The sequence below is a fragment of the Dryobates pubescens genome, chromosome 33 (genome assembly GCF_014839835.1).
Source record: "Dryobates pubescens isolate bDryPub1 chromosome 33, bDryPub1.pri, whole genome shotgun sequence".
Classification (NCBI taxonomy): Eukaryota; Metazoa; Chordata; class Aves; order Piciformes; family Picidae; genus Dryobates; species Dryobates pubescens.
This window is the reverse complement of record NC_071644.1, coordinates 3432136-3496115: the sequence shown is the minus strand read 5'-3', so window position 1 is coordinate 3496115 and position 63980 is coordinate 3432136. Positions and strand designations below refer to the sequence as shown.

The window sequence follows — 63980 nt, the reverse complement described above, 5'->3', positions numbered from 1 at the left end:
GCGGCAGGCCCGAGCGGCCGTGAGCCGGTGGATGTGTGAGAGAAACCCTTCCTAGCTGCTAGGGAGCTGCTCTGGGCTCCTTCCAAGCACCCTCAATGTCTGTAGTGCAAACCAGCCTTCCTTTGTACCAAGGAGCCCCCCTAGCTCCCCACTGGTTGGACCCTTGGAGCCTTGCCCCAGGAGTGCTGGCTGGGCAGACCCCGTGGCAGCTGCCCTGGGCTGTGGGCCTGCCTCAGAGACCTTGGGCTCCGGCCTCTCGACCTCTTTTCCTCCTCCACCACAAAGCTTTCCTTCCTCCACAGGCAGGCTGCTGCTTGGGTGTCCCTTGGGTTGCACTGGGGTTGGTTCTTTGGTTCCTTTGGGCTTTTTGAGCCCTCAGGGCTGTGTGAAGGCAGAACAGGTGCAGGGTTCGGGCTGTGCTTTGCTCCAGCCACACCACAGGGAGGGGGGAGGAGAGATCAGGAGGACCTGTGTGAGGCAGAGGAGGACAAGCAGCACACTTTGAGGCTGCTTTCCCACTCCTCAAGTGCTAAAGCAAAGCTCCAGGGGTTTATCTTTGGGGCCAGGACTGAGTTCTCAAGGGGTTTGTTCTTCCTTGTCACTGCTCTAAGGGCAGACCCTCATCACCCTGCCCCCATGGTACCAAGCTGGGCTTCAGCACTGCCAAAGCATGGGGCACCTGCCACCCTAGGGCTCTGACCTGGCCTTGCTTGGGCATAGGGTGTTAACTAAAAGCTCACTCAGCCCTCCCCACCTTAGTGACCATCTCTGTGGAGCAGGCAGAGAGCAGGAGTGGCTCTGGAGCAGGCAGAGAGCAGGAGTGGCTCTGGAGCAGGCAGAGAGCAGGAGTGGCTCTGGAGCAGGCAGGAGTGACTCTGGAGCAGGCAGGGAGCAGGAGTGACTCTGGAGCAGGCAGAGAGGAGGAGTGACTCTGGAGCAGACAGGAGTGACTCTGGAGCAGCCAGGAGAGCAGGAGTGACTCTGGAGCAGCCAGGAGTGACTCTGGAGCAGGCAGAGAGCAGGAGTGACGCTGGAGCAGGCAACAGGAGTGACTCTGGAGCAGGCAGGAGTGACTCTGGAGCAGCCAGGAGAGCAGGAGTGACTCTGGAGCAGACAGGAGTGACTCTGGAGCAGCCAGGAGAGCAGGAGTGACTCTGGAGCAGGCAGGAGTGACTCTGGAGCAGGCAGCAGGAGTGACTCTGGAGCAGGCAAAGAGGAGGAGTGACTCTGGAGCAGGCAGCAGGAGTGACTCTGGAGCAGGCAGGAGTGACTCTGGAGCAGCCAGGAGAGCAGGAGTGACTCTGGAGCAGACAGGAGTGACTCTGGAGCAGGCAGCAGGAGTGACTCTGGAGCAGCCAGGGAGCAGGAGTGACTCTGGAGCAGGCAGGAGTGGCTCTGGAGCAGGCAGGGAGCAGGAGTGACTCTGGAGCAGGCAGCGAGCAGGAGTGACTCTGGAGCAGGCAGGAGTGGCTCTGGAGCAGGCAGGGAGCAGGAGTGACTCTGGAGCAGGCAGAGAGGAGGAGTGACTCTGGAGCAGCCAGGAGTGACTCTGGAGCAGCCAGGAGAGCAGGAGTGACTTTGGAGCAGGCAGAGAGCAGGAGTGACTCTGGAGCAGCCAGGAGTGACTCTGGAGCAGGCAGAGAGCAGGAGTGACTCTGGAGCAGGCAGGAGTGACTCTGGAGCAGGCAGAGAGCAGGAGTGACTCTGGAGCAGGCAGAGAGCAGGAGTGACTCTGGAGCAGGCAGCAGGAGTGACTCTGGAGCAGCCAGGAGTGACTCTGGAGCAGCCAGGGAGCAGGAGTGACTCTGGAGCAGGCAGGAGTGGCTCTGGAGCAGGCAGGGAGCAGGAGTGACTCTGGAGCAGGCAGAGAGGAGGAGTGACTCTGGAGCAGCCAGGAGTGACTCTGGAGCAGGCAGGGAGCAGGAGTGACTCTGGAGCAGGCAGGAGTGACCCTGGAGCAGGCAGAGAGCAGGAGTGACTCTGGAGCAGGCAGGGAGCAGGAGTGACTCTGGAGCAGGCAGGAGTGACCCTGGAGCAGGCAGGAGTGACCCTGGAGCAGGCAGGAGTGCCTCTGCCAAGGCCTGAGCTCGTTGCCCATCCCATGCAAAAGCCATTTCACTGCCCCCATGCCCTGGCTGCTCTCCCAGCCCTGGCTTGTTGCCTTCCTCCCCACCCTGGGAGCAGGTTGCTGTGCTGCAGCCACCACAGGAACCTCCTCCTCCTCCATCTGTAATCTGCTTCCAAATAAAGGCTTCAGTGCTCCCCACCAAGCCCCTGTGAGGTTACTTGATTGGAGCTGCAGCTCGAGTGAGGCCCCCAGAGCAGAGGGGAGGAAGGAAGGGGAGGGCTGCTCCCTGCCAAAGGTGCAGAGGGGCTGGGGGAGAGCAACAAAGCCCAGCTTGATGCTGCTAGCTTGCATTTTCCCCTGGCTGCAGCAATCCCTCTGCCCCCCACCCCCTGTGCTTTGCCTGCAGCTAGGCTGGGGTTCAGCCCACTGCAAGGCTCCACTCAGCTTTGCAAAGCTAAACCAAGGCTCTCTGGGGCTCTGCTGCCTCTGCAGCTGGGGAGAAACCAGGAGCAGACTGTTGACATAGGAAGCAAGTGCCTGGTTGTGCTCCAGCACAGGAATTCAGCTTCACAACACAGCTCCTGGGCCCCACTCCAGCTGCAGCCTCGGTGTGAATGGTCTGCAGGCAGTGCTGAGCCCCTCCTGGAGGCAGAGCTGAGCCCCCTCCTGGAGGCAGAGCTGAGCCCCTCCTGGACGCAGAGCTGAGCCCCTCCTGGAGGCAGAGCTGAGCCCCTCCTGGAGGCAGAGCTGAGCCCCCTCCTGGAGGCAGTGCTGAGCCCCTCCTGGAGGCAGAGCTGAGCCCCCTCCTGGAGGCAGTGCTGAGCCCCCTCCTGGAGGCAGAGCTGAGCCCCCTCCTGGAGGCAGTGCTGAGCCCCCTCCTGGAGGCAGAGCTGAGCCCCCTCCTGGAGGCAGTGCTGAGCCCCCTCCTGGAGGCAGAGCTGAGCCCCCTCCTGGAGACAGAGCTGAGCCCCTCCTGGAGGCAGAGCTGAGCCCCCTCCTGGAGGCAGAGCTGAGCCCCTCCTGGAGGCAGTGCTGAGCCCCCTCCTGGAGGCAGTGCTGAGCCCCCTCCTGGAGGCAGTGCTGAGCCCCTCCTGGAGGCGGAGCTGAGCCCCCTCCTGGAGGCAGAGCTGAGCCCCTCCTGGAGGCAGAGCTGAGCCCCCTCCTGGAGGCAGAGCTGAGCCCCCTCCTGGAGGCAGAGCTGAGCCCCTCCTGGAGGCAGAGCTGAGCCCCCTCCTGGAGACAGAGCTGAGCCCCTCCTGGAGGCAGAGCTGAGCCCCCTCCTGGAGGCAGTGCTGAGCCCCTCCTGGAGGCAGAGCTGAGCCCCCTCCTGGAGGCAGAGCTGAGCCCCTCCTGGAGGCAGAGCTGAGCCCCCTCCTGGAGGCAGAGCTGAGCCCCCTCCTGGAGGCAGAGCTGAGCCCCTCCTGGAGGCAGAGCTGAGCCCCCTCCTGGAGACAGAGCTGAGCCCCTCCTGGAGGCAGAGCTGAGCCCCCTCCTGGAGGCAGTGCTGAGCCCCCTCCTGGAGGCAGAGCTGAGCCCCTCCTGGAGGCAGTGCTGAGCCCCTCCTGGAGGCAATGCTGAGCCCCCTCCTGGAGACAGAGCTGAGCCCCCTCCTGGAGGCAGAGCTGAGCCCCCTCCTGGAGGCAGTGCTGAGCCCCTCCTGGAGGCAGAGCTGAGCCCCTCCTGGAGGCAGAGCTGAGCCCCCTCCTGGAGGCAGTGCTGAGCCCCCTCCTGGAGGCAGAGCTGAGCCCCCTCCTGGAGGCAGTGCTGAGCCCCCTCCTGGAGGCAGAGCTGAGCCCCCTCCTGGAGACAGAGCTGAGCCCCTCCTGGAGGCAGAGCTGAGCCCCCTCCTGGAGGCAGAGCTGAGCCCCTCCTGGAGGCAGTGCTGAGCCCCCTCCTGGAGGCAGTGCTGAGCCCCCTCCTGGAGGCAGTGCTGAGCCCCTCCTGGAGGCAGAGCTGAGCCCCCTCCTGGAGGCAGAGCTGAGCCCCTCCTGGAGGCAGAGCTGAGCCCCCTCCTGGAGGCAGAGCTGAGCCCCTCCTGGAGGCAGAGCTGAGCCCCCTCCTAGAGACAGAGCTGAGCCCCTCCTGGAGGCAGAGCTGAGCCCCCTCCTGGAGGCAGTGCTGAGCCCCCTCCTGGAGGCAGAGCTGAGCCCCCTCCTGGAGGCAGAGCTGAGCCCCCTCCTGGAGGCAGTGCTGAGCCCCCTCCTGGAGACAGAGCTGAGCCCCCTCCTGGAGACAGAGCTGAGCCCCTCCTGGAGGCAGAGCTGAGCCCCCTCCTGGAGGCAGTGCTGAGCCCCTCCTGGAGGCAGAGCTGAGCCCCTCCTGGAGGCAGAGCTGAGCCCCTCCTGGAGGCAGTGCTGAGCCCCCTCCTGGAGACAGAGCTGAGCCCCTCCTGGAGGCAGAGCTGAGCCCCTCCTGGAGGCAGAGCTGAGCCCCTCCTGGAGGCAGAGCTGAGCCCCCTCCTGGAGGCAGAGCTGAGCCCCTCCTGGAGGCAGTGCTGAGCCCCTCCTGGAGGCAGAGCTGAGCCCCTCCTGGAGGCAGTGCTGAGCCCCTCCTGGAGGCAGTGCTGAGCCCCTCCTGGAGGCAGAGCTGAGCCCCTCCTGGAGGCAGAGCTGTGTGGAAGGAGCACTTGCAGGAGTCCCTCCTCCATCCCCTGCCTGGCTGCAGCTCTGCTGCCAGCCCTTGTGCCCAGCTCAGACTCCCCCTCCCCTCTGTCCCTTCTAGAGGAGAGCCTCTCTCAGTGGCAAAGCCCAAAGTGTCCTAACCCCCTGGGTTAGTTCCCTTTGGTGGCAGTGGTGGAGCAGCAGGGGCTTGGCTGCTTGGAGAGGAGGGGGCTGGGGGGGGGGGGGAGGGGGCTGCTGCTGCCCTGAGGTCCATCTGCCCTCTCCCAGCAGCTGGGAGCCAGCACAGCCAGGCCCTTTCCCAGCCCACAGCCCTGCACCCCCTCAGGCCAGCAGAAGGCTGTGGCTGTGCACAAGGTGGGTGAGAAGCCAAAGCTGGAGGAGCCCAGCCCTAGGCCACTGTCCCAGAGGGAAGCCAAAAGGGATGCAGACCCCCAGCCAAAGGCTTGGCCCAGCCCTGCTCCCTGGGCTGAGCGTGGTGGGCAGCTGCCAGCTCCACCTTGGCCCCACAACCCTGCCAGGGGGGAGCAGCCTGATGGAGCCTGGGCAGAGGGCTGGGAGCTGGGGACATCATTTTGCACTTTTGATACTGGGGGGGGGAGGGGGGGAAGGAAATTAACTTATTTGGCAAAGTTGTCTCTTTTGTTGCTGTTGTTGGGGGTGGTCTGGGCTTGGTTCTGGGTTTTCCTTTGTCTTGTGACAGGCACTGGTGGCATTTTTGGTTCCAGAGGGATTCCAGAGGCACAACCCAAATAAACTTTATTTTAACCTGGGAGGAGGTGGCTCTGTGTCTCCATCCCCCCCACAACCCCCCAGGGAGGCTGAACACCCCCCAGGGAGGCTGAACCAGGCCCTGCTGCAGCAGAGCCCTGCTTGGCCCCAGCAGAAAGGCAGCCAAGTGTCCCCCCCCCTGCTCTCAGAAGGTAGCCCAAGCCCCCCCCCCGGGCTGCCCTCACTCCCTCTCTGCTCACTGAGGACAAGGGATGAAGAGACAGAGGGGCTGAGAGCAGCCAGGCAGAGAGGGACCTGGGGGTAGTGGTGGACAGCAGCTGAACAGGAGCCAGCAGTGTGCCCAGGGGGCCAAGAAGGCCAAGGGCATCCTGGCCTGCAGCAGGAGGAGTGTAGCCAGCAGGAGCAGGGAAGTCCTTGTGCCCTGTGCTCAGCACTGCTGAGGCCACACCTGGAGTCCTGTGTCCAGTTCTGGGCTCCTCAGGTTAGGAAAGAGGTTGAGCTGCTGGAAGGTGTCCAGAGAAGGGCAACAGAGCTGGGGAGGGGTCTGGAGCACAGCCCTGGGAGGAGAGGCTGAGGGAGCTGGGGTTGCTTAGCCTGCAGAAGAGGAGGCTCAGGGGAGACCTTCTTGCTCTCTGCAACTCCCTGAAGGGAGCTTGGAGCCAGGTGGGGCTTGGTCTCTTCTCCCAGGCACCCAGCACCAGAACAAGAGGCCACAGTCTCAAGCTGTGCCAGGGGAGGTTCAGGCTGGAGGTGAGGAGAAAGTTCCTCCCAGCAAGAGAGATTGGCCATGGGAATGTGCTGCCCAGGGAGGTGGTGGAGTCCCCATCCCTGGAGGTGTTTAGGCAGAGCCTGGCTGAGGCCCTTGGTGCCATGGTTGAGTTGCTCAGATGGTGCTGGGGGAGAGGTTGGACTGGATGAGCTCTGAGGTCTTTCCCAACCTGGTTACTTCTGTACTCAGGTGGCCAAGAAGGCCACCAGCATCCTGCCTTGCATCAGCAATGGTGTGGCCAGCAGGAGCAGGGCAGTGATTGTCCCCTTGTATTGGGCACTGGGGAGGCCACAGCTGGAGTGCTGGGTTCAGTCTTGGGCTCCTCACTCCAAGAAGGACACTGAGAGGCTGGGGCAGGGCCAGAGAAGGGCAACCAAGGTGGGGAAGGGGCTGGAGAGCAGGGCTGGGGAGGAGCAGCTGAGGGAGCTGGGGGTGTTGAGCCTGGAGAAGAGGAGGCTGAGGGGAGACCTTCTTGCTCTCTACAGCTCTCTGAAGGGAGGCTGGAGCCAGGTGGGGATTGGTCTCTTCTGCCAAGGGACAAGTGACAGAGCAAGAGGAAATGGCCTCAGGTTGCACCAGGGGAGGCTGAGGTTGGACATGGGAAGAAACTTCTTCCCTGAAAGGGTTCTGAAAGCCTGGAGCTGGCTGCCCAGGGAGGTGATTGAATCCCCATCCCCAGAAGGGTTTCAAAGCCCCAGAGCTGTGGTGCTGAGGGCCATGCTTTAGCCCTGGGCTTGGCAGAGTCACAGAGGGGTTGGACCTGCTGAGCCTTAAGGGTCTTTGCCCCCCAAGGCAGTTCTGTGCCCCCCCTGGCTCTGCCTCTCCCAGCCATGCTCCAGCCAGCAGTGAAAGGAGCTGTTCACAGCCAGCTGCTGCCCACAAGCTTCAGCTCTCCTCTTCCAGCAGGAAAACGAAATGAATGGCATTTATTCCTCACTGCAAGGTGCACCCTGAGGGGAGAGGGCAGGGAAGGGCTGGGCTGAGGGCAGAGCTGCCCCTGGGGCGGGCAGGAGCTGACCCCTCACAGCGGCCTCACGCCGGGGAGCACGCAGAGCATCTCGAACAGCAGGTTGGCCCCCAGCAGGGCTGTGTTGCCTAAAAAGGGGAGGGGGAGAGGGGGAACAAACCCATGGGTGGCCAAGCAGGGGTGGGTGACCACCTCTGGCAGGCAGGCACACCGCACCCCCAGCAGGCTCACCGGAGAGGTCGTACATGGGAGAGACTTCCACGAGGTCACAGCCGACGATGTTCAGCCCTCTGCAGCCACGAATGATCTCCAGAGCCTGGGGGAGGGGGAAAGAGCCCAGCACGAGCAGGGCTGGGATCAAGGGCAACAAAGCTGGGGAGGGGGCTGGGGCACAGCCCTGGGAGGAGAGGCTGAGGGAGCTGGGGTTGCTTAGCCTGCAGAAGAGGAGGCTCAGGGGAGACCTTCTTGCTCTCTGCAACTCCCTGAAGGGAGCTTGGAGCCAGCTGGGGGTAGGGCTCTTCTCTCAGGCAACCAGAACAAGAGGCCACAGTCTCAAGCTGTGCCAGGGGAGGTTTAGGCTGGAGGTGAGGAGAAAGTTCTTCCCAGAAAGACTAATTTGCCATTGGAATGTGCTGCCCAGGGAGGTGGTGGAGTCCCCATCCCTGGAGGTGTTTAGGAAGAGCCTGGATGGGGAGCTTGGTGCCATGGTTGAGTTGATCAGATGGTGCTGGGTGAGAGGTTGAACTGGATGAGCTCTGAGGTCTCTTCCAACCTGGTCTGGTCTATCCTATCCTATCCTATCCTATCCTATCCTATCCTATCCTATCCTATCCTATCCTATCCTATCCTATTCTATCCTATCCTGCTCTGCTCTGCTCTGCTCTGCTCTGCTCTGCTCTGCTCTGCTCTAGCAAGTGGGAATGCTGGAGGCTCTGTTCTACTCTTGTGCAGCTGGGAAAAGCCAGCCTGTGCAGGCCAAATCACCCCAGGGCAACACTTCCCCTCCTCACACCCACCACCACATGCTCCCTGGCTCCCTTGGCTGGTTGGCATCACCTCCTTTAAAGCCAACCCTGGCCTGGGCTGATGCCCAACAGCTGGGCAGCAGGGGCAGGGAGGGGATTCTGCCCCTCTGCTGGTTTGCATCACCTTTAAAGCCAACCCTGGCCTGGGCTGATGCCCAGCAGCAGGGCAGCAAGAGGACTCTGCCCCTCTGCTGCTCTCCGCTGTGCCTCTCCCTGCAGCGCTGGGGCAGCTCTGCAGTCCTCAGCGCAGCACAGCCAGGGAGCTGTTGGAGCAGGGCTCAGAGGGGGCCAGGAAGCTGCCCAGAGGCCGTTTGCTGCGGGGCTCAGAGGTCCCCTCCAGCCCCTGCCTCGCTGAGCCGAGGCTGCCTGCCTTACCTGCCCGGGGGTCAGGCCGGCGATCTCGGGGGTGCCGGTGCCCGGGGCGTAGGCAGGGTCCAGCCCATCGATGTCGAAGCTGAGGTACACTGGCTGGGCCCCCAGCTGCCTCCTCACCTCCACCATCAGCGGCACCAGGGACTTCCCCCAGCACTCCTCAGCTGGCACCACCCGGAAGCCCTGCGGGGGGAGGGCACAGACAGGCGAATGGCACCGGGAGGGCTGTGCCCAGTGCTGGGCTCCTCAGGACCCTGAGCTGCTGGAAGGTGTCCAGAGAAGGGCAACAGAGCTGGGGAGGGGTCTGGGGCACAGCCCTGGGAGGAGAGGCTGAGGGAGCTGGGGTTGCTTAGCCTGCAGAAGAGGAGGCTCAGGGGAGACCTTCTTGCTCTCTCCAACTCCCTGAAGGGAGGTTGGAGCCAGCTGGGGGTTGGGCTCTTCTCCCAGGCAGGCACCCAGCACCAGAACAAGAGGACACAGTCTCAAGCTGTGCCAGGGGAGGTTTAGGCTGGAGGTGAGGAGAAAGTTCTTCCCAGCAAGAGAGATTGGCCATGGGAATGTGCTGCCCAGGGAGGTGGTGGAGTCCCCATCCCTGGAGGTGTTTAGGCAGAGCCTGGCTGAGGCACTTGGAGCCATGGTGGAGCTGATCAGATGGTGCTGGGGGAGAGGTTGGACTGGATGAGCTCTGAGGTCTTTCCCAACCTGGTTACTTCTGTACTCAGGTGGCCAAGAAGGCCACCAGCATCCTGCCTTGCATCAGCAATGGTGTGGCCAGCAGGAGCAGGGCAGTGATTGTCCCCTTGTACCGGGCACTGGGGAGGCCACAGCTGGAGTGCTGGGTTCAGTCTTGGGCTCCTCACTCCAAGAAGGACACTGAGAGGCTGGGGCAGGGCCAGAGAAGGGCAACCAAGGTGGGGAAGGGTCTGGAGAGCAGGGCTGGGGAGGAGCAGCTGAGGGAGCTGGGGGTGTTGAGCCTGGAGAAGAGGAGGCTGAGGGGAGAGCTCATTGCTCTCTACAGCTCCCTGAAAGGAGGCTGCAGTGAGGTTGAGCTCTTCTCCCCAGTCTCAGGTGCTAGAAGGAGAGGGAAATGGCCTGAAACTGTGCCAGGGGAGGGTTAGGTTGGACATGAGGAACAATTCCTCTGCTGCAAGAGCGGTCAGGGATTGGCACAGGCTGCCCAGGGAGGTGGTGGAGTCCCCATCCCTGGGGGTGCTCAAGAAACCTCTGGCTGTGGCACCCGGGGCCATGGCTTGGTGGCCACGGTGGGGCTGGGCTGATGGTTGGACTCCACGATCTGAGAGGCCACTTCCGAGCCAAACGATTCCATCACCCCGCGGACCAGATGATCCCTGAGGGCCCCTCCAGCCCGAGGCTCTGCGATTCGCTGAGCCCGTCAGGGTTTGTCCCTGCTGAAGCAGGGAGGGGGGGAGCCGCAGGGGCCGAGCTCACCTGCTGCCGGCTGTAGCGGCAGGGGTCGGGCTCGTAGGAGGAGCCGCGGATGCCGATCTGCACCACCCGGCCGCGGTCCAGCAGCCCTTCCTCCACGCAGCGCCGGAACGGGCTCCCGTGGTAGATCTCCTCCCCCAGGGCTCTGTCTCCGGTGTCGGTGTGGGCATCCACATGCACCAGCCCCACCGGCCCGTGCCTGGCCGGGGCAGGGCGGCCCTGTCAGCCCCCGGCCCCTGCGCCCCGGCCCTGCCTGCCCCGCACGCAAGCAGCAAAGCGGGAGCCGCTCCCAGCTCCTCCTCCTGCATCACCTCCAGGGCAGGAACTTACTTTTCTGCCACAGCCTGCAAGATGGGGTAGGTGATGGTGTGATCTCCACCTGCAACAGGAGAGGGAAGAGGATGGAACACTGCGGGAGGTGCTCAGCACTCCGCACCCGCTCAAGCAGGGACACCTCCAGCTAGAGCAGGCTGCCCAGGGCCGCATCGAGCCTGGCTTTGAGGGCCCCCAGGCATGGAGCCTCAGCCACATCCCTGGGCAAGCCTGAAGGAGGGGAGGGTGAGGAGGGAGTTTGGGTGAGCAGGGAGCTGCCAGGGTGCTTAGGATGGCACAGCAGGGGGCTGCCAGGGTGCTTAGGACGCAGTGGCACAGCAGGGAGCTGCCAGGGTGCTTAGGATGTGGCAGCACAGCAGGGAGCTGCCAGGGTGCTTAGGATGCAGTGGCACAGCAGGGAGCTGCCAGAGTGCTTAGGACTCGGTGCCACAGCAGGTAGCTGCCAGGGTGCTTAGGACTCGGTGCCACAGCAGGTAGCTGCCAGGGTGCTTAGGACTCGGTGCCACAGCAGGGAGCTGCCAGGGTGCTTACCCAAGGCGAGGGGCACACAGCCAGAGGCCAGGATCTTCTGGAAGGCCTCCCGGATGAGGCGGCAGCTGTCAGGCAGGTTGTAGAGGTTGACGTTCACGTCCCCGATGTCAGCGACCCGCAGGGAGTCGAAAGGCGCCGCCGCGGTGCTGCCGTTGAACCTCCGCAGCATCGCCGACTCCGCCCGCAGCTGCCGGGGGCCGAACCTGGGGAGGCAGAACCCCCAGTGCCAGCCCCGTGGTGCCAGGCAGCACCCCCAGTGCCAGCCCCCGTGGTGCCAGGCAGCACCCCCAGTGCCAGCCCCCGTGGTGTCAGGCAGAACCCCCAGTGCCAGCCCCGTGGTGTCAGGCAGCACCCCCAGTGCCAGCCCCGTGCCGCCAGGCAGCACCCCCAGTGCCAGCCCCCGTGGTGTCAGGCAGAACCCCCAGTGCCAGCCCCGTGGTGCCAGGCAGCACCCCCAGTGCCAGCCCCGTGGTGTCAGGCAGCACCCCCAGTGCCAGCCCCGTGGTGCCAGGCAGCACCCCCAGGGCCAGCCCCGTGATGCCAGGCAGCACCCCCAGTGCCAGCCCCGTGCCGCCAGGCAGAACCCCCAGTGCCAGCCCCCGTGGTGTCAGGCAGAACCCCCAGTGCCAGCCCCCGTGGTGCCAGGCAGCACCCCCAGTGCCAGCCCCCCGCTGCCGGGGCTGCCCCGTACCTGGCTCCGGGCCGGTTGGAGGTGCCGGTGTCCAGAGGGACGCCGATGAAAGCTGCGTCCAGCCCCTCCGCCGAGCCCTCCACCGGCAGCTTCAGCATGGAGCAGACCCCCGCAGGCCGCGCCACGGAGAGGGCGCTGGGGGGCACGTTGAACTGCGAGCCCCGGCGGCGGGGGGCCGTGCGCCCCGGGCAGGCAGCGGGGACGGGGCCGGAGGCGGCCCGGAGCAGCGAGGAGCGCAGCCCGCAGCGCGGGGCGGCCGCAGCGAGCCGGCGAGCGCACAGCCTGCCTGCCAGGGGCAGCGGCCGGCCGCAGGCAGCCCGCAGCGGGGGTCTCATCCTGCCCGCCCCGGCTCCAGCGCTGTGCCCACAGGCAGTGGGGCCGCAGCCTGGCCCATCCCGCCCAGGCCGTGCCCCCGGCCTCCCTCCCCGCGGTTCAAAGGGCAGGTGGACAACCCCTGCTGCTCCAGGAAAGGCAAAGCTTTGGCTCAAGCTTCGTGTTTCCCCTCTCCTGGCCACCCCTTTCCTTCCCCCACCCCCCACGGCAGACACCAGGAAGAAATGCAGCAGCAAAGGGGCTTCAGCTTGTCCAGCAGGAAAACAAAGCCCAGGGGACTGCCCAAGGACTGGAGCTGAGAGCCACTGAGGCTGGGAAAGACCTCTAGGATCACAAAGTCCAGCTGAGATCCTGGGCCTGCTGCAGTTCCTGTCCCCCTGGGCAGCTGGAGCAGGCAGGCAGCATGGGGTGCACTGAGGCTTTTCCACTCTGCTTCCCCACAGCCCCCCCCCGAATGCTGAGGAATCACAAAAACCTCTCATGAGTGAGAGGCAGGGAAAGGAGAACAAAGGAACAGCCCCAGCAGCACCTCAGAGAGAAAATGCAAGCCAAAGAGAGGCACAGAATCAGGGAGGCTGGACAAGAGCTCAGAGCTCAGCAAGTCCAAGCTGGCACCCAGCACCTCCTGACAGCTAAACCATGGCTCCAAGTGCCACATCCAAGCCCCTCTTGAACACCTCCAGGGATGGGGACTCCACCACCTCCCTGGGCAGCACATTCCCATGGCTAACAACTCTCTCTGTGTAGAACTTCTTCCTCACCTCCAGCCTGAACCTCCCCTGGCACAGCTTGAGACTGTGGCCTCTTGTTCTGGGGCTGGCTGCCTGCCTGGGAGAAGAGCCCAACCCCCACGTGGCTCCAAGCTCCCTGCAGGGAGTTGCAGAGAGCAAGAAGGTCTCCCCTGAGCCTCCTCTTCTGCAGGCTAAGCAACCCCAGCTCCCTCAGCCTCTCCTCCCAGGGCTGTGCTCCAGACCCCTCCCCAGCTTTGTTGCCCTTCCCTGGACACCTTCCAGCCCCTCCAGACCCTTCCTGGCACAGAGGCTCCAGAGCTGGCCCCAGAGCTGCAGCTGTGGTCTCAGCAGAGTGCAGCAGAGGGGCAGAATCCCCTCCCTGGCCCTGCTGGCCACACTTCTCTTGCTGCAGCCCAGGCTCTGCTTGGCTCTCTGGGCTGCAAGTGCTCCCTGCTGGCTCCTGCTGAGCTTCTCCTCCCCCAGCACCCCCAGGGCTGCTCTCCAGCCAGTCCCTGCCCAGCCCATAGCAGTGCCTGGCACTGCCCCTGCCCCAGGGCAGCATTGTCCCCATTGCTCCACAGCCCTGAGTCTGGGCATGATGAAAGGGAGATGTGAAAGAAGCCACTCAGCAGCAGAGCTTCACCTTCACTTTACTGTGCAACAGACATCAATCTTCCCCCCCCAAGCTCTCCAGAGACAGCAAGAGACACCCAGAGCCCAAGGGATGCTTTCAGCTTCTGGCTGCTCGCTGCCTCCTCTCCTCCCTGACCCAGGGCTTGTCCCTGGTGACCAGGAGAAACAGGGGGGTGGCATCACCCTGAGCTCTTCCAGCAGCTCAACCTCCACTTCACCTGCAGAGATCATCCCCAAGAGGGCACAGCCTGGCTGCCTTGGCCCCCTGGGGAGCAGTCACTGCCCAGCTGGGATGGGCAAGAAACAAACCCAGGGGGGCCACTGCCTTCAGTGCCTTGTGCTGGGTGGTGGCATGCCTGGGAGGCCCTGCTGCTCACACTGCCTCGCTCCTGAGGGGCTGCTGGGCTGCTAACTTCATGGCAAGGGCTGCTGGTGGCTGCAGGAGATCAGCTGGAGCTGCCCACTGGGGGCTGTCCTTAAGACTGCACCACCCCTTCTGGCACCTCCTCAGTCTACTGTGCAGAGCAGCCAGGCAGTGCCACCTCCCACCCTCCCCACCCCTGAAAGGGGACCTCCTTCACCCCACACAGGACTCAGAAGTCACTGGAGAGCTCCCAGGTGGGCCCAAAGCCAAGCACACTGCCTCAGCACAGCTGCAGGGTGCTCACAGCAGGAGAGAGTGATGCAGCAAGGAGACTTCCTGCAGCAGGGAGAGAAAAAGCAGGGGCTACTAATGCTGGCTGGGGAGAAACTCGAGCTCTTCGACCCAGTCTGCTCCCCTAAAGCTCTACAGGGGGGGTTCCAGCAGACAGAAGAGATTCCTATGTGCCTGCAAAGTGCTACCACAGCTGGCTGAGCCTTCACCCAGAGCCACTCCTCCAGGCCAGCAAGAGGAAGATTGCTGCCCAGAGGTCTTCGTACTCCAGGTTTGCCAAGAAGCACATCTTCAGTCTGGTCTCCACCAGGCTTTTAGCCACCAATCTGTTCATGAGCAGAGCAGCTGCAGACTGGCAGAGGAGCCAGGAGACCATCTGGTCAGGTTGCAGGGTGTGGGAAGCCAGAACCTGCTCCCCCCAGAGGCTGAGGTGAAGCACGTTAGCAGCCACTCTGGCAGACAGCCTCTGCAAAGGGAAGGAGAGGAGAGGTCAGCTGAGGGCAGCATCTCCACTGCCAAGAGTACTCCAGGCCTCCCCTCTGAGCCACCAGAGAGTGGCTGTGAACCACAGAATGGGTTGGGGTTGGAAGGGGCCTTCAAGATCAGCCAGTTCCAACCCCCCTGCCGTGGGCAGGGACACCTCCCACCAGCCCAGGCTGCTCAAGGCCTCATCCAGCCTGGTCTGGACACATCCACAGCCTCCCTGGGCAGCCTGTGCCAGTGCCTCCCCACCCTCACTCTACAGACTTTCCCCCTCATCTCCAGTCCCAATCTCCCCTGCTCCAGCTTCAGTCCATTCCCTCTCATCCCAGCACTCCAAGCCCTTGCTAAAAGTCCCTCCCCAGCTCTCCTGCAGGGACTGGAAGGCTGCTCCCCTTGATCCTAAAGCCCTTTGTGAGCACTGACATCAGGGAACTGCAGGTCAAACCCCTCCAGGCCAAGGTCCAGCTCCTACCACAAACATCCCTGAAACAATTCAGTGAGAGGCCACAGAGGCCTCCTGCTGGTCCTTGATCAGTGACACCTGGATGACAGCCCTGCAGCCACAGCCCCAGGGTGAACTGACCTGCAAATGGGCTGCCCAGGGAGGTGGTGGAGCCCCCATCCCTGGAGGGGTTCAGGAAGAGCCTGGCTGAGGCACTTGGTTGATCAGATGGTGCTGGGTGAGAGGTTGGACTGGATGAGCTCAAAGCCCTTTCCCAACCTGGTGAATTCTATTCCACTGGCAGGGGTTGGGAGGGACCTCTAGAGGTCAGGGAGTCCAACCCCCCCTGCCAGAGAAGGATCACCCAGGGCAGGTCACACAGGAACACATCCAGGTGGGGCTTGAAAGCCTCCTCCCCTGGCACAGCTTGAGACTGTGGCCTCTTGTTCTGGGGCTGGGTGCCTGCCTGGGAGAAGAGCCCAACCCCCACCTGGCTCCAAGCTCCCTTCAGGGAGCTGGAGAGAGCAAGAAGGTCTCCCCTGAGCCTCCTCTTCTGCAGGCTGAGCAACTCCAGAGAAAGAGACCCCACAAGCTCTCTGGGCAGCCTGCTCCAGGCCTCCAGCACCCTCACTGCAAAGCTTTTCCTCAGGCTGAGGTGGAACTTCCCAGGCTCCAGCTGATTCCCTTGTCCTGTCACTGGGCAGCCCTGAGCAGAGCCTGGCACCTTCATCCTGACCCCCACCCCTCAGACACTGAGCAGATCTCCTCTCAGCCTTCTCCTCCCCACACTCAACAGCCCCCAGGGCTCTCAGTCTCTCTTCACAGGAGAGAGCTCAAGGCCCTTCACCTTCTACAGACACCATCAGAATCAGAGACTGGTTTGGGTTGGGAAGGACCCTAAAGGTCATCCACTTCCAGCCCCCTGCCATGGGCAGGGACACCTCCCACCAGCCCAGCTTGCTCAAGGCCTCATCCAGCCTGGCCTTGAGCACCTCCAGAGAGGAGCCACCCACAACCACCCTGGGCAGCCTGTGCCAGTGCCTCCCCACCCTCACTGGAAAGAATTTCTTCCTCACCTCCAGTCCCAGTCTCCCCTGCTCAAGCTTCAATCCATTCCCCCTCACCCTACCCCCACAAGCCTGAAAGATTCCCTCCCCAGCTTTCCCTGTAGCCTTTCCTCTTCCAGCCAAGCCTCACCTTGTTGGGATCCCTCAGGAGCAGCATCTTGACCACTTGTTTCACCTCCAGGGGCACGTGGGGGGGCAGGCTGGGCAGCTGCTCCTCACGGTAGCTCCTGCTCTCCAGGGAGGAGGCCCCATGGCCATAGAAGGGATTGGCCAGGCCCAGGATCTCGTAGGCAATGGCTCCCACGGCCCAGGCATCAGCCTTGCTGTAGTTGATCACCTTGCCTGGGCCTGGGGATGCTGTGATCACCTGGCCCAGAGAGAGAGAGGTGCTCATAGAATCAACCAGGTGGGAGAAGAGCTCAGCAAGTCCAAGCTGGCACCCAGCACCTCCTGACAGCTGAACCATGGCTCCCAGGGCCACAGCCAAGCCCCTCTGCAACACCTCCAGGGATGGGGACTCCACCACCTCCCTGGGCAGCACATCCCAATGGCCAACAACTCTCTCAGGGAAGAACTTTCTCCTCACCTCCAGCCTAAACTTCCCCTGGCACAGCTTGAGACTGTAGCCTCTTGTTCTCCTGCTGGGTGCTTGGGAGAAGAGACCAACCCCCAGCTGGCTGCAACCTCCCTGCAGGGAGTTGCAGAGAGCAAGAAGGTCTCCCCTGAGCCTCCTCTTCTCCAGGCTAAGCAACCCCAGCTCCCTCAGCCTCTCCTCCCAGGGCTGTGCTCCAGACCCCTCCCCAGCTTTGTTGCCCTTCTCTGGACACCTTCCAGCAGCTCAACCTCTTTCCTAACCTGAGGAGCCCAGAACTGGACACAGGACTCCAGGTGTGGCCTGAGCAGTGCTGAGCACAGGGCACAAGGACTTCCCTGCTGCTGCTGGCCACACTCTGCCTGCTGCAGGGCAGGTTCAAGCACACAGCTCCAGGGTGGGGGTCCATGCCAGCAGCCTCACAGGGCAGGGGAAGGGGAGTACCTCGGGGGCCATGAGGCAGCCGTTGCCGCCGCGGTCCACGTAGGCGCTGGGGTAGGGCAGCCTCAGGCCGATGCTGTCATCTGCCAGGCAGCAGCCAAAGTCTGTGATCACCAGCCAGGGGCAGCCAGCTGAGGGCAGCAGGGAGAGCACAGTCAGGCCTGGCCTTGGGAGGACCTGGCAGGAGAGGCTGAGGGAGCTGGGGTTGCTTAGCCTGCAGAAGAGGAGGCTCAGGGGAGACCTTCTTGCTCTCCGCAACTCCCTGAAGGGAGCTTGGAGCCAGGTGGGGGTTGGGCTCTTCTCCCAGGCAGGCACCCAGCACCAGAACAAGAGGCCACAGTCTCAAGCTGTGCCAGGGGAGGTTTAGGCTGGAGGTGAGGAGAAAGTTCTTCCCAGCAAGAGAGATTGGCCATGGGAATGTGCTGCCCAGGGAGGTGGTGGAGTCCCCATCCCTGGAGGGGGCTTGGCTGTGGCCCTTGGAGCCATGGTTTAGTTGTCAGGAGGTGCTGGGTGCCAGCTTGGACTTGCTGATCTTTGAGGTCTCTTCCAGCCTTATTGATTCTCTGATTAGGTGATAGGTTGGACTTGCTGAGCTCTGAGGTCTCTTCCAACCCTACTGACTCTCTGATGAGGTGCCAGCTTGGCCTTGCTGAGCTCTCAGGTCTCCCCAACCAGGCTAAACAACCCCAGCTCCCTAAGGCTCTCCTCACAGCTCCTGGGGAGGTGGCACCTGGGTTATCTGCTGAGCTGGAGGAAAGGGCCTGGAGGAACTCTGCAGCCCTGCTGCCAAGCTGAGCCCTGCAAAGCAGACCCCTCACTCCTCCAGGCTCCCACCTGGAAAGCAAACCAAAGCCTTGGATCATTCCTAACTGCACTCAGGAGGGCTCCAGAGCAGCTCTGCCTTCATGGCAAGGATGGTAATAGCACCACTGAAAACCCTCCAGGGCTGCTGCACCAGGACTGTCAATTAGCCAGCTCTGGCTGCCTGCCATTGGTCCCTGCCCACTTGCATCTTAATTAGGCTGCAAAGCAGCTCAGGTAATTAAAGTCTCCACTAGAGAAAGGCTGACAGGAGAACAAGCTGGGGAGAGGGAATGGATTGAAGCTTGAGGAGGGCAGATTTAGACTGGCAGTGAGGAACTCTTCAGAGGGAGACACTGGCAGAGGCTGCCCAGGGTGGTTGTGGTTCAAGGCCAGGCCCTGAGCAACCTGGGCCTGGTGGGAGGTGTCCCAGCCCCTGGCAGGGGGGTTGGGAAGGGATGATCATAGAATCAATGAGGTTGGAAAAGAGCTCAGAGCTCAGCAAGTCCAAGCTGGCACCCAGCACCTCCTGACAGCTAAGCCATGGCTGCAAGGGCCACATCCAAGCCCCTCTGGAACACCTCCAGGGATGGGGACTCCACCACCTCCCTGGGCAGCACACTCCCATGGCCAATCTCTCTTGCTGGGAAGAACTTTCTCCTCACCTCCAGCCTGAACTTCCCCTGGCACAGCTTCAGACTGTGTCCTCTTGTTCTGGGGCTGGATGCCTGCCTGGGAGAAGAGACCAACCCCCATCTGGCTCCAAGCTCCCTTCAGGGAGTTGCAGAGAGCAAGAAGGTCTCCCCTGAGCCTCCTCTTCTGCAGGCTAAGCAACCCCAGCTCCCTCAGCCTCTCCTCCCAGGGCTGTGCTCCAGACCCCTCCCCAGCTTTCTTGCCCTTCTCTGGACACCTTCCAGCAGCTCAACCTCTTTCCTAACCTGAGGAGCCCAGAGCTGGACACAGGACTCCAGGTGTGGCCTCAGCAGTGCTGAGCACAGGGCACAAGGACTTCCCTGCTCCTGCTGGCCACACTCTTCCTGCTGCAGGCCAGGATGCCCTTGGCCTTCTTGGCCCCCTGGGCACACTGCTGGCTCCTGTTCAGCTGCTGTCCACCACCACCCCCAGCTCCCTTTCTGCCAACCCAACCCACTCTGTGACCCCACAGGTGCATGAAAATGCTGCTTGGGGCTTCAGCCCTGCCCTTCCCCCTCGCCCTCCAGCTGCTGCAACCCCTGACCAAGAGGGGGGACTTTAGGAGCCACCCCACCAAGAAGATGATCCAAGAGCCAAGCCCTTGCAGCAGAGGCACCTCCAGCACCCCCTGAGGCAGTGATGCACCCACCAGGATCAAACTCAACCAGGATGTTGTCAGACTTCAGGTCCCTGTGGGCTACTCCATGCCGAACCAGGTGGTCCACCCCCTCCAGCAGCTGCAGAATCATCCTGGTGGAGAGGCAGACATCTGGGCTGCTGCCCCTCAGGTACTCACGCAGGGTGCAGGGATAACTGGGGAGGAGAAGGGGGAAAACCTTGGAATCAGCATCCTGCAAGCTCATCCCTCAGTGCTGGCTGGCTTGCATCAGCCAAATGGGTGTTGGGTCTGTTAAGAGGGCAGCAGAGCTCTGCAGAGGGACCTGGGCAGATGGGCAGAGGCCAAGGGCAGGAGGTTGAACATATCCAAGGGCCAGGGGCTGCACATTGGCCACAGCAACCCCAGGCAGTGCTACAGGCTGGGGGCAGAGCCAGGCAGAGAGGGACATGGGGGTGCTGGTTGATGGTAGGCTGAACAGGAGCCAGCAGTGTGCCCAGGTGGCCAAAAAGGCCAAGGGCATCCTGGCCTGCATCAGGAAGAGTGTGGCCAGCAGGAGCAGGGAGATCATTCTCCCCCTGTGCTCAGCACTGGTTAGGCCACACCTGGAGTCCTGTGTCCAGTTCTGGGCCCCCAGGTCCCTCAGCCTCTCCTCCCAGGGCTGTGCTCCAGACCCCTCCCCAGCTTTGTTGCCCTTCTCTGGACACCTTCAAGTCTCTCAATGTCCTTCTTCAACTGAGGAGCCCAGAACTGGACACAGGACTCCAGGTGTGGCCTCAGCAGTGCTGAGCACAGGGCACAAGGACTTCCCTGCTCCTGCTGGCCACACTCTTCCTGCTGCAGGCCAGGATGCCCTTGGCCTTCTTGGCCCCCTGGGCACACTGCTGGCTCCTGTTCAGCTGCTGTCCACCACTCCCCCCAGGTCCCTCTCTGCCTGGCTGCTCTCAGCCACTCTGCCCCCAGCCTGCAGCACTGCCTGGGGCCAAGCTGCACCTTCCCTACTGGAATCCCTTCAAGGAGCAGCTTGCCCTCGCTCTCAGACAGGAGTTAACATCTCCAGGGCTTGGAACCGGCCTCAGGAGGTGCTTCCAAGGCTGGGCTGGGCTTTGTCTGGCAGCAGCCCAGGCCTGAGCTCTGTGAGGAGCTGTGGAGCAGCAGAACAGAGAGTGCCAGGAAGCAGAAGGGCCTTGGGGCAGCTTCTCTCCACCTACTTCTTCATCACCAGGAAGAGAGTGCGGCTGTGGCCCAGGCCGCTGGGGCTGAGGCTGAGGGGCAGCACATCAGGGTAGTCTGCAATGGCTCCAGGCAGCAGGGGCACGGAGGAGGTGAAGGCTCGGAGCACCTGGATTATGTTGGGATGAGGCTGCAGCTTCTTCCTCCCCAGGGCAGCTTTCCTGGGCAGCAAAAGAGAGATCACAGCTGGCAGCCAGTCCGACCCCCCCCGGCAGTCAGCGAGGGACAGAACCCACCGGAGCAGGGGAGCAGAGCCTGGTCAGGCCTCAGCTGGGACAGGGACAGGGACAGGGACAGGGACAGGGAAAGGGACAGGGACAGCCATTGGACTGTGTCCCCTGCACAGCTTGAGACTGTGGCCTCTTGTTCTGGTTGCCTGGGAGAAGAGACCAACCCCCACCTGGCTCCAACCTCCCTGCAGGGAGTTGGAGAGAGCAAGAAGGTCTCCCCTGAGCCTCCTCTTCTGCAGGCTAAGCAACCCCAGCTCCCTCAGCCTCTCCTCCCAGGGCTGTGCTCCAGACCCCTCCCCAGCTTTCTTGCCCTTCTCTGGACACCTTCCAGCAGCTCAACCTCTTTCCTAACCTGAGGAGCCCAGAACTGGACACAGGACTCCAGGTGTGGCCTCAGCAGTGCTGAGCACAGGGCACAAGGACTTCCCTGCTCCTGCTGGCCACACTCTTCCTGCTGCAGGCCAGGATGCCCTTGGCCTTCTTGGCCACATCCTCCACTAGAGCAGGTTGCTCAGAGCCTTGTCAAGCCTGAGCTTGAATCTCTCCAGGGATGGGGTCTCAGCTCCCGCTCTGGGCAACCTGTTGCAGAGTTCCAGCAGCCTCCTGGTGCAGAACTTTCAAACCCTTGCCCCTGGTCCTATCACTGCAGGCCTTGGTTAAGAGTCCCTTTCCAGCCTTCTTGGAGGCCCCCTTCAGGTATTGCCTGGGGAGCAAACAAGGCTACAGTCAGCACTTGACCAGGGACACACCAGCCCTTGATCAGTGTCTGTGGTTTCCTAACTGTGCTGGGGAAAACCCCCTCCCTGCCTGCTGTTTGAGGTGTGGAGGAGCTGAGAGTGCCAGCCCTGCAGCAGCACCCCTTCCATACCTGCAGCCAGAGACAGCTCCATACTCCCCAGCCAAGGCAAGTCCTGTGGCTGGCACCAGCTCCTGGCCCATGGCATCAAGGATGGCTTCAGAGGATGACCCAGCCTGCAAGAGCAGTGACACAGCAGCTGGGCTGCAGCTCCAAGAGCAGCCAGCCCTGACACACCCTCAGAGCAGGCAACCCAGATCAGAGAATTGCTTGGCTTGGAAAAGGCCTCTAAGGTCCAACCCTCAGCCCAGCCCCACCATGGCCACCAAACCCTGTCCCCACAGTGCCATTGCCTCCAGGGCTGGGGACTCCAGCACCTCCCTGGGCAGCCTGTGCCAACCCCTGACCACTCCAGCAGCAAAGAAATTGTTCCTCATGTCCAACCTAAACCTCCCCAGGCCATTCCCTCTCATTCTATCACCTGATAGCAGGGAAAAGAAACCAGTCCCCACCTCACTCAAGCCTGTCAGGGAGTTCCAGAGAGCCAGCAGCTCTCCCCTCAGCCTCCTCTTCTCCAGGGTGAACACTCCCAGCTCCCTCAGCTGCTCCTCCCCAGCCCTGTTCTCCAGCCCCTCCCCCAGCTTTGTTGCCCTCCAAGAAGGACATTGAGGGGTTGGGATTTGTCCAGAGGAGTGAGAGACCCAAACCTGAACCCAGCCCTCAGTGTGTGGCCTCAGCAGTGCCCAGTCTAGGGAGACAACCCCTGCCCTGCCCCCGCTGGTTGCACCGCCGCTGATCCAAGGCAGGCTGCTGCTGGTGGCTTTCCCAGCCACCCCCTGGGCACAGAGTGGCTCCTGTGCAGCTGCTGTCACCCAGCACCAGCTCCATCACCAGCAGCTCTGCTGCTGAAGTGTTGACAGCACACCCTGCAGCCAGCCTCTCGCAGCGACAGAGCAGCAGCCAGAGCCCCAGCCCCTTACCGAGATGTTCCACATCATCTTGATAGCCAAGGGGAAAGCTCCTTTGGGTGGCTGTCCTTCCACAGGCTCCTCCTCAGCTGAGCCCCCACCTGGCTGCCCCTGCCCTGCCAGCTGGCCAGGGCAGAAGGGAATGGCTGCCTCATAGACAGCAGCGCTGCAGCCCTTGCCAAGGGGCTGCCCAATCAGGTACTCCTCCAGCTTGAAGCCCTGCCAGCGGGAGGAGCTCAGGGGATCCTTCAGGGGCTTGTTCTTCCCAACAAACACTGTCTGGAGGCAAGAGGAAAAGACAATTGAAAGCCCTGCTCACCCATTCAGATTCCCCCTGCAGAACTCTCTCACTGTTCAAGCAGCATCACCACCTCCCAGCCAGCCTGGGCCAACCTGCAGGCTCTACCCAGGGAAAGCAATTGGCAGCCCACAGCATTTTGGGTTCAGAGGAACCAGCTTGCACCAAAAGTGGGCTCTGCAATGCTGCTGCAGGTGCACATGGCAAAGAGCAACAAGAAAAGACAATTGAAAGCCCTGCTCACTCATTCAGATTCCCCCTGCAGAACTCTCTCACTGTTCAAGCAGCATCACCACCTCCCAGCCAGCCTGGGCCAACCTGCAGGCTCTACCCAGGGAAAGCAATTGGCAGCCCACAGCATTTTGGGTTCAAATGGACCAGCCTGCACCAAAAGTGGGCTCTGCAATGCTGCTGCAGGTGCACATGGCAAAGAGCAACAAGAAAAGACAATTAAAAGCCCTGCTCACTCATTCAGATTCCCCCTGCAGAACTCTCTCACTGTTTGAGCAGCATCACCACCTCCCAGCCAGCCTGGGCCAACCTGCAGGCTCTACCCAGGGAAAGCAACTGGCAGCCCACAGCATTTTGGGTTCAAATGAACCAGCCTGCACCAAAAGTGAGCTCTGCAGTGCTGCTGCAAGTGCACATGGCAAAGAGCAACAAGAAAAGACAATTAAAAGCCCTGCTCACTCATTCAGATTCCCCCTGCAGAGCTCTCTCACTGTTTGAGCAGCATCACCACCTCCCAGCCAGCTTGGGCCAACCTGCAGGCTCTACCCAGGGAAAGCAATTGGCAGCCCACAGCATTTTGGGTTCAGAGGAACCAGCCTGCACCAAAAGTGGGCTCTGCAATGCTGCTGCAGGTGCACATGGCAAAGAGCAACAAGAAAAGACAATTAAAAGCCCTGCTCAGTCACTCAGATTCCCCCTGCAGAGCTCTCTCACTGTTCAAGCAGCATCACCACCTCCCAGCCAGCTTGGGCCAACCTGCAGGCTCTACCCAGGGAAAGCAATTGGCAGTCCACAGCATTTTGGGTTCAAATGGACCAGCCTGCACCAAAAGTGGGCTCTGCAATGCTGCTGCAGGTGCACATGGCAAAGAGCAAGAGGAAAAGACAATTGAAAGCCCTGCTCAGTCACTCAGATTCCCCCTGCAGAGCTCTCTCACTGTTCAAGCAGCATCACCACCTCCCAGTTGGCTTAGGCCAACCTGCAGGCTCTACCCAGGGAAAGCAATTGGCAGCCCACAGCATTTTGGGTTCAAATGGACCAGCCTGCACCAAAAGTGGGCTCTGCAATGCTGCTGCAGGTGCACATGGCAAAGAGCAAGAGGAAAGGCAACGGAAAGTCCTGCTCACTCATTCAGATTCCCCCTGCAGAGCTCTCTCACTGTTCAAGCAGCATCACCACCTCCCAGTTGGCTTAGGCCAACCTGCAGGCTCTACCCAGGGAAAACAATTGGCAGTCCACAGCATTTTGGGTTCAAATGAACCAGCCTGCACCAAAAGTGGGCTCTGCAACGCTGCTGCAGGTGCACATGGCAAAGAGCAACAAGAAAAGACAATTAAAAGCCCTGCTCAGTCACTCAGATTCCCCCTGCAGAGCTCTCTCACTGTTCAAGCAGCATCACCACCTCCCAGCCAGCCTGGGCCAACCTGCAGGCTCTACCCAGGGAAAGCAGCTGGCAGTCCACAGCATTTTGGGTTCAGAGGAACCAGCCTGCACCAAAAGTGGGCTCTGCAATGCTGCTGCAGGTGCACATGGCAAAGAGCAACAAGAAAAGACAATTAAAAGCCCTGCTCACTCATTCAGATTCCCCCTGCAGAACTCTCTCACTGTTTGAGCAGCATCACCACCTCCCAGCCAGCTTGGGCCAACCTGCAAGCCACCAGCAGGCTCTACCCAGGGAAAGCAACTGGCAGTCCACAGCATTTTGGGTTCAAATGGACCAGCCTGCACCAAAAGTGGGCTCTGCAATGCTGCTGCAAGTGCACCTGGCAAAGAGGAATGGGAAAGGGAAGTCCTTTGCTGATCCAGAACTGAAATGTGCTGTGCAAAGAGGAGTCTTAAGTAGGTTATATGTCTATCAGAGATGCAGTGCTACCCTCTGTTCCCTCTCCATCAATAAACCAGGAAGGGGGGGAGGGGAAAAAAGGGCACAGAAAATCCAGTCAAGAGCCACAACTGACAGAAAAACAATGCCCTGAGCTTTTGTGGAGGGGGGTTTGGGTTAGTTCAAGGGGGAGTGAATCCATGACAGGAGCAAGCTGGGGGAGGAAAACAGAAGAGCCAAGAGAAAACAAAACACCAGAGGGCTGTGCTCCAGTTTAAGCCCAGCATTCACCACCCTCCATGTGTGGGCCAGCATCAACCAGCTGCATTCCTTCATGAGCTACAACCCCCAGCAGCTATCCAAGAGACACAGATTCAGGGGCAGTAGAAAGGGGAAGACACCAATTTAGGTCCTCAGTGGGGTGAAAGCATCCCAAGAAACATCAGGAAAAGGCAGAACCTCCCCAGAATGTGACAGGTGCAGGTCAGCAGGGTAGGTGACAGCTGGCTCTGAACACCAAAGCTCTATTTATAGCCACGAAGTATGTCCCCAGTGCCCTGCCAGCACAGCTTGGCCCAGCCCCACAGGCCTCCCATCAGCCCTGAGGAGAAGGGATGGACCTGGGGGCTCAAAACCAGCACCCTGGGACACAGGACCCCCAACACCAGAGTCCTGACCCTCTGCCCTTGTAGGGGGGGCCAGGGGGCAGGAGGCTGCCCACAGTGAAGGCCTCCCTGGTACCGGCCTCAGGGTGTTGAGGACCTACTTACCAAGAGCCTTCCCCAGCATCCTCATTCTGGGGAGGCAGAGGGGAGTCTCCTGCTTTGGGGAATGTGCCTGCGGGCTGCTCACAGCAATCCCACCATCTCTGGGGGAAGATGGGGAGGTGCGCCTGAGGGGGTCCCCAGAGGAAGGCCACCCCCTGACCTTCACCGCAGGTGCCGGAGGCTCTCCCCGCAGACACTCACGGGGGTCCAGCAGCAGCAGCCAGCCCCGAGCCTCACCTGGATGTGCCGACAGGCCGCCTCAGCCCGTCGCTGCTCCTCCAGCCGCGGCTCCACCAGCCCCAGCGCCATGGCCAGCGCCAGGCAGACTCCGCCGCCGCCTCCTCGCCGCGCCACGGCCGCTAGCCCGCGGGCAGGCCCACGCAGGAACAGAAGGCGGCAGGCGGCCGGCAGCCAGGACAACCATGGTCGGGCCTGCGGGAGCGGTGGCGGCGGAGCGGGCCGGGGGTCGGGCCGGGGCTCGGGGCGGGGGGCGCGGGCGAAGCGGCAGCGCGGCAGCAGGCGCAGGGCCCGGGCCAGCAGCAGCCGAACCGCCATGATGGAAGCGCCGCGGCGGGGCGGGGCGGCGACGTCACGCGTGCGCGTCTGCGTCGTGACGCAGGGCCACGCACAGCACGCTCCGGCGCCGCCCACGGCGGTCAGGGCTCGCTGGAGGCGGAGGACGCGTGCGGGGCTGGAGCGGAGCGGGGCACAGCCCGGGGAGCTGCAGGGCACCAGCAGGGCACGGCACAGGGCACCAGCAGGGCACAGCCCGGGGAGCTGCAGGGCACCAGCAGGGCACGGCACAGGGCACCAGCAGGGCACAGCCCGGGGCCATGCAGGGCACGGCACAGGGCACCAGCAGGGCACAGCCCGGGGCGATGCAGGGCACAACACAGGGCACCAGCAGGGTAATGCTGTCTGCATGGAGCAGGGCACAGCCAGGGACATGTCTGGGCATGGCACAAGGCTCCAGAAGGGCAGTGCCTTCTGCGTGGAGCAGGGCACAGCCTAATGCCCAGCAAGGCATGGCCAGGGCACAGCTCTCTGCTTGGCAAGGCACAGCATGAAGAGTGGCACCAGCAGAGCAATGTTCTGGGCATGGCCAAGGCACAGCCCAGCGTATGGCAGGTCTCAGCATGAAGCAGGCCACAAGAAGGGCATGGAGCAGGGCACAGCCCAGTGCACAGCAGGGCATGGAGCAGAGTGCAGCCATGGTACAGGCCTGTGCAATGCAGGGCACAGAGGAGGGCACGGCTTGGTGTGCCTTGTGCATGGGGCAGGGCACAGAGCATAACACTGAGCTGGGCACGGCTTGGGCAGAGCCAGGGCATATCACAGTCCACAAGAGGGCATGGAGCAGGGCACAGGCTGTGAGCAGTGGGCCATGGCCTGATGCACAGCAGGGCATGGAGCATGAAATCACCCTGGGCATGACTTAGGCACAGCCCAGTGCACAACAGGGGATGGAGCAGAGAACTGCCCTGGGGATGTCTTTGGACACAGCACAAAGCAGTGGGGCACAGTCCAGTGCACAGCGTGGCACAGAGCAGAGTCCTGCCCTGGGCAGGGCTGGCACACAGCCCAGTGCACAGCAGGGCATGGAGCACAGCACTACCCCAGGTGTGACTTGGGCATAGCACAGCACAAAGCAGTGCATGGTGGGGCACAGCCAGGGTACAGCCCAGTGCACAGCGTGGCACGGAGCAGAGTCCTGCCCTGGGCACGGCTGGCACACAGCCCAGTGCACAGCAGGGCATGGAGCAGGGCACAGCCTATGCACTGCCAGGGAAGGCAGGAGGGTGCTGCCTGTGGGCCATGCAGTGCCCTGGGCATGTCCTGCCTGCAGAGCAAGTACCTTCCACCTGCCACTGCCTGGCAGTGGGGCAGCCCCAGGAACCCCCTTCCCCTTTTCCTTTTCTCTTCCCCTTCCCCCTTTTCCCTTCCCCCTTCCCCCTTCCCCCTTTTCCCTTCCCCCTTCCCCCTTCCCCCTTTTCCCTTCCCCCTTCCCCCTTTTGCCTTTCCCCTTCCCCCTTTTCCCTTCCCTCTTCCCCCTTTTCCCTTCCCTCTTCCCCCTTCCCTCTTCCCCCTTCCCCTCTTCCCCCTTCCCCTCTTCCCCCTTCCCCTCTTCCCCCTTCCCCTCTTCCCCCTTCCCCTCTTCCCCCTTCCCCTCTTCCCCCTTCCCCTCTTCCCCCTCCCCCTCTTCCCCCTTCCCCTCTTCCCCCTTCCCCTCTTCCCCCTTCCCCTCTTCCCCCTTCCCCTCTTCCCCCTTCCCCTCTTCCCCCTTCCCCTCTTCCCCCTTCCCCTCTTCCCCCTTCCCCTCTTCCCCCTTCCCCTCTTCCCCCTTCCCCTCTTCCCCCTTCCCCTCTTCCCCCTTCCCCTCTTCCCCCTTCCCCTCTTCCCCCTTCCCCTCTTCCCCCTTCCCCTCTTCCCCCTTCCCCCTTCCCCTCTTCTCTTCCCCCTTCCCCCTTCCCCTCTTCCCTTCCCCTTCTCCCTTCCCCTTAACTCATCAATTGCCAACACTGCAGGAGATAAACCCAGAGCTGCTTTTATTTCACCTGGGCACAGACAGCAGTGCCCAGCCTGGCACTGGCTGGGAAATGGTCCCCAACCAGTTTGCATTGTGCATGATTGACTGCAGAGTGCAATCAGCAAAGGGCATTGCTCTGCAGACAGGAAACCCTCCAGAACCTCCCCCCAAAACTCCTCTCTTTCTTCATCCCCACGAAGAACAAAAGCAAAGAAGCTTTGGAGAGAAGTGAGGAGAGGACCACACTCAGCTCCAGCGGCTTGGCTGCCCTGAGCTGCTTTGTGGTCACCCCCTGGGGTTGGTGGAGCTTCTCCTTTCTGCTTTGGCTTCCCACCTGGAGCTGAAGACTTCAGCTTTTCCCCAGGCAGTGAGCTTGCAGCCCTCAGGAGTGGTTTTTTGGAGCCTGGAGAAGAGCAGCCTGAGAGGGAATCTTCTCAATGCTCAGCAAGAGCTAAAGGCTGGGGGCGGGGGCAAGAGGCTGGGGCCAGGCTCTGCTCAGTGGTGCCCAGGGACAGGCCAAGGGGCAGTGGGCACAAGCTGGACCCCAGGAAGCGCCACCTCAACATGAGGAGCAACTTCTTCGATGGGTGCTGGAGCCCTGGAGCAGGCTGCCCAGGGGAGTTGTGGAGTCTCCTTCTCTGGAGACTCTCAGAACCTACCTGGATGTGACCTGCCCTGCGTGATCCAAGGGGGCTGGACTCGATGATCCCCCAGAGGTCACTTCCAGCCTGCACCACTCTCTGATTCTATGACTCTGAGAAGCCCAAGATGGGCTCCAACCCCTTCCCAGCCTGGGAACTTGCTCCTGTCCTCCAGCCTGAACAACCTTTTTTGTCCTGCAAGTGAATGTCTGTCACTTGATTTGGCTTCTTCCCCGCAGCAAGGTGGGGGCAGGTGTCTGCAAATCAGCCCTGAAGCAGAAGGTGAGGGAGAGGAGCAGGGAGAGCTTAACACTGCAAAGACATTTCCCATTGCATTGTCCCACACAAAGCCCCTTACACACTGGGCAATCTTGGGGAGGGGGAGAGGAGGGGAGGCATCCTCAACCGTTCAGATGAGCAGAGGGCTGGAGCTGCTCTGCTGTGAGCACAGACTGAGGGAGTTGGGGTTGTGCAAGCTGGAGAGGAGAAGGCTCCCAGGAGACCTCATTGTGGCCTTCCAGGATCTGCAGGGGGCTACAAGAAAGCTGGGGAGGGGGTTTTGAGGGTGCAGAGCTGGGCACATGACAACCTCATGAGGTTCAACAAGGCCAAGGGCAAAGTCCTGCAGCTGGGGCAGGGCAATCCCAGGCACTGCTAGAGGCTGGGCAGGGACTGGCTGGAGAGCAGCCCTGAAGAGTGCTGGGGGAGAAGCTCAACAGGAGCCAGCAGGGAGCACTTGCAGCCCAGAGAGCCAAGCAGAGCCTGGGCTGCAGCAAGAGAAGTGTGGCCAGCAGGGCCAGGGAGGGGATTCTGCCCCTCTGCTCCACTCTGCTGAGACCACAGCTGGAGCTCTGGGGCCAGCTCTGGAGCCTCTGTGCCAGGAAGGCTCTGGAGGGGCTGGAAGGTGTCCAGAGAAGGGCCAGGAGGAGGAGCAGAGGGCTGGAGCTGCTCTGCTGTGAGCACAGCCTGAGAGAGTTAGGGTTGTGCAGGCTGGAGAGGAGAAGGCTCCCAGGAGACCTCATTGTGGCCTTCCAGGATCTGCAGGGGGCTCCAAGAAAGCTGGGGAGGGACTTTTGAGGGTGTCAGGGAGGGATAGGACTGGGGGGGATGGAGCAAAACTAGAAGTGGGGAGATTGAGATTGGATGCGAGGAAGAAGTTGTTCCCCAGGAGGGTGGTGAGAGCCTGGCACAGGCTGCCCAGGGAGGTGGTGGAAGCCTCCTGCCTGGAGGTGTTTGCAGCCAGGCTGGAGGTGGCTGTGAGCAGCCTGCTGCAGTGTGAGGTGTCCCTGCCCATGGCAGGGGGTTGGAGCTGGCTGAGCCTTGAGCTCCCTTCCAACCCTGACAGTTCTATGATTGTCCCCTGCTGCTGAAGGGCAAAGGCTGGTGGTGGCTGTGCTGCTCACACCTTCTTCAGGTCTTCAGGGCCAAAGGAGAGTGGCAGCAGCTCCTCCAGCCTCTTGATGATGTAGGTGCCATCTGCTTTGGTCAGGTAGATGTCCCAGTCTGTGCCAAACTGGAGGAGGAGAGAAAGGAGAAATGCCTGATGAAGAACCTCTGGGTTGGCAGGGAACATCCCCCTCTGGATGTGTATTTTGGGGGTGGCTTTTCAGCCTCATCTCCCCTTAGGAGGTCTTTTGGGCTCAAGATCCTGGTGGTTTGCTCCCTCAAGGTGAGCTCTGGTGCCTTCAAACCTGCTAAACTCAGCCTCTGAGCAGGGCCCTGCATCCCTTCATCTATTAATCACCCCAAAGTGAGCTGTGGTTGCTCTGGAGGGAGGCAAGAACCAGATGGGCTCCATGGAGAGCTCAGCTTTTGCAGGAAACCCCCTGTTTTCAGGCTTCTTGGAGCTGGGCTGACGGCTCCAGGGTCAAATCCACCACCCAGGAGGAATAAAACTCCCTGAGGAGGGCAAGTTAATAGATTACCACCCACTCCCATGGGACAGAGACAGGGAAGAATAGCCTTTTCCCTGTGGAGAGAGGCATTGGAGGAGCTCAGAGCTGGGGCTGGGTGTGTTTGGGAGAGATTCCTGGGGTCAGGAGATGATGCCTGTGGTTGGGGAGATGTCTGGGGTCAGGGTGGGGATGCCTTGAGTCAGGGGGGTGAGGCCTGGGATCAGGGTGGGGGATATCTGGGATCAGGGCAGGGTAGGGAGGGGATGCCTGGAGTCAGGGGGATGATGGCTGGAGTCAGGGGGATGATGCCTGGAGTCAGGGGGATGATGCCTGGGCTCAGGGCAGGGTAGGGAGGGGAGGTCTGGGGTCGGTAGGATGATGCCTGGAGTCAAGGGGATGATGCCTGGGATCAGAGCAGGGTAGGGAGGGGATGCCTGGGGCTGGGAGGATGATGCCTGGGGCTGGGAGGATGATGCTTTGAGTCAGGGGATGATGCCTGGGATCAGGGGGGGATGCCTGGGATCAGGGCAGGGTAGGGAGGGGATGCCTGGGGTTGGGAGGATGATGCCTGGGGTCAGGGGGATGATGCCTGGGACCAGGGGACGTAGGACCCCCATACGAGCCATCACCTCTCTCATCACTTGTCTGCAGGCTCCACAGGGTGTGATGAAGCCATCCCTCATGTCACTGCCAAAGGAAAAGAGGGCACAGAGCTCAGCCTCAGGCTGCAGAAGCCCTTCCCACAACAATAAATACCAACCCACGGCAGATTTCCACCCTAATTCCTCCCCAAAACCTTACAACCCCCGCCCCCCCCAAAGAAGAACCCCACTTAGTGCTGCTGCAGCTTTTCCCCCTGGCTCCCCCCATCCCATCCCTCCCATTCCCAGCTCTCAGTGTGCCCTCACCTGCAGATGGCCATGGCCTTGAAGCTGGTGTGGCCCTCGGAGATGGCTTTCAGGATGGCAGCGCGCTCGGCGCACACCCCCAGGCTGTGGCAGGCGTTCTCCACGTTGCACCCTGGCAGGAAGCACCCAGCACCCCCTCAGGCACCCCCAGGCCCACCAGCTGCCCTCTGGGAGACTTAGTTTGGGGGGGGAAAGGGCAAAGAAAAGCCATTTTCCACGTGCACCACCTGGTCTGGGGCACTTGAACCCCACCAGCTTCCCTCAGGGTGAGTTGGTTTGGGGAGAACTGGCATGGAAAAGGCATTTTGCATGTGGACCTCGTGATCTGGGGGTCTTGAACCCCACCAGCTTCCCTCCAGATGAGTTATTTTGGGGGGGATTAGCAAAGAAAAGCCATTTTCCACGTGGACCACTTGATTTGGGGCTCTTGAACCCCTCCAGCTTCCCTCAGGGTGAGTTGGTTTGGGGAGAACTGGCATGGAAAAGGCATTTTCCATGTGCACCACCTTGTCTTGGGCTCTTAAACCCCTCCAGCTTCCCTCAGGGTGAGTTGTTTTGAGGGGAATTGGCATGGAAAAGGCATTTTCCATGTGGATCACCAAGTCTAGGGCACTTGAATCCCACCAGCTTCCCTCTGGGAGAATTGTTTTGGGGGGAATTGGCAAAGAAAAGGCATTTTCCATGTGCACCACCTTGTCTTGGGCTCTTAAACCCCACCAGCTTCCCTCAGGGTGAGTTGTTTTGGGGGGAATTGGCAAAGAAAAGGCATTTTCCATGTGCACCACTTGATTTGGGGCTCTTGAACCCCTCCAGCTTCCCTCAGGGTGAGTTGTTTTGGGGGGAATTGGCATGGAAAAGGCATTTTCCATGTGGATCACCAAGTCTAGGGCACTTGAATCCCACCAGCTTCCCTCTGGGAGAATTGTTTTGGGGGGAATTGGCAAAGAAAAGGCATTTTCCATGTGCACCACCTTGTCTTGGGCTCTTAAACCCCTCCAGCTTCCCTCAGGGTGAGTTGTTTTGAGGAGAATTGGCATGGAAAAGGCATTTTCCATGTGGACCACTTGATTTGGGGCTCTTGAACCCCTCCAGCTTCCCTCAGGGCGAGTTGGTTTGGGGAGAACTGGCATGGAAAAGGCATTTTCCATGTGGACCACTTGATTTGGGGCTCTTGAACCCCTCCAGCTTCCCTCAGGGAGAGTTGTTTTGGGGGAGAAATGGCAAAGAAAAGCCATTTCCCACCTGCCCCACCTGCTCCTGGGCTCTCAACCCCCAGCAGCTTCCCTCCAGCTGAGTTATTCTGGGGGGAGTTTCCAAAGAAAAGCCATTTCCCACCCGTCCCAGCCTCTCCCCAACACATTCCCCCACTTGCCCTGTTTCTTTTCCCATCCCCGCTGTGATCTTTGGCTGGCTCCGGGCTGGCGGCAGCCCAGAGGCACCTAGGGAAGGCGACGGGGGAGTAGAGCGGGGGGAAGGGAGGGGGACAACCAGCACCCCCTGGCACCTTTACTACACCCCTATACCTGGCCGAAAGCTTGCGAGGGGAGCCCCCCCAAGCAGCCCAAGGAAGGTGGTGACAGAGCTCTGGCTTACCGGAGAAGATCTCCCCCGTGGCGGTGAGCAGCGCAGCGCCCACCGGGAAGCGGCTGTAGGGGCAATAAGCGCAGCTTTTGGCCTCCCGGCTGCGACGGAGCAAAAGCTGCAGGCGCTCAGCCTGGGCTTGGCCTGAAGGGGCGGCGGGGGCCCGGCGCTGCCCGCAGCCCTCCATGCCTGCCACCCTCCTGCCCTGCCCGCTGACGCTGCAGTTAAATATTTCCTCGCCCAGCCCGGCTGGGATAACGCCCCGGCTGGCAGGCAGCATCCCCGACCCCCCCTTTCCTCCCTCCCTCTCTCCCTCCCCACCCCTTCAGTCCATCAGGATCAGGGGTTCTCACGTCCCCTCCCTGTCTGCTGTCTCGTTTTCTTCCCTTTTCTCCTTCGTTTTTTGTTGGTTTACCTCCTCCTCCTCCTCCTCTCTGTCCCGGCAAAGCTCTTTTTCCGTCCCCGCCTCGGTGGTTTGGTTCCTTTGTGGCTGCTTTTTTTCTCTTGTTCCTTCCCCTCCCCAGTTGCAAACTGGTTGCACAGCTCCCACGGGGATAATGGAGGGAGGGATGGCAGCTCCTGATCAGAGAGATCGAAAGAACAGCAATCAGTGTGATTGATCCCCAGAATGAATTAATTATGTGTGTGTGTGTGCCTCCTTTCGTGTTTCCCCCCCACCTCCAGGTCTTTTAATGTTTAACAGCTGGGAAAGCTGAAGGTAGAGATGATGAAAGCCCAGCTTGGGAGATACCTTCAAGCCCCAAACAGTGGGATTCCATCATGCTTCCCTGGGAAGTGGGGCAAAAGGGCTCCTGGGATGCACCAAATGGCTCTTGGATCAAAGATTTCTCTGCTCTTCCCCTTGCTGGCAGAGCTGGGTGTCCCAGTTTGGGGCTGCAAGATTGATCCCTGGGATTTGGGTCCAGTTTGCTGGATTTGGGGGGGGATTTTTGACCTTAGCAGCTGGGTTTGCCAGCAAATGTGGGCTGCTGGTTGCTGCTGCTGAGCCACGACAGGCTGGGATGAGGAGCCTGAACTGGATGCAGCCTCCGTTGTGGTGGAGATGCCAGGAGCACAGAGAGAGAGGACCACAGGCAGCCTCAGAAACCAAAACTGGGATACTGGGATGCACATTGCCCCAGGGGGTAACCAGGAGATTCATCTTCCTGGTGCTGAGCAGGTGTCTGTTCACCCTGGAACCACAGAACCGTCAGGGTTGGAAGGGAGCTCAAGGCTCAGCCAGTCCCAACCTCCCTGCCATGGGCAGGGACACCTCACACCACAGCAGGTTGCTCACAGCCACCTCCAGCCTGGCTGCAAACACCTCCAGGCAGGAGGCTTCCACCACCTCCCTGGTGGCAGTTTCCTTGAGCTGGAGCAGGTGGCTGTTCCCCCTGGAACCTAATGACAACAGCTACTTGCAAGGCCAGGCAGCCAAAGCAATAGGCAGCTGGAGGGGAAGGGTTGGCAGCCCTGAATCAGCTCCAAGCCCTTTTTATTCCAGCAAAACCTGGTTGTTTTTCTCCTCTAAAATGAGCCACAGATCCCCCTGTGCCCCCATTATGTGGTGTGATTCCCCTAGCATCTGGGAGAGGAAAGGAAAACCCAGCTCAGGGCAGCTGGTGGGAGGCACTGTGGGAGCAGATCAGAGCAGGGGGGACCCCACTTCCTAATTAATCAATGAGCTCTTGGGGAGGGTTTAAGCCTGCCCTGTGGTTGTGAACAGCAAGTGGTTCAATAAAAGCCTCCTTATCTCTGCTGCTGAGGGTGAGAGCAGAAACAACAAGAGCAAGAGGCTGGTGTAGATAAAAACCTTCCTCATGTGCACTTGGTCACAAGCTGCCACCTCTCCAAACCCAGCCTGGTGCCAGGAGCAAACCACACACCCTGAGCTGCAAGTCACTGAAAAACCCAAAACCACACAGATTCAGGCAAACTGTAGTGATTCTGGCTGGGGAAGAAAGGAAGAAAGAAGGGAAGGAAGGAAGAAAAGAAGAAAGGAAGGAAGAAAGGAAAGAAGAAAGGAAGGAGGAAAGGAAAGAAGAAAGGAAGGAGGAAAGGAAAGAAGAAAGGAAGGAAGAAAGGAAAGAAGAAAGGAAGGAAGGGAGGGAGGGAGGAAGGGAGGGAGAGAGAAAGAGAGAAAGAAAGAGAGAGAGAAAGAAAGAGAGAGAGAAAGAAAGAGAGAGAGAAAGAAAGAGAGAGAGAAAGAAAGAGAGAGAGAAAGAAAGAGAGAGAGAGAAAGAGAGAGAAAGAGAGAAAGAGAAAGAGAGAGAAAGAGAAAGAGAAAGAGAAAGAGAGAGAAAGAGAAAGAGAAAGAGAGAGAAAGAGAGAGAGAGAGAAAGAGAGAGAGAAAGAAACAGAGAAAGAAAGAGAGAGAGAGAGAAAGAGAAAGAGAGAAAGAGAGAGAAAGAGAGAGAAAGAGAAAGAGAGAGAAAGAGAAAGAGAGAGAAAGAGAAAGAGAGAAAGAAAGAGAGAAAGAAAGCGAGAAAGAAAGCGAGCTACAAGGCCACAGCAGTGAGAGGAACAGGGCTGGTGCTGCCTGCCTGCAAAGCTGCTATTTTAAGGCTGCAGTTGCTTTGCTCAGACCACAGCAAAGCTGGGAAGCTGCTGGGAAATGGCTTCCTACTCCCTGCAACACCCTGCTGAGGTTTTCCTTCCTAAATGGACCAAAACCTGGGGGGGCACAGGCTGCTATTTTACCCCTTTCTCACCCCCGTTTGCAAATCTCAAAGCAGCTGGAGCATGTCTGTGGCTCCCCAAGCTCAGGGCCTCTCTGCTGCATCCACAAGAACCCCCAAATGCTTAAAAAAAATAAGTGGGGGAAAGGGTTTGAGCCAAAGAAGCTGAATCCTGAGCAGCTTCAGGCTCCACTCCGGGGCTGAGGTCTCCCAGGCACCCCACAGCACTCCCTACAAACCTCCCCAGATTGTTCCATAGGGAAACAACAATTTCTTTTCCCTGCAGAGAAGCTGTCCCAGGACCTTGGCTGGAGTTAAAAGCAACAAGTTAAAAGCCAAAAGCTCAGCCCCAAAGCCAAAAATTCATCTCAAAAGCTCAACCAAAAGCCAAAAGATCAGCCCCAAAGCCAAAAGCTCAGCTCAAAACCTCAGCCCCACAAGCCAAAAGCTCATCCCCAAAGCCAAAAGCTCAGCTCAAAACCTCAGCCCCACAAGCCAAAAGCTCATCCCCAAAGCCAAAAGCTCAGCTCAAAACCTCAGCCCCACAAGCCAAAAGCTCATCCCCAAAGCCAAAAGCTCAGCTCAAAATCTCAGCCCCACAAGCCAAAACCTCAGCCCCCAAAGCCAAAAGCTCATCTCAAAAGCTCAACTAAAAGCCAAAAGCTCATCCCCAAAGCCAAAAGCTCAGCTCAAAACCTCAGCCCCACAAGCCAAAACCTCAGCCCCCAAAGCCAAAAGCTCATCTCAAAAGCTCAACCAAAAGCCAAAAGTTCATCTCAAAAGCTCAACCAAGAGCTCAGCCCAAAACCCAAAGCTCATCCCCAAAGCCAAAAGCTCAGCCAAAAGCCAAAAGCTCAGCTCAAAACCTCAGCCCCACAAGCCAAAAGCTCATCTCAAAAGCCAAAAGCTCAGCTCAAAACCTCAGCCCCACAAGCCAAAACCTCAGCCCCAAAGCCAAAAGCTCAGCCCCAAAGCCAAAAGCTCAACTCAAAACCTCAGCCTCAAAGCCAAAAGCTCAGCTCAAAAGCTCAGCCCCAAAGCCAAAAGCTCAGCTCAAAACCTCAACCAAAAGCTCAGCCCCAAAGCCAAAAGCTCAGCACAAACCCCAAAAGCTCAGCTCAAAAGCTCAGCCAAAAGCCAAAAGCTCAGCCCAAGAAGTGCAGCGAGGTCAGGCTGGCTGAGAAATAACGGGGGGAAATGGGATTTCTGGAGCAAACCAAGAAAAATGCCAGCAAACCTGCAGGATCACTCAACCCCGGTGCTTCTTGTCATGCAACACTCAGATCTGGGGGGGAAAAGAAAGCTCTTTTCGATTCTCATGGCAGGGTCAGGAGCCGACGTCTGCCCCTCTCCAAAATCCACCCAGCCCAGCTCCTGCCCGAACTCGCCCCACGCTTTGGGGGCAGGAGGTCTGGCAGCTGCATGGATGCTGAGCGAATCTTTCTCTCCCCAGCATCTCCCCTTCCTTCCCTCCCCGAGCACGGAGCCAAGCGCGCATCCGTCGGCGTGCACGGCGGCGGCGGCGGCGGCGGCGGCGGCGGCGGCGGGGGGCGGGGGCTGGGAGTCCACCGGCAGCTCCCCGCGTGCTCGAGGGGCCGGGGCGACGCGGTGGCAGCGGCGACGGCGCGGGGAGGTGGAGCAGCCCACGGGGAGAACGAGAGCTGCATCCTCGCCATCGCTCCCCGCAAGCAGCAGCAGCAGCAGCGGCAGCGGCAGCAGCAGAAGCCGGAGCGCCGCCGCCGTTCCTCGGCCAAGCATCTCCGCATCCTCCCCGGGGGCTGACAGCATCGCTAACCGCTGCTGCATTTGGGGTAGGGGCTACGCCACCCCCCCAGAGTGGGGGGGTGGGTGGGGGTGGGTGTATATGGAAATAACACAACCTCCAGCCCCCAAAGTGGGTTTGGGTGTTTAGAGTCAGGGAGAGGATTATTTTTGCTTCCCTTGCAAGCGGTTTGGGTGCGAGTGGGATTAGCGGAGGCGTGCGGGGAGGCTTGCTGGGGGTGGTGGAAGGCGGGGGGTGGGGTGGGGGGCTGGGAGGGGGTGGGAAACGGAGCGGAGATGCTGCCCTGGCGCCGGAGCAAGTTTGTGCTGGTGGAGAATGAACGCAAGTGCAAAGGGAAGAGCCTGGGGCCAGGGCTGAGCTACGCGGCGCTGCTGGCCGGGTTCCTGCGCTCCTGCCCGGACCTCCTGCCCGACTGCCCGCTGGAGCGCTTGGGCAGCGTTTTCCGCGGCAGACGCCAGAAAGTGGAGCTGAATAAAGAGGACCCAACCTACACCGTGCGGTACCTGGGCAACGCCGTCACCCTGCACGCCAAAGGCGAAGGCTGCACCGAGGAGGCGGTGGGCAAGATCTGGGCTAAAAGCGAGGCCGGCTCCGGCGGGGGGGCCAAGATGAAGCTGACGCTGGGGCCTCAAGGCATCCGCATGACCCCCTGCGAGAAGGGAGCCCGGCGGCTGGGCCACGCGTACCTGCTGCACCGCATCACCTACTGCGCCGCCGACCGCCGCCACCCCAAGGTCTTCGCCTGGGTGTACCGGCACCAGGTGAAGAACAAGGCGGTGGTGCTGCGCTGCCACGCCGTCATGGTCTCCAAAGCCGACAAGGCGAGGGCCATGGCCCTGCTGCTCTACCAGACCTCGGCCTCCGCCTTCGACGAGTTCAAGCGGCTCAAGAGGCAGAACGACTTTCGCCACGTCCAGCAGCAGCTCCTGGGCGACGCCATCGTCCCCTTGGTGCCCCTCCGCAAGCTGCTCAACGCCAAGTGCCCCTACCGCCCGCCCGCCGAGAGGGCTCGCTGCGCCCCGCGCCTCAGCTCCATCCTGGAGGAGGAGGAGGAAGAGGCTGCCTTGGGGGCCGGGGCACCCCTGGGGGACGGCGGCCCCGGGGAGCGAGCGGCGGTGCTGCGGCTGGCCAGGGAGATGAGGGGGTGCAGCCTGCGCGGCCCCCGGCCCGCCCTGTGCTGAGGGGTCTGGGGGTGAGGCGTCCTCCGCGGGCTGAAGTGGGACCCTCCTCACCTTGGGGGTCGAAACTGGACGTGATGGCTTCGTTGACAGAGAAGACCCTTGGGAGGAGGACATTGCACCCCCAGGACAAGGATGTTTGCACCCCCAGGAAGGGGATGTTTGCACCCCCAGAATGACAATGTTTGCACCCCCAGGAAGGGGATGTTTGCACCCCCAGGACGAGGATGTTTGCACCCCCAGAATGACGATGTTTGCACCCCCAGGAAGGGGACGTTTGCACCCCCAGGATGGCAATGTTTGCACCTCCAGGACGAGGATGTTTGCACCCCTAGGAAAGGGATGTTTGCACCCCTTGGACGGGGATGTTTGCACCCCCAGGGCCCTCCCTGCCTCGCCCCCCTCCCGCACATGAACCCCTTTCTCTGTGCCTCCGCAGCAGCAGCAGCAGCAGCAGCCATAATAAAGTGAAACGTGTGGTTTTCGGTGGTGTTACCGGCGCCCGTGTCCCTCCTGCCCCCGGCCCCGGCAAACGGGAGGGGAAGAGTTAACCATCCAGGCAGCTGGTTTTCTCGGAGGGAGGAGGGGGTGTTACACCGAGCTGACCTCGGAGGGCTAGGGGGGGGGTGTGTGTGTGGATATTGTGGGGTCCCCACATCTTTCCTGCGCCCTCCCTTGCGGCACCGAGGGCTGGCGAGAGCCGAGCGGCGTAGTCATGGCAACTGGTGTCTTAAATATAGAGCTGGGGAGGGAGGGGTGGTGGCGCAAGGCCCCCCCTCCCCCCCGTGCCAAGGAGGCTGCAAGAGGGGGTTTGGGCACTCAGCAGAGAGCAGGGCTTGTCCGCAGCCCCCGCCCTGTGCCCCCCAAAACCAGCATCCATCATCAGCCACCAATGGATTCAAAATCGCCCTGGTTTTCCTCTCCTCTTTCACTGCTTTTCCAGAATGAGCAGTGGCAAGGGGATGGGGGTGGAGGAACAAGGTCTTGTGTGTGTGTGTGTGTGCCCCCCAAGCACAGGTCCCTGCCAACCTGGCCACAGCTCTGCATGAGGACCCTACAAAATGGGGCTGGGGGCTGCCTCGCTGTGTCCTCGCAGCGGAGAGCCCTTTGGGGCCATAGGGTGCTGCTGGCCCACAGCCCAGTGAGGGAAAGTAAACAATTCACCCCCTCCCCAGGTGCTGCAGGGCTGGGGTTTGAGTGGATTCCCCCCAAACCCCAGCCAGAGGGAGTTTGACACCACCACAGCTCAGGAAGGGCTGGGAGCGGGGCTGTCCCCTGCAAAAAAGTCCTGGGGGTGTCACTGGGGATGCTCCCCCACAGCACAGTGAGGAGGTACAACCAACCTCTGTCCCCCAAGGGGCTGTAGGGATGGGGCTTGGGCAGATTCCCCCCAGGCCATAGCTTTGGCCTGACACTCATCAGGTTTAAGTGGGGATGGGAGTTGGGCTGCCCTCCCTGCGAGGCCCTGAAGTGGGAAGTGTAGATTTAACCCCAAGAGCCAAATGAGGGGATGCAAGCAGCCCCTTCCCACCCTGAAAGGCACAGAGCTAGGATCTGGGGTGATACCCCCCAAGTCCAGGGTTTTGGTCTCAGACCCTCAGGCTTGGAGGGGCTGGGATTTGTGTTTTGCTACCCTCCCTTGGTGGAGGGGATGAACTGGGGGTAGAGGCTAAGGGAGCTGGGGTTTAGTTAGTCAGGAGGTGTTGGGTGACAGGTTGGACTTGATGATCTCTCAGGTCTTTTCCAACCTTATTGATGCTATGATACTCCCCTCACAGCCACAGCATAGGAGGATTTGGTGCCCACTACCAAGCCCCTGAGGGGTAAGCTAGGATTTGGGCTAACCCTCCCCCAAGGCCTTGTGGGTCTGGAGTTTATATATCCCCTCCCTCCCCAAGAAAAGAAGAGATGGAGGGCTGGGATCTGTCCCACCCCCTGCAAGACCCCAGAGCTGGGATTTACCCCACCCTAAAGAACTGAGAGCTGGGATTTAGCCCATCCTAAAGAACTGAGAGCTGGGATTTAGCCCATCCTAAAGAACTGAGAGCTGGGATTTACCCCACCCTGAAGAACTGAGAGCTGGGATTTACCCCACCCTAAAGAACTAAGAGCTGGGATCTACCCCACCCTAAAGCAGAGCTGGGATTTACCCCACCTTAAAGAACTGAGCGCTGGGATTTAGCCCACCCTAAAGAACTGAGCGCTGGGATTTAGCCCACCCTAAAGAACTCACAGCTGGGATTTACCCTTTCTTAAGAACTCAAAAGCCTGGGTTCGTCCCATCCTAAAGACCCCAGAGCTAGGATTTACCCCATCCCAAAGCCCTATGGGGTCGGCATCCGGCCCCCTCCCCTTCTCATGCCCTTCGGGGCTGGGATTTGGCGTTTACTGTCCCCGCAAAGGCTTCGGGGGGGCGGTGTGTGCCGAAGGCCTTTCCTGCCCCCGCAGCCGGGACCGGCAGCCCTGCAGGGCTGCGCCTCCATGGCAGCGGCGCCACGTGGCCGGAGCGCCGCGGTGACGCCATCGCATCGCGCCCCGCCCCGTGACGTCATCGCGCCGCGCCGCGCGCCGGCGTCCGCGTTGTTGCCGCGGCAACGGCGGCCATGGAGGGCGGCGGCGGCGGGCGGCTTTCGGCCGTGCAGGCCGCGCTGCTGGCCGCCAGCACCGCCGTCACTGCCCTGCTCTACTCCGTGTACCGGCAGAAGGCCCGCGTCGCCCGCGGCCTGGAGGTGGGTGCCCGGGAACGCTTCGGGGGGGGGGGGGGGGGGGAAATGCAGCCAAGGGGCCTGCTGCCGAATCGCGGCCCGGGCCCGTCTGCTGAGCGGGGGCCTCTTGTTTCCTCCCCGCAGGGTGCCAGGAGGGTTCGGCTGGACGGGGATCTGCGGGCAGTGCTGCTGGAGGCGCCGGGGCGATGCGTGCCCTACGCCGTCATCGAAGGTAGGGGCAGGGCACACAGAAGTGGCAGGGGGAGGGTCTCACCCCCGCCCGCCTCTCGCCCTGTCGGCCCCGGGCCCCACGGTGCTGCACTCGTCAGCTCATCTGCGGGCTGAACAACCCCGGTTTCCCCAGCTGCTCCTCCCCAGCCCTGTTCTCCAGCCCCTTCACCAGCTTCCTTGCCCTTCTCTGGACACGCTCCAGCTCTTCAATGCCCTTCTCGGAATGAGACGCCCAAACCTGAACCATTTATTCAAGGTGTGGCCTCCCCAGTGCCCAGTAGAGGGGGGGGTGATCCCGGTCCTGATCCTCCTGGTCTCACTCTTTGCTAATCCAAGCCAGGACGCTGGTATCCTTTTTGGCCACCTGGCCACACACTGGCTCATCTTCATCTGCTGTCAACCACCAGCCAGATTTTCCTGCACTGGGCAGTCTCCAGCCACACTCTTTCCCAAGCCTGGAGCATCCACAGATTGTGAGCCAAGTGCAGGACCCAGCACTTGGCCTTGCTGAGCCTCAGCCCATTGCTCCAGCCTGTCCAGGTTCCTCTGTGGAGCCTCCTGACCACCCTCCAGCAGATCAGCACTCCCACCCAGCTTAGTATCATCCTATCTCATCTTGTTCAGACACTTCCTATGCTCACTGTAGGCAAGAAAAAGCAGAACAGATGATTCAGGAGCTCTTCACATGCTCTGGATTTGTCTTCCAGGTGTGGTGAGATCTGTTAAGGAGACCCTGAGCAGCCAGTTTGTGGAGAACTGCAAGGGTGTTGTCCAGAGGCTGACCCTGCAGGAGCACAAGATGGTGTGGAACCGAACAACCCATCTCTGGTACGTGCCTGCTGCCCACAAATGTCCACTTTTCAGACCAGCTGAAGTGGTTTTGCAGGGCCTGATAACCCTGGCATTGCTTTAGGCATGGCCAGAGTGGCTCAAGATGTCCCAGTGACCTTGTTGTAGCTGCCAGAATGCCTTCAGAGTTCAGGGAGGGGCTGTAGGAGACAAGCACATGGAGCAACCCACCATGGGCAGAGCAGCAGCAGCAGCCCCAGGTTGGAGGTGGCCACAGGATGGGGCTTTTCTGAGCAAACCCAACACCTTCAGAGCAGAAATGCAGCTGGGTTTGAGTCATGCCCACTCACAGAGAGCTGCTGAGAGGAGAGCAAGGTGATGCTCTTCCAGCCTTGGCTTATCAACTTGGTGTGTGGGACACGCAGCACTTGGTTCTGGTAGCCACAGGGAGATAAGGGGGATTTAGGTGGGCTGAAGTGCTCTCCTGGTGCCAGGGGAAGCCCATGCTGCTTCCATCAGGACTGTGGAAGTGTTGAGGTGGATATTAGGCTGGAGAATGAGAAGGAATTCTTTCCAGTGAGGGTGGGGAGACACTGGAACAGGTTGTCCAGGGAGGTTGTGGATGGCCTCTGCCTGGAGGTGTTCAAGGCCAGGTTGGATGAGGCCTTGAGCAGCCTGGGCTGGTGGGAGGTGTCCCTGCCCATGGCAGGGGGCTTGGAACTGGATGACCTTTAAGGACCTTTCCAACTCAAACCACTGTAGGATTCTATGAGGTGAGAGTGTAGAGGCCTCCTACACACCCAGGTGGTGCCATGAGGGGAAAGGTGCTGCTCTGCAGTGAGTCTCATCCACATGAGCTTCACTCAGGGCAGGGGATGTGTGGCAGTCCTCACAATCCTAGAATCATTGGGCTGGGAGGGACCTTCAAGATCAGCCAGTTCCAACCCCCTGCCATGGGCAGGGTCACCTCCCACCAGCCCAGGCTGCTCAAGGCTTCATCCAGCCTGGCCTTGAACACCTGCAGGGAGGGAGCATCCACAGCCTCCCTGGGCTGACTGTGCCAGTGCCTCCCCACCCTCACTCTGAAGAATTTCTTCCTCATCTCCAGGCTCAATCTCCCCTCTCCTAGCTCAAAGCCATTCCCCACATCCTGTCAACTACAACCCCTTCTCAAAAGTCATAGACTCAACCAGGTTGGAAAAGACCTCAGAGCTCAGCAAGTCCAACCTGGCACCCAGCACCTCCTGACAACTAAACCATGGCTCCAAGTGCCACCTTGAACACCTCCAGGGATGGGGACTCCACCACCTCCCTGGGCAGCACATTCCCCCTGGCCAACTCCTCTTGCTGGGAAGAGCATTCTCCTCCCCTCGAGTCCTTTCCCAGCTCAGCCTGATGCATCTACCCTCCCTTTTGCCCTTTCTCCCCTCCCCACATCTCCCTGCCCAGGAACGACTACGAGAAGCTGATCCACCAGCGAACCAACACCGCCCCCTTCGAGCTGGTGCCGCCGGAGGAGGAGGGGGCCGGCGGCGTGGCCGTGCGGGTGCTGAAGCCCCTGGAGGCCGCCGAGCTGAGCCTGGAGACGGTGCACGAGAAGTTCCACCCTTCCGTGCAGTCCTTCACCGACGCCATCGGCCACTACATCAGCGGCGAGCGCCCCAAGGGCGTCCAGGAGACCGAGCAGATGCTGAAGGTGGGCACGGCCCTGACGGGGGTGGGCGAGCTGGTCCTGGACGGCTCCAGCATCAAGCTGCAGCCCCCCAAGCAGGCCATGCCCTACTACCTGAGCACCTGCGATTTCGACACCCTGCTGCGGCGGCAGGAGGCCAGCGCCCGCTTCTGGAAGAGCCTCACCCTCCTCTTCGGCCTCGCCACCTGCGCCGTCCTCTTCTTCCTCCTCCGCCGGCAGTACCGGCAGCACCTGGAGAGGAAGCAGCTCCGGCGGATGCAGGAGGAGTTCCGGCAGGCTCAGGAGCGCCTCCTCAGGGAGCTCGGCGCCGAGGGCGCAGAGACGCTGAAGAACGCCTGCGTGGTCTGCCTCAGCAGCCCCAAGGCCTGCGTCTTCCTCGAGTGCGGCCACGTTTGCTCCTGCCACCAGTGCTACCAGGCCCTCCCCCAGCCCAGGAGCTGCCCCATCTGCCGCCAGCCCATCGCCAGGGTGGTGCCTTTGTACAACAGCTAAACCGGCCCTGGGCTGCCCAGGGGGAGCTGGGGGGAACTGCTTCTCCCCCCACGAGGGGGTTTGACACCTTGCTGCTGGAGAGCTTGGTTTGGGGACAGCAAACTTCCTCTCCCCAAGGGGTTTTGTCACCTCCCTGCTTGAGAGCTTGGTTTGGAGGGAGGCAACTTCCTCTTCCCAAGGGGTTTTGTCCCCTCCCTGCTTGAGTGCTTGGTTTGGGGGCAGAAAGCTGCCTCTGCCCAAGGGGTTTTGTCACCTCACTGCTTGAGAGCCTGGATTGGAGGGAGAAAGCTGCCTCTACCCAAGGGGTTTTGTCACCTCCCTGCTTGAGTGCTTGGTTTGGGGGCAGAAAGCTGCCTCTGCCCAAGGGGTTTTGTCACCTCACTGCTTGAGAGCCTGGTTTGGAGGGAGAAAGCTGCCTCTGCCCAAGGGGTTTTGTCACCTCCCTGCTTGAGTGCTTGGTTTGGAGGGAGGAAACTTCCTCTTCCCAAGGGGTTTTGTCACCTCCCTGCTTGAGTGCTTGGTTTGGAGGGAGGAAACTTCCTCTTCCCAAGGGGTTTTGTCACCTCCCTGCTTGAGTGCTTGGTTTGGAGGGAGGAAACTTCCTCTTCCCAAGGGGTTTTGTCACCTCCCTGCTTGAGTGCTTGGTTTGGGGGCAGCAAACTGCCTCTGCCCAAGGGGTTTTGTCCCCTCCCTGCTTGAGTGCTTGGTTTGGAGGGAGGAAACTTCCTCTTCCCAAGGGGTTTTGTCCCCTCCCTGCTTGAGAGCCTGGTTTGGGGGCAGCAAACTGCCTCTCCCCAAGGGGTTTTGTCCCCTCCCTCCTTGAGTGCTTGGTTTGGGGGCAGAAAGCTGCCTCTCCCCAAGGGGTTTTCTCTCCCTGCAGCTTGAGTGCTTGGTCTGGGGGAAGGGGATGGAGCTTGAGTCCATGGAGTGCTTGGAGTGGGACTTCAAAGGGGAGAGTCTGGCTGTTGGGCACTCCCAGCATGCTTGCTCCAGAGGGTTTTGGGGTGGGAAATGAGGATTCCTGGCACATAGCACAGTGCCCAGCTGGGAGATGCAGCTTCAGGCTCCTCTGGGGAGTGTTGGACTTTGACTGCAAAACCTGATAAAAATAAGGGGGGAGGGTGGGGGGGAAGGGGAAAAAAAGCTCTGTTTGGGCTTCTGAGAGGCTGCAGGACTTGGAGGGGGGCTGCTGTCACCTGGCTCTGGGGACTGACTTGAGCAGGGTGGGCTCTTGAGGGGGTTGTGTGGGCACAGGGGATTTGGGAGCCATCCACACAGTCCCTTTGTCATCGTGCCAGGGTGTTAGGGATGGAGGGGAGGAGAGGGAAAGGCTGTGGCTGGTTCTGCTGGAGTAGAAAACAGGCTGGAAAGCAATAAAAGCAGGCTGAAAAAGAGGTGGTTGGGTTGGGTCTGTGTTGGATGAAGCCCTGAGGGATGGGAATCACAGGAGGCTGGGAGAATCCATACAGTAGGATCAGTGAGGCTGGAAAAGAGCTCAGAGCTCAGCAAGTCCAAGCTGGCACCCAGCACCTCCTGGCAGCTAAACCATGGCTCCAAGGGCCACATCCAAGCCCCTCTTGAACACCTCCAGGGATGGGGACTCCACCACCTCCCTGGGCAGCACATTCCCATGGCCAATTCCTCTTGCTGGGAAGAACTTTCTCCTCACCTCCAGCCTAAACCTCCCCTGGCACAGCTTGAGACTGTGTCCTCTTGTTCTGGGGCTGGGTGCCTGCCTGGGAGAAGAGACCAACCCCCACCTGGCTTCAGCCCCAGGAGGTGAGCTTTGGGCAGCCTCAGCACCACATCCAGCCCCAGAAGAAGGGGTTTGGGCAGCTCCAGCAGCACACTCAGGCCCAAAAGCTGAGCTTTGGGCAGGCTCAGCACCCCAGAAGGCCACATCCAGCCCCCAGGAGCAGAGCTTTGCACAGCCCCAGCACCTACCTCCAGCCCAGAGAGCAGAGCTTTGGGCAGCCTCAGCACCACATCCAGCCCCAGGAGAACGATTTGGGGCAGCTTCAGCCCCAGGAGGTGAGCTTTGGGCAGCCTCAGCACCACATCCAGCCCCAGGAGAAGGGTTTTGGGCAGCCTCAGCATCACTCTAGCTCCAGGAGGTGAGCTTTGGGCAGCCTCAGCACCACATCCAGCCCTAGGAGAAGGGTTTTGGGCAGCCTCAGCATCACCCTAGCCCCAGGAGGTGAGCTTTGGGCAGCCTCAGCACCACATCCAGCCCCAGGAGAAGGGTTTTGGGCAGCCTCAGCTTCACCCTAGCCCCAGGAGGTGAGCTTTGGGCAGCCTCAGCACCACTCTAGCCCCAGGAGAAGGATTTGGGGCAGCTTCAGCCCCAGGAGGAGGGGTTTGGGCAGCTCCAGCACCTCCAAGGGTCACATTCAACCCCAGAAAAAGGGGTTTGGGCAGCTCCAGCAGCACATTCAGGCCCAGGAGCTGAGCTTTGGGCAGGCTCAGCACCCCAGAAAGCCACATCAGCCCCCAGGAGCAGAGCTTTGCACAGCCCCAGCACCTACCTCCAGCCCAGGGAGCAGAGCTTTGGGCAGCCTCAGCACCTACCTCCATCCCAGGGAGCAGAGCTTTGGGCAGCCTCAGCACCACGAAGAGCTGAATCCAACCCCGGGGTGGGGGAATCCGGCAGCCCTGTGCCTCCAAAGGATGCATCCAGCAGCAGGGAAGGAGAGCTTTGGGCAGCTCCAGCATCTCGAAAGACCACGTTCAGCCCCAGGGAGAGGTTCGGACAGCTCCAGCAGCGCCAAGGGCTGCATCGAGCCCTCCCTCCGGCTGTAGGTGGCGGTGGCTGCCTGCCTGTGGGCTGCCTGAGAGCGGGGAAGAGCCAGAATCCCGGCAGGCACGGCCAGAATCCCGGCAGGCACGGCCAGACCTCCTCTCGCTGCTCTGGGTGCCTCTCCTCTCCCCCCTGCCTCGCCCTTTGTGCCCTTCCGTTGCTGCCAGACAATAATAACCTCCTTTTATTGCCAGCTCAGAGTGCATCGGGGGGGGGTAGGGGGGTGGGGGAAGCCAAACGAGCCCCCCAAGAAACCCCTGGGATTTTCCCCAGGGTTCAGCTCTGCCCAGCTGGTCCCCAAGAGGGTGGATTAAAGGTCTGGGCCACCTCAGACCCCCAGCTCCTTTGGCCAGAGAGTGGTGGGGAATGGTGCCACAGCCAGCTGGCAGCCAGGCACCAGTGGTGTGCCCCAGGGAGCAGTGCTGGGCCCCAGCCTCTTCAATATCTTCTTTGATGATCTGGAGGAGGGGATGGAGTCCATCAGCAGTGAATGTGCAGCTGACAGCAAGCTGGGGGCAGGAGTTGAGCTGTTAGAGGGTAGGAGAGCTCTGCAGAGGGACCTTGCCAGGCTGGGCAGATGGGCAGAGGCCAAGGGCAGGAGATTGAACACAGCCAAGTGCCAGGGGCTGCACATTGGCCACAGCAACCCCAGGCAGTGCCACAGGCTGGGGGCAGAGTGGCTGAGAGCAGCCAGGCAGAGAGGGACCTGGGGGTAGTGGTTGATAGTAGGCTGAACATGAGCCAGCAATGTGCCCAGGGGGCCAAGAAGGCCAAGGGCATCCTGGCCTGCAGCAGGAAGAGTGTGGCCAGCAGGAGCAGGGAAGTCCTTGTGCCCTGTGCTCAGCACTGCTGAGGCCACACCTGGAGTCCTGTGTCCAGTTCTGGGCTCCTCAGGTTAGGAAAGAGGTTGAGCTGCTGGAAGGTGTCCAGAGAAGGGCAAGAAAGCTGGGGAGGGGTCTGGAGCACAGCCCTGGGAGGAGAGGCTGAGGGAGCTGGGGTTGCTTAGCCTGGAGAAGAGGAGGCTCAGGGGAGACCTTCTTGCTCTCTGCAACTCCCTGAAGGGAGCTTGGAGCCAGGTGGGGGTTGGGCTCTTCTCCCAGGCAGGCACCCAGCCCCAGAACAAGAGGGCACAGTCTCAAGCTGTGCCAGGGGAGGTTTAGGCTGGAGGTGAGGAAGAAATTCTTCCCAGCAAGAGAGATTGGCCCTGGGAATGTGCTGCCCAGGGAGGTGGTGGAGTCACAATCCCTGGAGGTGTTTAGGAAGAGCCTGGATGGGGAGCTTGGTGCCATGGTTGAGTTGATCAGATGGTGCTGGGTGAGAGGTTGGACTTGATCTTGAAGGTCTCTTCCAACCTGATCTGGTCTATCCTATCCTATCCTATCCTATCCTATCCTATCCTATCCTATCCTATCCTATCCTATCCTGTTCTATTCCATCCTATTCTATTCTGTTCTGCTCTGCTCTCAATCCATATTTAGAAGCCTTTTTTGGGGGGTGGGTGTTGTGTGCATCCATTCCCACCCTGTGCCACAGCAAACCTTTGCCTTCCCCCTCCCCCAGCTGAACTTTCAGGGTCCGGCACATCCCCCCCTCCCTCCCCTCCCCTCCCTCCAGCCCTTCATCCCCTCCGTGGGGGCCAGCAGGGGGCTGCAGGCTTCAGGCTCAGCCCTCAGCGTGGCGCTCAGGGAACGAAGCCGGCGCACAGAGCCTAAAAATACACTTTGGTGTTTGAGGGGGGTGTGTGGTGTGTGTGGTTTTTCGCTTCCCCCAGTACCTTTTTGCCTCCTGTGTTCAAGCTTTTCCCCCCCAACCCCCACCCCCACCCCCCACCCCCCCCCCGGCTTTCAACCCTTATGTAAGGAGCTGACAGCTCCGGGGGTGTGTGTGGGTGCAAGGCAGAGGGGTTCTGGCAGCTCAGGATTGCAGCACCCTTGAGGGATTTGGGGATGGGAGCAACCCCAACCCCCCCCCCCGCCCCGGGGTGGGGGAGGGGGGGAGCCCTGTCCTTCCCCTACCCCAAATGCTGCTCCCCTCCGGGATGAGCCAGGAAGAAAGAGCCTGCAGATGGACACAGAATCTGCCCTGGCACAGAAGGGGGCTGGGCTGCTCCCCCCCGCTCCCACAGGCAGGACAGCTGAACAGCCTCCCCCCTCCCCCCAAATCTCTGCAGTCTGCCCCAATGTGGGAGCCCCCAGGCACACCCCAGCACTCCTGGGCCAGGCTGGGCACTCATCCTGATGGTCCTGTGCTGCCTGGGAGGAAAATCCTGTTGGAAGCTCACAGCCACCTAAAAGATTCTCCCCCCACGACCCCCCCCCCCCCCCCAGGAAGCCTTCTGCTGGGATGTGTCCTGGGGACCAACAACTGAGAGCACACAGGGTAGGACCCCGCCTGGCAGCCCCCCAGGGGCCCTGCAGGGGTTCAGTTCTGTAGAGCAGATGTGGGGCTGAGCCTCTGCTCCTGGGGAGAAGCACTTGGGATGCTGTGGGGCAGCTCCAGGATCCTCAGGGCTACTGCAGGGCACCCCAGGAATTCTCTGTTACAGCTCTGAGCTTCCCAGGAGCAGCCTTGGGGCAGCTCCAGGATCCTCAGGGGTACTGCAGGGCACCCCAGGAATGCTCTGCTACAGCTCTGAGCTTCCCAGGAGCAACCTTGGGGCAGCTCCAGGATCCTCAGGGGTACTGCAGGGCGCCCCAGGAATTCTCTATTACAGCTCTGAGCTTCCCAGGAGCAGCCTAGGGGCAGCTCCAGGATCCTCAGGGATTCTGTGGCTCAGCTCTGAGCTTCCCAGGAGCAGTCTAGGGGCAGCTCCAGGATCCTCAGGGATTCTGTGGCTCAGCTCTGGGCTCTCCAGGGATGCTGTGGGGCAACCTGGTTCCTTTGAGGATTGCTCTAAGGCAGCTCCAGGCTCCTCGGGGCTGTTGTGGGGCAGCTCTGAGCTCCCTAAGGATGGCCATGGGGCAGCCTGAGCTTTCTGGCTGCTGTTGTAGGGCAGCCTGGGGCCCCCCAAGGATACTGTGGGGCTCTGGAAAGATGCTGAGGGGCAGCTCCGTGCTCCCCAGGGATGCACCGGGACAACTCCGGGCTGCCCAGGAGTGTCTCAGGGTCCCTAGGGACGCTGCAGGACAATTGCAGTCTCCGCAGGGCTGCCGTGGGGCAGCACCGGGCTCCACATGGATGCAGCGGGGCCGCTCCGGGCTCCACATGGATAGTGCCGGGCACGCCGGGGATGCTCTGGGGCAGCTCTGAAGGCTCCGGGAATGCTGTGGGGCAGCTCCCCGCTCCCCGTGGATGCTGTGGGGCAGCTCCCCGCTCCCCGGCGACGCTGCGGGACACTCCGGTGGGGCAGTCCCGGGGATCCCCGGGGTGCGTGGGGCAGCCGGCCGGGGGCGGTGCCGCTGCCGGTCCCGAGGGGGAGTTGGGAGGGGCCGTCCCGCTCCCGCCCCGTCCCGCCCGGTCCCGCCCGGTCCCGCCCCCCGCTCCTCTATCGCCGGAGCCGCCGGAGCCGCAGCCGCAGCCGCGGAGCCGCCAGAGCAGCACCGGAGCCGGGGCCGGGATGTGACGGGGCGGCCGCTTCGCGCCCCGTTGCGCCTCTGCCCCGGGCCCGAGGGCCCCGAGCCCCGGGAGGCTGTCGGGGGGTGGCGGCGGCGGCGGGCCCCCCCCCGCCGCCCCCATGTCGGAGGGGCCGCCCTACGGCGAGGGGCAGCTGGCGGGGGACGCGGCCGTGGGGCAGCTGCCCTTCCCCGTTCGTCTCCGCGGCCCCGACACGCTCCTCGCCGGAGGGCAGGGCAAGCGGCCTCCCAAACTGGGGCAGATCGGCCGCAGCAAGAGAGGTGGGTGCCGGAGGGGACCGGGAACGGGGGGAGCCAGCGGGGACACCGGGACCTGCCCCGGGCATGGGGCAGCGGGAGCCTTCCCGAGATGCAGGGAGCGTTCCCGGGATGCAGGGAGCATTCCCGGGATGCAGGGAGCATTCCCGGGGATGGTGCACCCGGAACCTTCCCGGGATGCAGAGAGCATTCCCGGGCATGCTGCACCCGGAACCTTCCCGGGATGCAGCACCCCGAGGCTTCTCGGGATGCAGGGAGCATTCCGGGGGATAGGACACCGGAAGCCTTCCCGGGATGCAGGGAGCGTTCCCCTGGATGCTGCACCGGGAGCCTTCCCGGGATGCACCGGGAGCCTTCCCGGGATGCAGGGAGCGTTCCCGGGGATGCTGCACCGGGAGCCTTCCCGGGATGCAGGGAGCGTTCCCGGGGATGCTGCACCGGGAGCCTTCCCGGGATGCAGGGAGGGTTCCCGGGGATGCTGCACCGGGAGCCTTCCCGGGATGCAGGGAGCGTTCCCGGGGATGCTGCACCGGGAGCCTTCCCGGGATGCAGGGAGCGTTCCCGGGGATGCTGCACCGGGAGCCTTCCCGGGATGCAGGGAGGGTTCCCGGGGATGGTGCACCGGGAGCCTTCCCTGGATGCAGGGAGCGTTCCCGGGGATGCTGCACCGGGAGCCTTCCCTGGATGCAGGGAGCGTTCCCGGGGATAGGGCACTGGGAGTCTTTGCGGGATGCAGGGAGCATCCCCCGGGACAGAGCACCGGGAGCCCTTGCTGGACGCAGGGATTACCCCCGGAGAGAGGGAACCGGGAGCCTCCCCGGGATGCAGAACAGTGGGATGCAGGGAGCACGGCCAGGGATGAAGCACCCCCAGGGAGCCTGCCGTGCCCTGGGGTACCCTGTGGGGTGTCCAGCATCAGGTCCCAGGGATCTTCCCGGGATGCAGGACGCCGGGAAGAGGAGAGGATTCCCGGGGACGGGGCACCGGGAGCCTTCCCCAGGCGTGCAGGGAGTGGCCCCGGGGATGGAACACAGCGCCCTAGGTACCCTGTGGGATGCCAGGCATCACCTCCCAGCCACCTTCCCCTGGGATGGGGCACTGAGAGCCTTCCCGGGACGCAGGGAGCATCCCCGAGGACAGGGTAGGTACCCGAGAGGGTGACAGGCATCGTGTCCTTTCCGGGATGCAGGGCACCGGGAAGAGGGGAGCATCCCTGGAGATGGCAGTGAGGTGATGGCCATCAGGCTCTAGGGACCCTCCCCAGGGGTGCAGGACACTGGAGAGCTCCCCAAGGCCAGGACAGGCTGCACCATGCTCCCTGCAGGATGTTGGACATTGGGGACCTTCCCCGGGGAGTTTGGCAGTGGGGACCATCTCTGGGGACAGGGCATCGTGTCCTGGGTACCTTGCTGAGGCACAGGGCAGCAGGGACAATCCTCAGGGATGTAAAGGAGAAGGGACCTGCCCTGGGGACAAGCCAGCGTGTCCCAGGTACCTTCCTGAGGGCCCTGGGGACCATCCCTGGGGTGTAGAGAAGGGACCTGCCCTGGGGACAAGCCAGCATGTGCCAGGTGCCTTCCTGAGGGCCCTGGGGACCAGCCCTGGGGTGTAGAGGAGAAGGGACCTGCCCTGGGGACAAGCCACAGTGTCCCAGGTACCTTCCCCAAGGATACAGCACCGTGCCAGTGTGCAGGGTACCCTCTCTGGCGGGTAGAGGAGAAGGGACCTGCCTTGGGGACAAGCCCCAGTGTCCCAGTGTGTCCCAGGTACCTTCCTGAGGGCCCTGGGGACCAGCCCTGGGGTGTAGAGAAGGGACCTGCTTTGGGGACAAGCCAGCATGTGCCAGGTGCCTTCCTGAGGGCCCTGGAGACCAGCCCTGGGGTGTAGAGGAGAAGGGACCTGCCTTGGGGACAAGCCAGTGTGGGCCAGGTACCTTCCTGAGGGATACAGCACCGTGCCAGTGTGCAGGGTACACTCTCTGGGGGGTAGAGGAGAGGGAAGCTGCCTTGGGGACAAGCCACAGTGTCCCAGGTACCTTCCTGAGGGCCAGGGTATTGTGCCCTGGGGTGTAGAGGAGAAGGGACCTGCCTTGGGGACAAGCCAGTGTATCACAGGTACCTTCCTGAGGGATACAGCACCGTGCCAGTGTGCAGGGTACCCTCTCTGGGGGGGTAGAGGAGAGGGAACCTGCCTTGGGGACAAGTCACCATGTCCCAGGTACCTTCCCCAGGGCCAGGCAACCATGCCAGAGTGCAGGGAACCGGGTACCCTCCCCAGGCAGCAGCTACCCCGTGGGGCTTCCCCACGGATGTTTGACCACCCCCTTACCCCCTAAACTCCAGGGTGCCACCACCTCAAGTCAGGGGGGGATCAGAAGAAGATTCCTCACCCTGACAGGCTTTTGTTTCTTCCCCTCCTGCCTTCCAGTGGTGATTGAAGACGACAGAATCGACGACGTGCTGCAAAACCTCTCGGAAAAGGCCCCCCCCGGTGTCTAAAGCCTCCCTGGGGCTGCTCGGATGAAGCTGGGGAGGTGCCGGGCTGGGGGGGTTGGGAGTCGGTTTCCGGCGGTTATCGGCATGAAATAACACCACCCCCCCACACACCTCCCCCCCAGCCCCCCACCCCCACCCCCCCGAAACACCAAGCAAGCCCTGGGAGAACCAACCTCGCCAGCCTGCAGCCCCCAGCCCACCCAGCAGCGCCGCCGCCGCCTTGCCCTCTCCGGGGAGGGGGAGAGGGCAGCGAGCGAGGCAGAGCCCAGCGAGAAGCACAACCCGGATCGATGAGGAATCGAAGAACACTCCCAATTGGACCAATAATCACCAGCCCCCCGGCCCCGACCCCCACCCTGCCGACGCCGAGGGATGAACCCGGGCACCGGCGCCGTGCTGAGCTTGCTCCTGACTCCGTGGCTCCAGCGGATCCAGCTCCGGCTGTGTGACCCCGCGGGGGGGTCTATGAGCCTCAGAATGCGTTAGGTGGGAGGGGTAGAGAGGTTCGCGGACCTCAAAGCGTGATAGGTTTGGGGATGGGGGGTGGGGAAAAAGAGGTTTATGAACTTCAAACTGTGTTAGGTTTGGGGGAGGATGAGTTGGATGAACCTCGAGCTGTGCTGTATTGGAGGGGAAGAGGTTCATGAGCCTCGACCCACGTTAGACTGGAAGGGGAAGAGGTTCATGAGCCTCAACCCATGGTATATTTGGGGTGGGGGTGGGGTGGGGTGTGTGGTGAGTTTTATGAACCTCAATCTGTGCTGTATTGGAGGGGAAGAGGTTCATGAGCCTCGACCCACGTTAGACTGGAGAGGGGAAGAGGTCTCTGACCCTTAAACTGGCTTAGATTTGGTTGGGTAAGAGGTTCATGAGCCTCAACCCATGTTGGATTGGAGAGGGGAAGAGGTCTCTGACCCTTAAACTGGCTTAGATTTGGTTGGGTAAGAGGTTCATGAACCTCAAACTGGCTTAGATTTAGGTGGGGGGTAGTGTTCATGAGCCTCAACCCATGCTGGATTAGAGAGGGTAAGAGCTTCATGAACCTCAAACTGTCTTAGATGTGGGGAGGGGGTTCAGAACCTCAACCCATGTTAGACTGGGGCAGGGGGGGAGGGGGGATAAGAGCTTTATGAACTTCAAAGTGTGTTACAGTTGCGGGGGGTAACGAGTTTTATGCCCCTCACCCCCTGCTAGGTTAAAGGGATAAGAGGTTCATGAATCTCAAACCCTATCAGATCAAGGGGGGTAAAAAGAGAGAGTGGGGCAGCAATGGCTGAATTATTGGGGGGGGGGAAGGGGGGTCAGAGCCCAGCCCTGGGGCCACCCCCCCCACACACAGCCGGGGTCACTCCCCATGGGGACCGTGTTTACATTCTTTAACCTTGCAAAAACGAATCCGTGCACTTGGGAGGTACCAGGCTGGGTCCTACCCCCTCCCCCTCCCCCTTCCCTCCTCTCCCTCCTCTCCCTCCTCTCCCTCCTCTCCCTCCTCTCCCTCCTCTCCCTCCTCTCCCTCCTCTCCCTCCTCTCCCTCCTCTCCCTCCCCTCCCTCCTCTCCCTCCACTTTCCCCTCCTCTCCCTCCACTTTCCCCTCCTCTCCCTCCACTTTCCCCTCCTCTCCCCTTTCCCCTCCTCTCCCCTTTCCTTTGGGGTTGGTTTTGTTTGTTTGTTTGGTTTTGGTCGTTTGGGTTTTGGTTGGTTTTCCTTTTTTTTTCAACCTCGATGTCTTTGGCTGTTGGAAAACGATCTGAAAATAGGAATCTCTTTCGTTTGAGTTCACGTTTTAAGGGTTCTCAAGGGGAGGGGGGGATGGTGGGGGAGGGGGGTGGGGGGGGAACCCCCCCCCCCACCTACACATACACACACACACACAAAGGAAAAAGGAACCCCAAACTTTTATAAAGGAAGGGTCTGGCAGAAGAATTGCTGGTTTATTTTTTAAAGCTTGTATGTCTTGGTTGCTGTGAGCAAAGGGAGAGATTTTATATGCCTGGGGTGGGGGTGGGTTGGGGGTGGGTTGGGGGGGGAGTGGGGAGGGCGAGGGAGGGCTGCTCAGCTTTTCTATCCACCACGCAGTCTGTAGTGTGGGTGAGCTTGGTTTGGTTTGATGGTTTCTTTCTCTTTCTCTCTTTCTCTCTCTCTTTCTGTTTTGTTTGTTCTTTTCTTAACCTCGTGGCCTGGCTTTAACGGGGTTGGATTGAAAAAGGATGGGGCAAAAAAAAGAAGCAAGGGGCAAAAAAAGGAATGGCTCAGGAAAAGGATGGAGTGAAATTGTAGGTTAAAAAAAGAGAAGGGATCAAAATAATAGGCAAAATAAAAGGGTCCAAAAATGGATCAATATAATAGACCCCCCCCAAAAAAAAAGGATCAAGAAAATAATGGATCAAAATAATGGGCAAAATATAAGGATAAAAAAAAATGGATCAATATAATAGACACCAAAAAAGAAAGGATCAAGAAAATAATGGATCAAAATAATAGGCAAAATATGAGGATAAAAAAAAATGGATCAATATAATAGACACCAGAAAAAAAAGGATCAAGAAAATAATGGATCAAAATAATAAGGCAAAATATAAGGATTAAAAAAAAAGGATCAATATAATAGACACCAAAAAAAAAAAAAGGATCAAAAGAAATGGATCAAAATAATAGACCAAAAAAAGGGATTAAAAAAAGGGTCAATATGATAGACACCCCCCCAAAAAAAAAAGGATCCAAAGAATTAGATCAAAATAATAGACAAAAAAAAAAGGGATAAAAAAAATGGTTCAAATAGACCAAAAAAAAAGAAGGATCAAAAGAAATGGATCAAAATAATAAGCAAAAATAAAAAGGGGATTAAAAAAATGGTTCAAAGTAATAAACAAAAAATAAATGGATCAAAAGAATTAGATCAATATAATAGACACCAAAAAAAATGGATCAAAAGAATTAGATCAATATAATAGACACAAAAAATGGATCAAAAGAAATGGATCAAAAGAGTAGCCAAAAATAAAAGGGTTCAAAAGAAATGGCTCAAAGTAATAGACAAAAACCAAATGGATCAAGAAAAGAATGGATCAAAAAGCACGGATTAAAAACAGGGATCAAAATGATAGGTAAAGAGAAATGGGCCAAAAAAGAATGGGCCAAAATAACAGGTAAAAAAAGAAATGGGCCAAAAAAGAAATGGGTCAAAATAATAGATTAAAAAAAAATGGATCCAAATAATAGATAAAAAAGTGGGTAAAAATAATAGATAAAAGTGGATAAAAATGATAGGTTAAAAATGGATCAAAAGAATAGATAAAACCCAGATAAAAATGGATCAAAATAATGGCTAAAAGTGGATTAAAAGAACAGATAAAAGAAGCAATGGACCAAAATGAGTGAATCAAAATGCTAGATGAACAAATTCAGGGATCCAAAGAAATGGATCAAAATAGTAGATGGGGGGGGGGGGGGGGGGGGGGGGGGGGGGAGGGGGAAAAATGGATCAAAAGAATAGATAAAAATAAAACCCCAGTGGAACAAAAATCAATGGATCAATAGAAGTGGATGGGCCAAAAAATGGAGGGGTCAAAAATGGAGGGGTCAAAAATGGAGGGGCTAAAAATGGATGGGCCAAAAATGGATGGGCCAAAAATGGTCAAAAATGAAGGGGTCAAAAATGAAGGGGTCAAAAATGAACCCCAGTGGAACAAAAATCAATGGATCAATAGAATGGATCAGAAGTGAATGGGTGAAAAATGACTGAGCCAAAAATAGACCCCAGTGGAACAAAAATCAATGGATCAATAGAATGGATCAGAAGTGAATGGGCCAAAAACGGATGGGTCAAAAATGACTGGGCCAAAAATGACTGAGCCAAAACTAAACCCCAGTGGAACAAAAATCAATGGATCAATAGAATAGATCAGAAGTGAATGGGCCAAAAATGGATGGGTCAAAAATAGACCCCAGTGGAACAAAAATCAATGGGTCAATAGAATGGATCAGAAGTGAAAGGGCCAAAAATGGATGGGCCAAAAATAGACCCCAGTGGAACAAAAATCAATGGATCAATAGAATGGATCAGAAGTGAATGGGCCAAAAATGACTGAGCCAAAACTAAACCCCAGTGGAACAAAAATCAGTGGATCAATAGCATGGATAAGAAGTGAATGGGCCAAAAATGGATGGGTCAAAAATGACTGGGCCAAAAATGTCTGGGCCAAAACTAAACCCCAGTGGAACAAAAATCAATGGATCAATAGAATGGATAAGAAGTGAATGGGCCAAAAATGGATGGGTCAAAAATGAAGGGGTCAAAAAATTGATTAAAGAAAAATAGCTATAAAAAAAAAGGAGATAAAAAAGAAACTAATGGAGTTGAAAGAATAGATCCTAAAATAGACAATAAAATAGATCACAACATGATTCAAATGCTGATTTAAAAAGGGAGCTGAAGAATGGCTCAAAGAATGAATGGCTCAAAAAAATGAATGGCTCAGAAAATGAGTGGCTCAGAAAATGAATGGCTCAGAAAATGAGTGGCTCAGAAAGAGTGGATCAAGAATTTGAGGATCAAAATGTAATGGATTGGGAGGTAGTGGATCCAAAACAATGGGCCAAAAAGAGTGGGTGATAAAAAAACAATGAGAGCAAAAGTGACTGGGTGTAAAATTGGATTAAAATTTGGTTAAAAATGGGTTAAACATTGATTAAAATTTTGATTAAAATGGGTTAAAAATGTGTTTAAAACTTTGTTTACAAATTGGTTAAAAATAGGGTTAAAATTGGTTAAAAATGGTTAAAAATTGGTTAAAAGGTTGGTTAAAAATTGGTTTAAAAATGGGTTAAAAATTGATTAAAAATGGGTTAAAATGGGTTAAAGTGTTGATTAAAAATGGGTTAAAATGTTGATTAAAAATGTGTTAAAATGTTGATTAAAAATGGGTTAAAAAAATTGGTTTTAAAAAGGGTTTAAAATTGATTTTAAATGGGTTAAAAATTGGTTTTAAATGGGTTAAAAATTATTAAAAATGGGTTAAAATGTTGATTAAAAATTGGTTAAAAAATTGGTTAAAAATTGATTAAAAATGGGTTAAAATGTGATTAAAAATTGGTTTTACATTGATTACAAATGGGTTTAAAATTGATTTAAAATGGGTTTTAAAAATGATTAAAAATGGGTTAAAAAATTGATTAAAAATGGGTTTAAAAATTGATTGAAAATGGATTTTAAAGGGATTTTAAATGGGTTTTAAATGGGGTCAAAGTGGATTTTTAAATGGAAGAAAACTTGAGTTTTAAATCTGACTTTTAAATGGATTAAAAGTCGAGTTCAACTCTGATTTTTAAATTGATTGCCATTTGATTTTTAAATCTGATTTTCAACTTGATTAAAAATTTGATTTCCAATTTGACTTTAAGCTTGGCTAAAAATTTGAGTTGGAACTGGATTAAAAATCTGAGTTTGAACTGGATTAAGAATTTGGTTGAAAAGTGATGAAAATGGGAGCAAAATTTTAGTGCAAGTGGATTTGTTAAGTGTTTGACCTGGATTGAAAATTGATTTTCAAAGGGCTTTTTGATTGATTCAAATGGATATTTAAGGTTGATTTTAAATTGATTTTTGCATTGACCACAAATTGCTTTCAAGATTGAGGAAACTTTGATTACAATTGATTCAAAAATTGATTCCAAATGGACTAACATTGATTTTAAGATTGATGTGAAATTGATTTTAAGCCTGATTTAAGGTTGATTTATTTTTTTTTTGCATTGGCTGAAAATTGCTTTTTAAATTGATTAAATTTTGATTTTAGATTTAAAATGGACTTTTAAATGGATTAAAATTGATTAGAATTTGATTTGAAAATCGATTAAAATTTGATTTTTGGGGATTGATGTAAAATTGATTTTAGGATTGACTTAAATTTGATTCCAGGATTGATTTCAAATTGATTTTTAGGATTGATTTCAAATTGATTTTTAAGATTGATGTAAATTTGATTCTAGGATTGATTTCAAATTGATTTTAGGATTGATTTCAAATTGGTTTTAGGATTGATTTCAAATTGATTTTAGGATTGATGTAAAATTGATTCTAGGATTGATTTAAAATTGATTTTAGGATTGACTTAAATTTGATTCCAGGATTGATTTCAAATTGATTCTAGGATTGATGTAAAATTGATTCTAGGATTGATTTCAAATTGATTTTAGGATTGATGTAAAATTGATTATAGGATTGATTTTAAATTGATTTTAGGATTGACTTAAATTTGATTCCAGGATTGATTTAAAACTGATTCTAGGATTGATTTCAAATTGATTCTAGGATTGATTTCAATTGATTCTAGGATTGATGTAAAATTGATTCTAGGATTGATTTTAAATTGATTCTAGGATTGATTTCAAATTGATTTTAGGATTGATTTCAAACTGATTCTAGGATTGATTTTAAATTGATTCTAGGATTGATTTCAAATTGATTTTAGGATTGATTTAAAACTGATTCTAGGATTGATTTCAAATTGATTCTAGGATTGATTTCAAATTGATTCTGGGATTGATTTTAAACTGATTTTTACATCAGCTGAAAATGGCTTTTAAAATCGATTCCAAAATTCATTTCCCTTTCGATTCAAAAAAGGAATGTGTTAGAAATTTGATTTAAAAGGTTAAAAAAAAGGAAGAGATAAAAATAATTTAACCCCCAAAAAATCTAGTTTAAAAAAAGGGATAAAAAAAAAAGAAGATGAAAAATATCAACTCAACTAAAAGCAAAAGGAGCTGCTTGAGGTGACCGCAAGAGTGCCAAACACTTGGGAAGATGCCGGGAGGGCAGCGATTCCCTCCCCTTCCTGAGCCGGGAGGGCAGCGATTCCCTCTCCCCCTGAGCTGGGAGGGCAGCGATTCCCTCCCCTTCCTGAGCCGGGAGGGCAGCGATTCCCTCTCCCCCCTGAGCTGGGAGGGCAGCGATTCCCTCTCCCCCTGAGCTGGGAGGGCAGCGATTCCCTCTCCCCCCTGAGCTGGGAGGGCAGCGATTCCCTCTGCCCCCTGAGCCGGGAGGGCAGCGATTCCCTCTCCCCCTGAGCTGGGAGGGCAGCGATTCCCTCTCCCCCCTGAGCCGGGTGGGCAGCGATTCCCTCTTCCCCCTGAGCTGGGAGGGCAGCGATTCCCTCTGCCCCCTGAGCCGGGAGGGCAGCGATTCCCTCTCCCCCCTGAGCTGGGAGGGCAGCGATTCCCTCTCCCCCCTGAGCCGGGAGGGCAGCGATTCCCTCTCCCCCTGAGCCGGGAGGGCAGCGATTCCCTCACCCCCCTGAGCTGGGAGGGCAGCGATTCCCTCTCCCCCCTGAGCCGGGAGGGCAGCGATTCCCTCTCCCCCTGAGCTGGGAGGGCAGCGATTCCCTCTCCCCCTGAGCCGGGTGGGCAGCGATTCCCTCTCCCCCGGAGCTGGGAGGGCAGCGATTCCCTCCCTACCCCGAGCCGGGAGGGCAGCGTTTTCCTCACCCCCCTGAGCCGGGAGGGCAGCGATTCCCTCCCCACCCCGAGCCGGGAGGGCAGCGATTCCCTCTCCCCCCTGAGCCGGGAGGGCAGCGATTCCCTCTCCCACCCTGAGCCGGGAGGGCAGCGATTCCCTCCCCACCCCGAGCCGGGAGGGCAGCGATTCCCTCTCCCCACCCCGAGCCGGGAGGGCAGCACTCAGGAGCTGGGAGGCTCCTTCGAGGGCTCGTTCGGGGTTGGGTTGTTCGTCGTTTTGGGTTGTTTGGGGTTTCCCCTCCCCCCTCCCCCCCTTCCAACCTTTCACTTCTTTTTCTTTTGACCTCTTTTGCATGAGCTGCAACTAACTAACAACGACAAAAGGGTGACCCCCAAAAAACCCCAACCCCAACCCCAATTTTGCCTCTGGGCTCAGGCTCTGGTTTCTGTTTGATAGAACTCAGCAGGGTTTTTTTTTTTTTTGGTTGGGGTTTTTTTGGGGGGGGGTTGGGTTTTTTTTTCCCCCCCTCCTCCTCCTCTTCCTTCTCCACCTCCTCCTCCTTTTTCTTCTTCTTCTTTTCCTTCTTTTCCTTCTTTTCTTCGGTATTGTGTATGTTGCACTTTGAGCCACTCCACAGGGCTATCTCTGCAATGTTCGAATAAAGAGGAAAATGAAACAAAAAAAGGAAACAAAAGCAAACAAAAAAACCCCACAAACAACAACAACAACAACAAAACCTCGAGCCGTGCCGATCTGCTGCTTCTTTGCTGCCTTTTTTTACCCCTCCCTCCTTCCCACCCCCTCTTCCTCCCTCCCTCCCACCCTCTCTTCCTCCCTCCCAACCCCTCTCCCTCCCAACCCCCTCTGCTTCCTGCCACTGCCCAGCGCTGGGAGAATCCCCAGCATCCCAGCGTGGTGTGCTTGGAGCTCATCCAGTCCAACCCCACTCCCCCCCAACTCCCTGCCCCAGCAGGGCACCCACAGCAGCTCACCCAGCAGCACAATGCCCCAGGGAGGGGTTGGAAGCTCTCCACACCAAGGAGACTCCACAACCTCTCTGGGCAGCCTGCTCCAGGCCCCCAGCAGCCTCACACCAAACACGTTGCTCCTCATCTTCCCATGGAAGCTCCTGGGTTCCAGTTTGTGCCCTTTGGTCTGTCCTTGGGCACCACTGACAAGAGTCTGGCCCCAGCCTCTTGCACCCCAGCCTTTAGCCCTTGCTGAGCATTGCTCAGCTCCCCTCTGGGGCTGCTCTTCTCCAGGCTCTAAGCCCCAGGGGCTCTCAGCCTTTGCTCCTCACAGAGCTGCTCCAGGCTCCTCAGCAGCTTTGGAGCCTCTGCTGGACTCTCTCCAGCAGTTCCCTGTCTCTTTTGATCTGGGGAGCCCAGATCTGGACCCAGACCTCCAGCCTGTGGCCTTAGCAGGGCAGAGCAGAGGGCAAAGGGAACCTCCCTTGCCCTGCTGGCCACACTCCTCTTCATGTACCCCAGGACACCATTGGCCTCCTTGGCCATGAGGACACATTGCTGGCTCATGAGCATCTTAGTTGCCCTCTAGCACTCTCAGCTCCTTCTCCACAGAGCTGCTTCCCAGCAGGTCTCCCCTCCCCTGTCCTGCTGCAGGAGGTTCCTCCTCCCCAAGGGCAGGACCCTGCCCTTGCTCTGGTTGGAGTTCAGGAGGTTCCTCTGCCCAGCTCTCCAGCCTGGCCAGGTCTGGCTGGATGGCAGCACTGCCTGTGGTGTGTCAGCCACTCCTCCCAGCCCTGGATCCCCAGCAAACAGGCTGAGGGGACACTCTCTCCCTTCAGCCAGGCTGTATTGAACGAGACCAGATCCAGCCCTGACCCCTGGGGAGCACCACAAGCTCCAGTCACAGGATCAGAGGATTTGAGGGGTTGGAAGGGGCCTTAAAGATCATCTCACAGGATCAGAGGATGTTAGGGGTTGGAAGGGACCTCTGAAGAGCACCCAGAGCAGGAGCATAGACTCCAGCACAGCTCACACAGCAACACATCCAGATGGGGCTGGAAAGGCTCCAGAGAAGGAGCTGCTGGACCCTACCCTTGCTCTGGTTGAACTTCAGGAGCTTCCTCTGGCCAGGTCTCACTCAGTGGCAGCACAGCCTCTGGACCCTGGTCCCCCAAAACACCACCAAAGGAAGCCTCCCTGTGCTCCAGCACAGACACAGACACATACACACACACCCCTCCTGGTGCACCCTGTAGAATTAACTCTAAATAACAACAATTTATGGGCTGGTTTTTATCTCCCCTTAGGAAAGCAGCTCCAGGGGCCCTGGAAAAAACCACCTGATGCCCAAATTCAAATCCCCAACAAGCAGCTGGGGAGCCAGAAAGATTCCCAACCCCCTTTCCTGATGGGAGAATCTGTGGGAAGTGAGGATTTGCCTCCTTGCCTCTCCTCCATCCCCCTCCCCACATCCCAAATCCTGCCTGATTCCCTGTGCCATCCCTGCCTGGGAGGGGGTTGTGGTTAGCAGGAGCCATCCCAGCAGACCTTTGTGCCAGGGGAAATGAGTCCTGGGGTCGGGGGTGGGGATTATCACAGAGTAAATCTATCATGATAGAAGCAGCATGGCACCAAGCAGGGCTGGTGGTGATTTGGGGGGGCAGGTTGATTAACCTGGGGGGGGAAAAGGGCTCCCAGCCCTCCTGAACCTTGTGCTGGGGGAGGAAATCTCATCCCAGCAGGGCAAAAGGTCCTGGGGGTGGGGGTTGGGTTGCAAAGGAAAGGATATATTGGGTTAAAAGCAGCAGGGTCACCAAGCAGGGCTGGTGCTGGGGGTGATTTTGGGGAGGGGGGGGGGAGCAGGTTGGTTAATTTGGGGAGAAAAGAGCTCCAGTGCTGCCCAAATGCCTCCATTTTTGGGGTGCCAAGGCATGGAGAGTGGGCACAGC

At 58.7% G+C, this 63980-nt stretch overlaps 6 protein-coding genes across 6 annotated transcripts; 3 read left to right on the top strand and 3 right to left on the bottom strand.

Moving 5' to 3' along the window:
* Nucleotides 1-7208: 7208 nt before the first annotated feature.
* On the bottom strand, nucleotides 7209-11887 carry AGMAT (agmatinase). Its single transcript, XM_054175684.1, has 7 exons — nucleotides 11553-11887; nucleotides 10862-11064; nucleotides 10328-10376; nucleotides 10001-10196; nucleotides 8555-8734; nucleotides 7386-7470; nucleotides 7209-7282 (listed from the first exon to the last, which is right to left on the bottom strand). Exons 1-7 carry the CDS (start codon nucleotides 11885-11887, stop codon nucleotides 7209-7211), a joined length of 1122 nt encoding a protein of 373 aa, XP_054031659.1.
* A 1883-nt stretch (nucleotides 11888-13770) lies between these two features.
* On the bottom strand, nucleotides 13771-25964 carry PINK1 (PTEN induced kinase 1). Its single transcript, XM_054175895.1, has 8 exons — nucleotides 25622-25964; nucleotides 22279-22545; nucleotides 21371-21474; nucleotides 20251-20433; nucleotides 19073-19236; nucleotides 16933-17060; nucleotides 16027-16263; nucleotides 13771-14370 (listed from the first exon to the last, which is right to left on the bottom strand). Exons 1-8 carry the CDS (start codon nucleotides 25937-25939, stop codon nucleotides 14110-14112), a joined length of 1662 nt encoding a protein of 553 aa, XP_054031870.1. The 5' UTR covers nucleotides 25940-25964; the 3' UTR covers nucleotides 13771-14109.
* A 3916-nt stretch (nucleotides 25965-29880) lies between these two features.
* Nucleotides 29881-33184, bottom strand: CDA (cytidine deaminase). Its single transcript, XM_009906817.2, has 4 exons — nucleotides 32949-33184; nucleotides 31356-31467; nucleotides 31077-31134; nucleotides 29881-30065 (listed from the first exon to the last, which is right to left on the bottom strand). The coding sequence occupies exons 1-4, from the start codon at nucleotides 33121-33123 to the stop codon at nucleotides 29952-29954; spliced, it is 459 nt and encodes a 152-aa protein (XP_009905119.2). The 5' UTR covers nucleotides 33124-33184; the 3' UTR covers nucleotides 29881-29951.
* Nucleotides 33185-37659: 4475 nt separating this feature from the next.
* Nucleotides 37660-38952, top strand: FAM43B (family with sequence similarity 43 member B). The gene has a single exon (XM_054175903.1). The coding sequence runs from the start codon at nucleotides 37673-37675 to the stop codon at nucleotides 38576-38578; it is 906 nt and encodes a 301-aa protein (XP_054031878.1). The 5' UTR covers nucleotides 37660-37672; the 3' UTR covers nucleotides 38579-38952.
* Nucleotides 38953-41178: 2226 nt separating this feature from the next.
* On the top strand, nucleotides 41179-44485 carry MUL1 (mitochondrial E3 ubiquitin protein ligase 1). The gene is made up of 4 exons (XM_054175902.1): nucleotides 41179-41304; nucleotides 41425-41512; nucleotides 42219-42339; nucleotides 43750-44485. Exons 1-4 carry the CDS (start codon nucleotides 41179-41181, stop codon nucleotides 44483-44485), a joined length of 1071 nt encoding a protein of 356 aa, XP_054031877.1.
* Nucleotides 44486-50776: 6291 nt separating this feature from the next.
* CAMK2N1 (calcium/calmodulin dependent protein kinase II inhibitor 1) lies at nucleotides 50777-53728 on the top strand. Its single transcript, XM_054175910.1, has 2 exons — nucleotides 50777-51115; nucleotides 53540-53728. The coding sequence occupies exons 1-2, from the start codon at nucleotides 50956-50958 to the stop codon at nucleotides 53608-53610; spliced, it is 231 nt and encodes a 76-aa protein (XP_054031885.1). The 5' UTR covers nucleotides 50777-50955; the 3' UTR covers nucleotides 53611-53728.
* Nucleotides 53729-63980: the final 10252 nt, after the last annotated feature.

Excerpts from the sequence above, each read along its gene's own strand:
- AGMAT (XM_054175684.1), bottom strand. The coding sequence starts at position 11,887 with ATGAGACCCCCGCTGCGGGCTGCCTGCGGCCGGCCGCTGCCCCTGGCA. Across the intron at positions 10,197-10,327 it reads TTGCAGGCTGTGGCAGAAAA|GCACGGGCCGGTGGGGCTGG; the intron begins GTAAGTTCCTGC and ends TGCCCCGGCCAG. Across the intron at positions 8,735-10,000 it reads GCCGCTACAGCCGGCAGCAG|GGCTTCCGGGTGGTGCCAGC; the intron begins GTGAGCTCGGCC and ends CTCCCCCCGCAG.
- MUL1 (XM_054175902.1), top strand. The coding sequence starts at position 41,179 with ATGGAGGGCGGCGGCGGCGGGCGGCTTTCGGCCGTGCAGGCCGCGCTG. Across the intron at positions 41,305-41,424 it reads GCGTCGCCCGCGGCCTGGAG|GGTGCCAGGAGGGTTCGGCT; the intron begins GTGGGTGCCCGG and ends TCCTCCCCGCAG. Across the intron at positions 41,513-42,218 it reads GCCCTACGCCGTCATCGAAG|GTGTGGTGAGATCTGTTAAG; the intron begins GTAGGGGCAGGG and ends TTTGTCTTCCAG.
- FAM43B (XM_054175903.1), top strand. The coding sequence starts at position 37,673 with ATGCTGCCCTGGCGCCGGAGCAAGTTTGTGCTGGTGGAGAATGAACGC.
- CAMK2N1 (XM_054175910.1), top strand. The coding sequence starts at position 50,956 with ATGTCGGAGGGGCCGCCCTACGGCGAGGGGCAGCTGGCGGGGGACGCG. Across the intron at positions 51,116-53,539 it reads GATCGGCCGCAGCAAGAGAG|TGGTGATTGAAGACGACAGA; the intron begins GTGGGTGCCGGA and ends CCTGCCTTCCAG.
- CDA (XM_009906817.2), bottom strand. The coding sequence starts at position 33,123 with ATGGAGGGCTGCGGGCAGCGCCGGGCCCCCGCCGCCCCTTCAGGCCAA. Across the intron at positions 31,135-31,355 it reads AAGGCCATGGCCATCTGCAG|TGACATGAGGGATGGCTTCA; the intron begins GTGAGGGCACAC and ends TTCCTTTGGCAG. Across the intron at positions 30,066-31,076 it reads GCAGACAAGTGATGAGAGAG|TTTGGCACAGACTGGGACAT; the intron begins GTGATGGCTCGT and ends CTCCTCCTCCAG.
- PINK1 (XM_054175895.1), bottom strand. The coding sequence starts at position 25,939 with ATGGCGGTTCGGCTGCTGCTGGCCCGGGCCCTGCGCCTGCTGCCGCGC. Across the intron at positions 20,434-21,370 it reads GGAGCTGTCTCTGGCTGCAG|GAAAGCTGCCCTGGGGAGGA; the intron begins GTATGGAAGGGG and ends TTTGCTGCCCAG. Across the intron at positions 19,237-20,250 it reads CTCTTCCTGGTGATGAAGAA|TTATCCCTGCACCCTGCGTG; the intron begins GTAGGTGGAGAG and ends TCTCCTCCCCAG.